At 47.3% G+C, this 70955-nt stretch overlaps 1 protein-coding gene across 1 annotated transcript; it reads left to right on the forward strand.

The window, feature by feature from the left end:
• The first annotated feature begins 29420 nt into the window (after positions 1-29420).
• LOC146764954 (TOG array regulator of axonemal microtubules protein 2-like) lies at positions 29421-42478 on the forward strand. The gene is made up of 10 exons (XM_085563371.1): positions 29421-29575; positions 31230-31335; positions 31896-32131; positions 33391-33543; positions 34701-34818; positions 35762-35865; positions 37269-37473; positions 38663-38879; positions 39934-40020; positions 42243-42478. Exons 1-10 carry the CDS (start codon positions 29421-29423, stop codon positions 42476-42478), a joined length of 1617 nt encoding a protein of 538 aa, XP_085419497.1.
• The last annotated feature ends 28477 nt before the right edge of the window (positions 42479-70955 follow it).

Genomic DNA, 70955 nt, shown 5'->3' on the forward strand with positions numbered 1-70955 from the left:
TTGGTCGTAAATAAGTGAGTGTTGCCGCAACACTGTGTTAGGTTCTTTTCAAGGAAATTGAAAGGAAGATATTGATGTCATCTTCCCCACGGATTCCATCATTTCCCACAAAGCACAAGGTGCTTAGGTGATGTCATTTGTTATTAATCTGTTCTCAATGCTGTTTCCCCAAGGAGCCTGGCTCCAGGCAGACTCGAGGTGCACATTCCCCTTACAGGCACTCAGTGGTGCTGCCTGCAGCAGTGAGCTGAGCCAGGTACAGCCAGCTGCCCTGAGAAAAGCAGGCTCTCACCTGGCTGTGGCTGCAGTCACCTGCCTGCAGGGACTTCCCTGCCACTGCAAGTGCAGCTCTTGCTCTGCCTTAGCCTACTGCAGAGCATTTTAAACTAGTGCCATGGTGGCCTATTGCAGAGACAAAACTAAACTAAACACATTTCTCACTGGGGACATTCTGTTTCATATGTAAATGATGATTTGTGTGTTTCTTGGTGGTGGTCTACACAGATCCTAAGGGAATATTTAGCATTCAGTAACTGGGGTGTGAGGACTGGCAGAAGTGAGACAATTGTGGAACTTGGCACCACTTTGGCTTGATGCTGGCACAGAGAAGCTCAGGTGAGACAGGTCTGGTTGCTGCTAGGGTACAGGGTGCCTTTGCAACATGCTCCATGCTGTACCAGTTAGGGACTGGGCTTTGTCACAGAATCAGAGAATCAGAATCAGACTTGGAAGGGATCTACAAGGATATGCAAGTGCAGCTCTGTCCCCAAGAATCCCGCCATGGGCCTGTGGAACTTGTCCAAATGTCTTCTGAGCTCTAGTGGACTTGGTACCATGAGCAGTCTTGTGGGGAGCCTGTCCCAATGCCTGATCACCCTCTGGGTGAAGAACTCTTACCTAATTTTCATCTTAATGCTTGCTTATGGCTTCAGGTAATTTTCTTTAGAAGTCATTCAGGGGTATGGTTTTAGGAGGTGTTTTGTTTGAATGAAATTTCTCTATCCACATTGGATTGAACTTTTCAAAATATTAGCAGTGTCTTCACTTGAGAACTGGCATGTTTATAGTGTTCTAAAAAATTGAAGTGTGTGATGTTTGTGCAATTAGGTTTGCAGACAAATATCACAGAGGCATGGTCCAAGGAATGGGAAGTGGAGAAAGGCATTAAAAACTTGACCTACATTGAAAGACTGAAGGAGCGCGTCAAGAAAGGTCAGTCTCCATGTGTGGGATGGAAGAGACAAAGCTCCCGGATTTCTCACCAATATGCATCAAGTCTCCATCAGCCACTAAGCACGAGTTCCTGGTTTCAAAACAGTGCTTGCTGTGTCATATCCCCTCCCTTGACCTGCTGGCCACGCTTCACCGGATGCAGCCCAGGACACGGTTGCCTTTCTGGGCTGCCAGCACACGTTGCCAGCTCATGCCCAGCCTCTCATCCTTCAGCACCCCCAAGTCCTCCCCACCTTCATCCCAGGCTCCTCATCCCACCCCAGCATCCATGCCCAGCTGGGATAGGGCATGTCCCAACCCCAAAGATGCAGCACTTTGCACTTGGCCTTGTTGAATCTGATGAGGTTCCCAGGGCCCTACTTGCCAAGGTTCTCCATGTCCCTCTGGATGGCATCCCAGGCCTCTGCTGTTGTCAAACTTGCCAAAGAAGCATTTAATACCCCTGTCCATATCATTCTTGACATAGCTTAGTGCTTGAGCTTACAAACTGGAGAAATCATATGAAAACCACCATGCATAGAAAGAGTTTTTCATAAATACCTCCCCTCCAGTATCACTCCTTCACACAGTATTTTTAATGACTGTTTCTTCCTAATGCTTTACTGTCTGGATTCGTACTGATCTATAAATTCTGAACAAATAGAGTTTCAACAGTCTCAGTACATCCTTTTGCATCAACTACCTTGCTTCCTCCCACTCCCCATTTGACAATTCGTTTTCTCTTTTTTCTTTACTGAAGTGAAAATACCGGAGCTCAGGAGAGCCCCACACAGCTCTCCAGATCTTGTGCTTGAGAGGAAGAGAACGATGCCCATGAACCCTGCAAAATACATCCGGAGACTTTTCAGTACTGTTTCTCAGCGACCCATCAGAGACAGGGTGATTCATTTACTGGCTCTGAAGAATTACAAGAAGTCAGAGCTACTAGCCTCCTTAGAGAGAGAGGGACTTGTGGAACAGGAGAAGCAGTCCCTTGGAAAGATCCTTCAGGAGGTGAGATCCTGCAGCTGCTGCCAGCAATGCTAACTTTTAGCAGTCTTACTTCAGGGTTTCAATTAGTAACTAATGCGAAGCTTAGAAAATGCTCTTTGTTTGCATTTTTCCATCAACTTTACCCAGTTTCCAACCAACTGCAAGTCCATGTGACAACAAGAAAGATATCTTCAAAACTTTGGAGGCCTTGTTGTGGTTTTTCTAGAATAGCTGGCAATGATAAATTCTTTGTAATGTTGTTGCCTCTCATGCCTTATTTTAATCCTCCCTCTTTTCCTTGCACTGGTAAATTGTTTCATGAAGTAACTTCACAGGGTGAAACTCTCAGCTGGGTGAAACACTTAGCTGAGGTCCTTAAAATGCCCTGGGACAAGTGTCAGAGGAGAGAATTTTGGTGGCTGCATGGGGCAGTATTTCATTGGAAGGGACTTGGTGGCCTCTCAATGGTATTTGCTTCTACTGGGCTCTGTGGGGATTGCCTTCCAGGGAAGGGTGTTCCAGGCAAATCCTACATGATAAAGATGGTGGCCCAACTTGGAACACAGAGTTTCTTTGCTGTTGTGTGGATTGAGCCTTTGACTTCCTTGGCACTTATTTCTCATAGTTTTCCAGTTGTCCTTTTAGTGCCACTGGTATTTCTTTATTACAGCCATTCATACAATTCACATGGACTGAAGGATGCAGTGGCTGTTTCCTTCCTTTTTCAATATTCCACTCAATGTAGGCTGTTGCTGAATTATGAAAGGATTAATATATCAAGTAGCAATATTTCCTATTTTGCTACGGAAAAAGGTAATGATAAGATTTCAAAGCTCAGCTCCTTAGGGGGTAAGAGATGAAAAAAAATTCTCCTTTCTGTTTGTTCTTGTTAATGTTTAAGGAGATTTTGAAGGAGTATTTTCTTGTTTGCAGTGTGAACTGCCTGGAGATAGTGGTTTGCATTCTGAAAGGGCTGTGTGAACAGCACTACATCCTGAAAACTGTTATTCACATTTCTCTTAACTTCATAGGGAGGTGGTGTTGATTTTTGCTATACATGAAAAACCAGTAGGGAGAACTTGCTGATCTCTTCTATTCACAACCTTCCTTCTCTTCCAACACAGCCTTAGTTCTGCTTTTAAAAAGTGAATTCCTGATTCTGGGTATCTTTGTTCCTTTTAAGCTGTTGAAGTGTAGCTCTACGTAGGTTATCTCCTGTAAGTGTTCCATAGGAAGCTGTAGTTTCCTCTGAGCAGACACTGGAGAGAGAAAAGCAGTTCTGTTTGCAGAGACAAATGCGAACATCCTGTGGTGCTTCATGGGTTGATGAAAATGTGCCCCGTTACAGGTCCAGGTTGTGTTTTGCCATGGCAATGTTGCTGGGTGAAAAAAAGAGGGCAGCAGGTGTCCTCCTGAGCGTGGAAAAATATGGACTTGCTCATGGAGATAATGTTCTTCATGTCCTCCTCAAAAGAAAAGGACAACAGAAAGGAAAAACCTGGTCTCTCCATATATTTCAAATGGTGAAGACTGAGAGTTCTGGCATAGTGTACCTTGATTCTCAAAGCTGCGTTAAAGACCAAAAAACCAGGATCCCTGGTGCAGGGAGAGCTTTTCATAGCGTCCATTTCCTCCATGCTTGCAGCAGTTTGGCTTTTACTTACATCCAAATTTCTACAGCCCAAACGGACCACACCTGTTTAATATTGTTGCCTCTTGCATGATACCTGCTTTGTTCTTCACATCAAACAAGAGTCCTGGAAAACTTGTGCATGACTTTCTTTTCTGCTTTCCTTTTGCTTGGTACTACCAGTTTTACATCTGTAGTCTGCCTTTAGGTGTAATGAATATTGATGTTTTAAATGTCTGCCCATAGGTAGCCAACCTGGATGCAAATGAGAATTCTTTCAGCCTGAAGGAACATTTCTTCAAAGACATTCAGGTTGATTGGCCTGGCTACAGTGTCCGAGATAGAAAGACATTGGAGGTGACCCTCCAGTAAGTTCAACCAGGACAACAACCATTGCAAAAAAACCCTCTGGGAAATGAAGGTCTGTTTTTGCTGTGAGTAAAGAACAAGGACTGTTGATATTTTTGCCTTGTAACCTGAAATGCTGGACCATCCTTACAGAAAAACAGCTCCATCTCCAAATGTCACCAGCACCAGCCAGTCACTGTTTCTGGGACCTTCTGATAGAAATACACCCACGGAGAACTGCTCAGGTATTTTGTGAATTTTTCAACATTCTCTACCACATATGATGTTTTATCCCACTTGCTCTTGGTGTCCAAGCTGTGATATGAAGCAGTAGTGTTGTCTGTACATCATATAAACCTGAAATGTGTACTTCTAATGGGATTCCTGTATACTTTTCAAGATGGTTACAATGTCAAAGCCTGCAACAAGCTTGCACCCATGATTTGTTTGTCATGGTGCATAGGAAACTCTGCTGAGGACAAGATGTGGACATGGTTTTGGTGCCTAGCTGTGTCTGTGCAGGGTTCTTGATGATATGGCATCTCTAGTACCTAAATCAAGCATGGTAATGCCAGTGCCACTGTTTGAAGAGAAATCTTAGGGAAGTCTAGCATAAGGATAAATTCCAGTACTGAGGCATTTGTAGGAAACTTGTTTTTCTGTCCTAAGCAGCATTTAGGCTCCCATTTGGATTCAGGCTATCCTATGTGTGAGGAGGGGACTCGGAATCATTAGGGAATACCTTGGACTTGTCAGGCTTAAAAGCAAGAGATGGCTGTTCTGGTTTGAAAGCAAAACCAGTGAGAGACTCTAAGTCAGAAATACAATTTATTGGGAAAAAGGGTAAAAGAGAAAAAATACATGCAATAATACAAAGGGAAAAACTACTGACAAAGTCAGAATACAACCTGGCCAGTGTGCTGGTAGCAGTCCAAATTGGATTAGCCGCAGTCCTCTTGGGATGGCAGATGTAGTTGCTGTGTCTTCTCGGAGAACCTGTGAAAAGGCTGCCCTTCTGTCTAGAAATCCCCAGTTTTACCCAGGTGGGAATGCCTATCTCCTCCTCCCTGGGCAGAGCATCTCACAATGGGTCATTATGAGTCACGAGGTGTGTCCTTTATCACCTGCTCCTGGACAGTGTTATCTCTGAGTCATGGGGCAAGGCATTGATGGGGCTATTAACAGCAGATAAGGAAAACTGCCCCAAGGCAACTCCTACTCAAATGGTAAATAGGAAAACGGTTTTTTTTTTTTTTAATCTTGGACAATGGCCAATACAAGAGGGCAAGGAAAAATTTTGAAAGAATCTTGGAAAACACTGCATGAAAGGTATATTTTCTATACCTTAAAGAATTCTCTTTAAACAGCCCTGGTTTTCCCTAGCTCTTTTCCCAGCCAGAGCAGGAAGTGCTGCAGGGCCCAGCATCCTCTTATGTCCTACCTCCATGCCTACAGCACTTCTGTCAGCAGGCTGGCACTGAGCTGTGTCTGGCAGTCCTGCTCTGAGCTGCTGATGGTGGGAGCAGTGTGTGCTTGGTAGGGAAGAGGCTGTGATCCAGGGTTTCCTCTGGAGAGCAGCAGGAATGAGACCTGCAGCCAGACTGGGGCTTCTCTCTGTTGTTACCATCTCTGCACTGGACACGCTGTGATCAGCACCGCACCGGCCGCTTCTTGGGGCCGCTTTAGTGAATCGTGTGGCTGTGTGACAGCAAGAGTTGAGTGTGTGCCCGGTGTGTCTAAGCAGAAATAGGGAGCAAGATAAAACCAACCTGAGCTCCTCATTTTGGGGAAGCCTTTAATAGAGGTGCTGAAGGGAATGTCTTTCTCCTGAAAAGCCAGGGAATCTCAGGAAAACAGGAAACTGGACAGGACAAATGCAGATCTGAACCAATGTGGTTAATCAAACATTCTCCCCTTATTCGAGATAAGATAGTATTTTATATAAGCTCCTACATAGTTTACAGTTACAAAGACACTCTGATTGGCACACTAACATTGTTTACCTTTTCCTTAAGGTGTCTAAACTTTTCACACTGCAGCTCTACTCTAATTCATGCTCCGATAGCTGATTACTTTGTAGGTACTTTAACATAATTTCTAACTCTGCCACTACTGAATTCTCACTGCATCAAAGGCTTCGAGGCCCCATCAAGGCCGCTTATCAGGCCTAGTCTGACTGGGTTGCTCAGACCTCATAATTCATGTCCTCTTTCTCTCAAAAATGCTGCAACACTCCCAAAGCCATTTAGCTACAGAATTGGAGAAGGACTTGCTGAATACTCAGGTGAGAAAATAGGAATGAAATCAAGAACATATTGAGCTGCAGCACCTCCTTGTATGACAGGCCGTTTTAGGTAAGAAAGGTGTATGTTCAACCATTGCCAGGTCAGAAACGCTGCTTTTTCAGAGCAAAACTAATTGGAATCAATTAGTCAGCTGTGTCAGTCTTTCCTTGCAGGAGAGGTGCTGCAGCCCTTGCACATCTCGCTGTCCCTCCTCAGCAGCGGCTGCAGCGTGTCCACGTCCGTGCTGTCCGTGCTGGGAAGAGCCGGACGCGGCCCTGCAGGTGCAGTGTCAGGGCGGGGAGGAGACACGGCCCTGCCTGTGGCTCCAGGAGCAGCACTTGGCGAGTGGCTGCCCGCCCTGCAGAGAGCTGGGCCCTTGTGCCTGCCCTTCTCCCCAGGGCGCCTTTCCCTGCTGCTCGCTTCTCCCATGGCTCGGGGAAATGCACCCTGTGCCCCCCTCGGTGCCGCCCCTCGCCGCTGCCCCCGGGGCTGCCCGGCGCCATCTTGAGGGCCCCAGGCCTCGGCCTCACCGTGCTCACCCAAAGGCCGTGAAAAGCAGACAAAGACACACACCCAGAAAGTGCCCTGTGCTACCCAGGTCAATCTTTTGTCTACAGCATGAGCTTGCTTTCAGAGTCTGCATAAGATTGTAAAATCACCAGGAGAAAAGAGCATGAACCAGTTCTGCTTTGGCAGTATCTCAAGGCTTTGAGGGAGAGGGTTGTGAGGGCCTATTAACTCACAGGGATGCACAGAAAGTGTTGAAATGGAAAAATCAGTCAGAACCCCTTAGAACTGGGAAGGAAAATCTGAGACACTGGCAGTTAGCACCTCAGAAACACGTGGCTTTTGCTCCTATCATCTGAGAGCTTCCTGAGCAGGAGCAATTCTTTGAATTGCATCAGCGTGGCCATGGCAGGAAAGGGAAGCGAGCAGATGGATTTAGTTTCTCCTGCCACCCCCTGAAATCCCAGTTCTCATTTGTGTGCGCTGCCGATTCTGCATCAGGGGCCTGTGGCCCTGAGTGGGTGGCCACCGCCTAAAATTTGGAACGGCGCAGGATGTCTCCCAGACCAAGCCTGCCACCAACTCAAATGTCTACTGCCCTGACAGTCCCAAGTGCTCCCTGCAAACTGAAATCAGCAACCTGGGGTGGCGATCTTTGTTTCACAGAGCAAATGGCCGCTGTTTGTGTTCAGGGGCCTGTGGCCCTAAGTGGGCAGCCACCTCCAAAAAATCCAAACAGCGCAGGATGTGTCCCAGGTCCCCCAACCTGCCACCACCTTGAACTTGCTCTGCCCTGACAGTCCCAAGCTCACCTGGCAACCTGACACCAGGAACCTGGGGTTGCGAGCTTTGTTTTCCAGGGAAAAGGGCCGGCGTTCTTGGTCAGGGGCCTGTACAGGGCCCTGAGTGGGCTGCCGCCTCCAAAAAATCCGACCGGCACAGGACATGTCCCAGAGCCAACGTTCCACCACGTCAAACTTGCTGCACCTTCCCCTGGCCTTGCTCACTCCTGTGCACCTGCTACTGGGAGAAAGTGACTGTGAAGCCTGGGTCACCTGTTTTCACCTGGGAGAACTACTCCAAATACACAGGAATCTCCAATATGCAGGAATCTCCCAGTATGCAGGAATCTGTGTCACCAGTGAGGAAGAAGACACTATCTAAACAGCACTGCAAGCCAGAGGAAACCTGATTCTAGGCAGCTTCCTTGCAACTGTCTCCCTTATAATTGATATTTTATTGTTTCCTTTGCAGGCTTGCACTTATCAATGACACTTTGCTGCACGAAACAGCTGGAAGACTTCTACCTCCTTTGCCAAATCCTGGGGGAAACTGCGGTGATAAATGAGCCCTGAAACAACATGATTGATAGTTCTGTAGCCTCAAGGTGCACTGCAGATCCTTTTGTACAAATTAAATCCTGCTTAAGTCTCCTTAAATTTCTCAGGGTGACCTCTCTTCTTCCCTCTCTCAATTCTTGTTATGAATCACTGAAAGTCTACCTTCCTTTTTAAAATGTTCTTTTAATTAAGGGTCATATATTTCCATTTATTTTCCCTTCAAGTAGCATTGGACCTCAACCACTGTCAGCTCAAAGGGGACAGTGAATGTCTGGTCAAAGAAAACACTGCTTGTAAAGACAAGAAGGCTGCTGGGCTCCTGGCAAGTGCATGCGCAGAGACACTGATCCATGTGCTGATGAGCTGCTCTCACTGCTCCTTCATTTGCAGAAGCTGCCAGTTAAAATCACAGCTGGAAACAAATTAAATCTGACTTTCTGACTTGCCAGAATGCACTATCTGTGGTACCTCTGATGCCTTTTTGGCATCTAAGACACCTTTTTGGGCTACCTGAAAACAGAAGCCAGACAAAATTAAGGCAATAAAAAAGCCTTTCTATTTATTGAACGGCCTTCAGGTACATTTAGGGCAGATGAAGCCCCCCCGGGGCTGCACCCAAAAATGAACCACAGCTCACAGGTTTTCACACCTTTATAAATTTGGGCCATTTGCATATTGAGGGTTCCTCTTCCAATTCCAGCTTCAGGTAATGAAGTCATTTACCCCAAGTTTGCTCCCCCCAGCTCACTTTTGTTTCCATCTCTGGGGGCCTGCGGCAGTGAGGTGTCCTTGACTGCCGGGTCTGGAGAGGAATTGCTGTGTCTGCCCAAAATGGGAAAGCAGCAGCTCACACTCTGTGTGGAGTTTGGAGTTCTACACTAAAGAACTGCAGGATTAGAAATAGATGGAAAATATAAAAGCTGAAATGCTAAGGCATCACCTGTGGTAAGGGAAGGTAACAATGGTACTGCAGAGAGCACCTGCCCAGCTGGGGCTTTACCTGCTGTTAGCAGGGACTTCACAGCTGGAGCCCTAAATCTGCTCTAAGGCTACTTTGATGCTGCCATTCATTTCCAGGCACTTTGGGAGGACAGCTGAGTGACAAAAGCTTCAGGTTTCCCATCTGAGTGGTGACTCTCTTGTCTGGGCTAAGCAGTACATTAAGTTGCCTTGGAATCTCCATGTGGGAAGTGCCATATAGTGCCAAGTATTTCTATTGGTGCACTAGAATAAAGATTTATTAGCAAAAGCCAAGAAATCTCTGCAGCAGGACAAAGCCTCCTAAGTCAGCCTTGTAGCACCACACCGGGGCTGAGAAGTCCTTCAGACTCTCACAAGTGGGAGTTATCCTGGTGATGGGAAGAGCAGTGTTCAGGGAGAGGAACCCAGTCGGTTCTGCTTTCAGGGACTCTTCACTGAGCCCAGCCACAGCATGGATGTCCATGAAGGCAATGGGTGCCCTGAGTTACATTAGTTTTTAGGAAGATTCATTGCATAAAAACATTGTGAAGCATTCCAATGATGCCTCGGGTTTTAACTTTTCTATTTTTCACATTCCGGGCTGCTTTAGTGTGTGGGTCTGGGCTTCGTATTAGGGGATGGTGAGCCCTCTGTACAGAGCAGAGAGACAAAACAATTCCTTCTCTAGCTGGGGACCAAGGACAAATCATCCAAATCTCAGGCCCAAGGGCACAAACAACGTGGGTTGAAGAGAGAAAAACAAGCAGGATGGGACTTCATGGGCTAAAGCTAGAATTGAACAATTGACTCCAATATGCAAATGGAGCAGAAGTGATCAAAGTGAGAGACCCTGTGAGCAGTTGTGCATTTTGTGACCATTTTGGGTTCACCTGGGCTGTAGACATGGCTGGAGTCTTGTACTGCTCAGGGTGTATCCATTGAGGCTTTTCATAAATCCCTACTTTATTCATTAACTCAGTCTAGCCTCTGTTCTAGGGCAGCCTTTACAAGGCATCAGTTTGGTCAGAATTACATACTCAAACCAGTAAACTTCGAGTTTTTCACCCTGTGTCAATTCACCTATTACACTACTCAAACCCTTTTGGCTTGTAATTCCTCATACAGTGTTGGCAGCCTCTCCCAGAAAGTAAAATCGAAGCCACAGGTGTTTTTGACTTCTTGCCAGGGTCTCCGAGCCCCCTGCCAGGGACTCGAGACATCCAGGGCAGCCAGAGGGATGTCCTGGACTCCGACAGTAAGATACTTTGGATCCTAAGTCATATTATTTCTTCCCTAGCTGTGAAATGAATGGTACCTTTAACTCAATGCTGTATATACCTACTAGTAGTCTCTTTTTGTCTTTTTTCCTGAGTAGTATTAGTTTGTTTTAAGCCTTATGTCTGTTAGTTTTGTGTCTATTAAAGAAAGAATTCATTCTCTAACTGACTGAGTCAGCTATTCTTAAAAAACTTGTGAACCAGAGTGGGTTTTGGGGTGCTGGCCACCTCAATAAACTTCCTGCCTGCTGCCAGAGACCTGGGCAAGGGGCAGGGGCTTATCTAAACCCCCACATCCATTTGTAAAAGTGAGTCCCAGCTGGCCCCAGCTCACCAGGCAGCTGGTACCGCTCTGCCCCACTGGCACCTGCAAGGGCAGCAAAACGCACAGCAGCACTGCCTCAGCCTGGCCAGAAGGCACTTCTCACACCAGTGGCTTTATTGGGGTGCAGGTATTTTGCAGCAGTTCCAGTGCCATTCCCTGCCAGAGAAAACCTTGGCTTCAGAAGAGGGATCCCTCTACAGTGGGCAATGGCTGCAGGCGTCACTGCTGGCTCTGGCTGTGCTGCCAGGGGCGTGGCAAGGACAGCAGGGCAGTGAGGAGAGAACCATGGGCCATTGCATCACAAGGAGCAGCCCCAGGAGAGAGCCATGGGCCATTGCATCACAAAGGGCAGCCCCAGGAGAGAGCCATGGGCCATTGCATCACAAAGGGCAGCCCCAGGCTGGGGGTGTGAGGGTTGTGGTTGACAGGGCCACAGCGGCAGGAGACGCGTCTGGCTCTGCCTCTCTGTGCCAAGCGCTGGCGATTGGAGTCACCCGACCTTGTTCCAAGGCTGGGTACCAAGCTCCCATCGCTGTCAACTCTGAGAGCATTCCCAAATTCAAGCCCAGATACTTCTGCGAGGCAGAAGCACGGGTTCGAAGATGGACTTTACCAGAAAAGGCAAGACCACTGAAGGAAAAGGTGAGGATAGAAAGGAGCTGAAAGGTTGACGCCAAATGGAAAAAAAAAATCCCCCCAGATTATTGGGAAAACTGGTCCATGGTGGTCAGTGCTGGCTCTGTGTCAGAGTAGGGGGCTGACAGCTACAGATGATCCTGCAAGGATGCCCATGGCATCACAACATTCTATCATTACTCTACTCTGCTTTCCCCTTTTTGATAGTAGCCAAAGCACTCGTATTGTCAGCCAGGACAGGGACTGAGGCCACAGCTGACCACAGATTGGACATGGTCATAGGTGCAAGTCCTGTTTCTTTCTTTGCCATCAATGTTGGGTCTCATGACAGATAAATTTCCCCTTCTTCCTCTCCTTGCTGATTGGGTCCAGCATTGAGGGTGGTATTGCAGTGCTATAGAAACAGCACCAAGGCCTGCTGCTTGCAGAGAGGTCTTTGTGGTTTGCAGAAATAGCAGACACAGCTGTGCTGGTTTTTCCTGGAGATTCACAGAAGTTCAGCCTGAAGAAGGAATCTTTTTTTCCTCTCTTACCATTGGAGCCTACCACATCTCACTTTAGACTTGCTAACTCAATGCTGCTTAGAGGAATTAAAGAGAGACTAGTTCCATGAAAAATAAAACTAAAACAATTTTCTCAGCAATTAAAAAAATCCTCAAGTACCAATAGCATTAGATGTGCTGATGATAAAGGTGGAGTTCACCCACCTCCCTTCTTCCCTTGAGAGCATGGCTCAGTCTCACACAGAGGTGAGGGAGAGCAGGGCTCTCTCTGGTGGGAGAAAGGCTCTTGTGGCAGCCCAGAGAGCCTGTGCACATTGCCAGGGAACAGCTGTGCCCTGCATGTGCCCCTGCAATCAGCTGTGCTCTGCCAGTGCTCAGCTGTGGGGCAGGGAGAGGAGCAGGAGGGTGCATGTGCAGCTGAGCCATTCCTGGAAAGCACAGGGCTCTGGGCTCCCTGCTGTCCCAGGACAGCCCAGAGGCCAGGCTGTTCCTGTGGCAGCCCTGTGGAAGCGGGTCAGGGTTTTCCCCGGGCCTGCTTCTAGGGGCTGCCAGCAGCAGCATGCTTCCCTGTGCAGCTCTTTAGAAGATTCCAAGGAGTCTGTCCCATGAAAACTGGAGCTCCAGAAATTTTATGTTTGCATTGTGGCCTCTATTATATTTTCTGTCTCCACTTTGCAGGCCTGACTGGCTACCCACTTGCCAAGAGGTTTTCCCTGGCAAGTCCCTTGATGCTCCTTCCCTCCAAGATTCCCATCCCAAAGAGCTCTCCTTCTACCAAGCCAAGCCAGGTTTGCAGCAGAGAACAGGAGAAGGGGAAAAACGTCAGCAGCTGTGATGAGGAGAGTAGAAAACAACAGGGACTGATTTCAGATGGAAAAGGACATAAGGTAAGGAGAGCAAGCTAAGTCCTGTGTGGTAAATGTTCAGTTTCTGTGCTGTTGGCAGGGCTCTGAGACCTTTTCCCTGACAGGAACTGACCCTTTTGCTGAGGTTTGGACAGCTCCTGATTTGGCTCTTTAGATGGGCCAGAAATGATGGGCTGCTAAGGATGAGTGTGAGTCTGTCCCCGCTGCCTCCACCTCCCTTCCTGGCCACGGCATGGGGGCCTGGAAGAACTTGGGCAGGCTGAGACCTTGCAGAGAGCTGCAGGACAGGGAGCTCTGCTGAACTTCCTAAATGCCAGTGAGCCTAAGATGATGGAAGTGTGGGAGCTGGAGAGCAGAAAGCATCCTGAGAGCTCAGCAGCATCTGGGCTCAAAGGCTGTGGAGGAACTGCAGGAGGGAAGGGCAGCAGCAGAAGCAAAGAGGGGCTTGAGAAAAGCAGGGTTTGACATCCTGCAGAATGGCTTTGTGGGGACTGGGCTGGAGATCAGCCCTGCCTGTTAGGTACCTTTAGGAACAGGGAGAGAACAGTGATCTAAACCCCTTCCTGTGCCATCCAAAAATGCCAGTGGAGCCAGTGGCACCCAGAACTTCTTGATGCCACACATGTGGATGCCACCTGGGAATGTAGCCACACTTGCAGACTCAGTGAGTGTGAGGAGAGAGGCGTCAAATGTGTGACATGGTCTCTCCCTCAGCAGTTCCCTTTGCATTCCCCATCCTGGGCCAAGTTGCCCCATCAGTCTGACTTGTCTTTTCCTGCAGGTGCCACCTAAGAGCGTGGCTAAATGTCTTGAGGCATGAATGGGGGCAGGGCTGGATGCTTGATCTGAGCACTGTGTTCTACTCTTTCCAGGCTTCCTTGCTGTATTCCCGTGGGGGAGAAATGAAGAAGGGGTCACTGGGACTACCTTTGATCCCCCCAATACGGAAGGCAGGAAGTCTCCCTGTTGGCAGTGCTGCAGGGTCTGTGCGGAACTCTGTCCAGCTGGATTTCCAGGAGTCCCAGGAGATGAGGTAAGCCAAGGTGTCTGCTGCTCCAGGGTGCTGTTCACATCTCTCTTCTCATTTTATGCAGTGACTTTCCAAAGTGTCCCATGTATTTAGGCAGATCTATGTGCATTCAGCATTTTGCCCATCTATGAAGGGCCAGCACGATGTCAAACCCAGCACCAATGGCCCAAGAGCAGAGGTGGTGGTGCTGAAGAGAAGGCAGGGCTTCAAAGCACCGCAGGACAGCCCCTCTGCTGGGCTTGGCTATTATTTCACCCAGAGCTTGGCCAGTTCTGTGTGATAACAGCAACTGAAAGATTAAGGACAATTAATCAACTTTGCATCTTGTTGTGCATCTTGATTTGTTGCCTTTCCTCCTTCATCAGTGACCATGCTAAGAAGGTTTGCCTCCTTTCATGGCACACTCATTCCTTCCCTTCTCTTTCTACCTCCTCATTTGTTCCTTTGTTCTCCATTTCCTCCAGGCCAAGACCCAGCAGCAGTAGCCAAGGGAAGAGCTCTGACCATGCAGGTAGGTACAGGGCATGTCTGTCCTAAAATGACCATTGGAACCTAGACTCAGAGGTGAACATTTGGAAAACTAGGTTCAAACCCATTCTTTTGAACATTCCTTAAAATTCATTTCAATTCCCTCACGGGTGTGCTCTCTGATGGTGCAGTGAAAATTCCTCCAGTGTGAAGTGTTGAATGGCAAGAGCTGGAATGGTACCTTGGGGCTCTGGAAATGCAGTGCAGGAAAAGGAAACATGAAAAGGAAACATTCCTCTCCGTGCTGTGCATGGATTTCATTTCCCTGCAGCCTTTTTAGGGTGAAAATTCATAGAGTAAAGGAAGACATTTAGCCTGAAATGGCAAATGTTCCCACTCCTTCCTCCTGCCCTTGAAGTAGAAAAAATTTCCCTGGGGCAGTTTCCGGGCTGAACCCTTTGAGGAGTGAAGGAGGTTCATGGGCATTGCCTGGTTTTGCACTGGCAGAAATAGGGAAACATCCCACGACAGAAAGTCCTTTGGAAATCTCTTCCCCAGCTCTCTCTGCCTGTGTCAGAGTGGCAGGGTAAGGCTGGGGGAAGAGATGCCTTCTGCCTTTTCCTCCCTCCCTGCCTTGCCTGATCCCTGTCAAGTGGAATTGTGCCAGACAAAATGCCATCTCTGGTGCATCTGGGTCAGCCAATGCTTTCAAGTTGAATACTTCCAGGGCACTCTTCTTGTTCCTTTGCCATCTCTGGGTGTTTAACAATACGAGAGGTGAGACTTGAAGAAATAATTCTGCTGGTGCAGAAAAAGGGATCAGATCCCCTGGTCTCAGGGTTCATTCTGCCAAATCCTGGTATGGCCCCTTTGTAATGACTCCTTTATTGCTGATATGCAGCTGGAATGCCTAATGCAGCTAGGGAGAAGTATTGCTCACTAAGTAAGGTACCTTTTTTTCAGGAATAATTCTGGACTGGAAATGACTTGTGTCATTAATCCTTACCTGTCTCACTTTTATTACTGACCCAAGCACTCTACTGGGTGAAGGAATCCAGGCTTAAGACAGGCATTCCTCTCGTGCTGCTTGGCTGCCATATGATTTTATCCTCTGTGTAGCCATGTAATTAATTAGTTCTTTTAGTTCTAAAAACTCTGTTGGAGAGTATTTAAGAATGACCTGCTCTCTGCAATTTCCTTTAAGGAAATTTGGAATTGTCAGTATTAGCCAAGATCAGAAATGTTTTGAGGCAGGTCATGTTTATGTTGGGTTTGGCTGTCTCTGTTGAAGAGAACACAGAGAATAAACCCCAGTAACTAGTTAGTAGTACAAAAGTGGAACTTTTGGATGACCACTTTGTTCCCTACAAATACAGGCTTACAGAATACTGGGCATATCTAATGGAGAAAGCAAAGCTTCTTTTGCATCTAACATATGGTGCCATTGTTTGTGTCCCAGCACTTCCTTTATTGTAAAGAGTAATATAAAAAATCCCAAAACTGCAAAACCCAACCTAGAATGGAGTGATATACAGATACAAAGGCCTTGAAAACTACTTTTGGAAACAATTACTTCCTTGCCAGTGTCAGATGCTAGAGATCACGGTGAAGTTCCAACTGTTTGGAAGGAAAGGGGGGGGCAAGGGGCAACACATGAAGTAGTAGAACCCTTCTCTCTTGGCTTGCGAGCTCCATATTGTTCAGAGAAATTTAGCTGCTGCTAGATTCATGACTAATAAAAAAACAACCAAGCTTTTCAGTTACTAAATTATACTTTGAATTCCTCACCCATTAGAAGGGCTGACTGTAAAGGTGTGAGTTCAATGAACTCAGTTCTTCTCTTGTACCTGGTCTACAAGTTCATCTGAGTCTATACCAAAAAGCCAGAGAATGAAGGAAAAGAGTTCTCAGTGTAAGACAGGCGCTGGGATGCCTCTGTTCCCAAGGAAGCTCTGTGGAAGCAGACAGGAGAGGAGCAGGAGGGTGCATGTGCAGCTGAGCCATTCCTGGAAAGCACAGGGCTCTGGGCTCCCTGCTGTCCCAGGGCAGCCCAGAGGCCAGGCTGTTCCTGTGGCAGCCCTGTGGAAGCGGGTCAGGGTTTTCCCCAGGCCTGCTTCAAGGGGCTGCCAGCAGCAGCATGCTTCCCTGTGCAGCTCTTTAGAAGATTCCAGGAAATCTGTCCCATGAAACTGGAGCTCCAGATACTTTAGGCTTGCATTGCGGCCTCTGTTATATTTTGTGTCTCCACTTTTCAGGCCTGACTGGACACCCTATTGGCAAGAGGTTTTCCCTGGCAAGTCCTGCTCCACTGCTTGCCTCCAAGCCTTTGCCACCCATCCCAGAGAGCTCTTCATCCATCAAGCCAAGCAAGATGTATAATGAAGAGAAAGAGAAAAGACTGACTAGCACTGGCTACACAGATATCAGAAAAAAGAGCCAGGAGCTGAGCTCAGATGGAGTAAGTTGTAAGGTAAGGATCCAAGCAAAGTCTTGTATGGTAGATTTTCTGTTAAAGTGCTGTAGGCAGAGCTTGGAGACGTTTTCCCGTGGTGTGAGCCCAGCGAAGCTGCTGAGTCAAGGAAGATCTCAGCTGGACACTGCACTTCAGGCTGCCTTTGCAGTGGGTGTGAAGTGCAGGCTTCGTGTCCTCAGCATGTGTCAGTAACAGGAGAGGTCTTGGAATGGCTTCTGGGCTGTGTCGTGGTTCCTCCTCTGTGTTATGGTGGAGAAAACACCAACTAGCAGTCAGAGCCGCTAAAATTGTCCACTCTGGAAGATAAATCCTTCTCCATTTAGTATCCTACATGTATCTGTGAACCATCTTTATGTCTCAGAACATCTTGATGTCACACATCTGCATGCCATGTTTAAATGTAGCCACACTTGCAGAGGAAGGAGTGTGAGGAGAGAGGTGTCAAATGTGTGACGTGGTCTCTCCCTCAGCAGTTCCCTTTGCATTTCCCATCCTGGGCCAAGCTGCTCCATGAGTTTGACTGTTGTTTCCTGCCATGTGCCAGTTGAAAACATATCTAAATATCTTGGGGCATGAATCAGGGCAAGGCTGGATGCTTGATCTGAGCACTGTGTTCTACTCTTTCCAGGCTTCCTTGGTGAATTCCACAGAAGTGGATTTGAAGAAGAGGTCACTGGGACCACCTTTGATCCCCCCAATACGCAAGGAAGGAAATCTCCCTGTTGGCAATGCTGCAGGGTCAGTGGGAAGCCCTCTCCAGCTGGTTTTCCAGGAGTCCCAGGAGATGAGGTAAGCCAAGGTGTCTGCTGCTCCAGGGTGCTGTTCCCCTTACTCATCTCATGCAGTGATTTTCCAAAATATCCCACGTATTTAGGCAAACCTATGTATATTCAGCATTTTGCCCATCTATGAAGGGCCAGCACAATGTCAAACACCACACCAAGGGCCCAAGAGCAGAGGTGGTGGTGAAGAAGAGGAGGCAGGGCTTCCAAGCACCACAGGACAGTCCCTCTGCTGGGCTTGCTTACACATTCCCTCTGTAATGTTTGTGCTGCCTTTTGGTAGTGTTTTGCACGGGTCTAGATCCTGCAGGCTTTTGAATGTTGTGATCTTTGGGTGTTAAATTGTCCTCCCCTGAGAATAGGCTTGTGCAAATATTGGCTACTGGAGAGGTGTCTGCAAATTCAGATGCTGCTTCTGTAAACTTCAGGTGTCATTTCTCTGTTTCTCAGCCCCCACTGTGAAATGAAATCCCAGACAAGTTTTAGTCTATAGATTTAAAATCCGTTTTATGTTTAATATTCTTTTCTGGGCTTAATGTCAAAGATGGAAAGGTGCTAAAGAAGTGTTATAGGACATCACCTAATGGAAAGATATTGGCTTGGATATGTTTGAGAATACGTAGCTGTCCAGCTTATCTGAGTAATAATAATAAAGAGGGAATCACAGAATTATCATTCCAATTGAAAATCTTTGGTAGGGCTTTTAAAGTGCAATCTGAGTGTCCTTGCCTAGCAGCTGAGTTGGAAGGAGCCTTTTTGTTCTGGAAAGAGCCAGGAGGTGTAATATCATTCTCAGGAGACAGCAGTGCTCTCACCACGTGTAGCACAAGGCTGTCCCTGGGGTAGCACGAGAAGGCAAAGTCAGGCTCTGGCAGCAGTACAGAAGTTGCTGCCCTGCATGCAGACTCCTGTGTCAGCTCAGCAGCTGTGGCTGCTTCAGAGAGGCTGTAGGAGCCACGTGGCTCCAAAAGGAGAGAAAGCAGAATTGGGCAGTTCTGATGCAAGCTGAAGAATGAGTGTTGTGTTTCAGCCAGAGCTTGACCAGCTCTGAGTGAAAAGAGCAACTGAAAGCTTAACGACAATTAATCAGCTTTCCATCTTGCTGTGCATCTTTATATGTTTTCCTCCTTCATCAGTGACCATGCTAAGAAGGTTTGCCTCCTTTCATGGCACACTCATTCCCTCCCTTCTCTTTCTACTTCCTCATTTGTTCCTTTGTCCTCATTTTCTTCCAGGCCAAGACCCAGCAGCAGTAGCCAAGGGAAGACCTCTGACCATGCAGGTAGGGACAGGGCATGTCTGTCCTAAAATGAGCATTGGAACCTAGACTCAGAGGTGACATTTGGAAAACTAGGTTCAAACCCATTCTTTTGAACATTCCTCAAAATTCATTTCAAGTCCTTGATGGGTTCAGTGGACTCTCCCAAAGCCCAGTCACTGGAAGTGCTCTCTGGAGGTGCAGTGAAAACTCTGCCAGTGTGAAGTGTTGAGTGGCAGGAGCTGGAATGGTAACTTGGGGCCCAGGAAATGCAGTGCAGGAAAAAGGAAACGTTCCTCTCCATGCTGTTTAGAAGATTCCAGGAAAAGTGTGCCATGAAATATGAAGTGTCAAATGGTTTAGGTTTGCATTGTGGCCTCTATTATATTTTCTGTCTCCACTTTGCAGGCCTGACTGGCTACCCTCTTGCCAAGAGGTTTTCTGCGGCAAGTCCCTTGATGCTCCTTCCCTCCAAGATTCCCATCCCAAAGAGCTCTCCATCTACTAAGCCAAGCCAGGTTTACAGCAGTGAGCAGGAGAAGGGGAAAAACGTCAGCAGCTGTGATGAGGAGAGTAGAAAACAACAGGGACTGATTTCAGATGGAAAAGGACATAAGGTAAGGAGAGCAAGCTAAGTCCTGTGTGGTAAATGTTCAGTTTCTGTGCTGTTGGCAGGGCTCTGAGACCTTTTCCCTGACAGGAACTGACCCTTTTGCTGAGGTTTGGACAGCTCCTGATTTGGCTCTTTAGCTGGGCCAGAAATGATGGGCTGCTAAGGATGGGTGTGAGTCTGTCCCCGCTGCCTCCACCTCCCTTCCTGGCCACGGCATGGGGGCCTGGAAGAACTTGGGCAGGCTGAGACCTTGCAGAGAGCTGCAGGACAGGGAGCTCTGCTGAACTTCCTAAATGCCAGTGAGCCTAAGATGATGGAAGTGTGGGAGCTGGAGAGCAGAAAGCATCCTGGGAGCTCAGCAGCATCTGGGCTCAAAGGCTGTGGAGGAACTGCAGGAGGGAAGGGCAGCAGCAGAAGCAAAGAGGGGCTTGAGAAAAGCAGGGTTTGACATCCTGCAGAATGGCTTTGTGGGGACTGGGCTGGAGATCAGCCCTGCCTGTTAGGTACCTTTAGGAACAGGGAGAGAACAGTGATCTAAACCCCTTCCTGTGCCATTCAAAAATGCCAGTGGAGCCAGTGGCACCCAGAACTTCTTGATGCCACACATGTGGATGCCACCTGGGAATGTAGCCACACTTGCAGACTCAGTGAGTGTGAGGAGAGAGGCATCAAATGTGTGACATGGTCTCTCCCTCAGCAGCTCCCTTTGCATTCCCCATCCTGGGCCAAGTTGCCCCATCAGTCTGACTTGTCTTTTCCTGCAGGTGCCACCTAAGAGCGTGGCTAAATGTCTTGAGGCATGAATGGGGGCAGGGCTGGATGCTTGATCTGAGCACTGTGTTCTACTCTTTCCAGGCTTCCTTGCTGTATTCCCGTGGGGGAGAAATGAAGAAGGGGTCACTGGGACTACCTTTGATCCCCCCAATACGGAAGGCAGGAAGTCTCCCTGTTGGCAGTGCTGCAGGGTCTGTGCGGAACTCTGTCCAGCTGGATTTCCAGGAGTCCCAGGAGATGAGGTAAGCCAAGGTGTCTGCTGCTCCAGGGTGCTGTTCACATCTCTCTTCTCATTTTATGCAGTGACTTTCCAAAGTGTCCCATGTATTTAGGCAGATCTATGTGCATTCAGTATTTTGCCCATCTATGAAGGGCCAGCACGATGTCAAACCCAGCACCAATGGCCCAAGAGCAGAGGTGGTGGTGGTGAAGAGGAGGCAGGGCTTCAAAGCCCTGCAGGACAGCCCCTCTGCTGGGCTTGGCTATTATTTCACCCAGAGCTTGGCCAGTTCTGTGTGACAACAGCAATTGAAAGCTTAAGGACAATTAATCAGCTTTGCATCTTGTTGTGCATCTTTATTTGTTGCCTTTCCTCTTTCATCAGTGACCATGCTAAGAAGGTTTGCCTCCTTTCATGACACACTCATTCCTTCCCTTCTCTTTCTACCTCCTCATTTGTTCCTTTGTTCTTCATTTCCTCCAGGCCAAGACCCAGCAGCAGTAGCCAAGGGAAGAGCTCTGACCATGCAGGTAGGTACAGGGCATGTCTGTCCTAAAATGACCATTGGAACCTAGACTCAGAGGTGAACATTTGGAAAACTAGGTTCAAACCCATTCTTTTGAACATTCCTTAAAATTCATTTCAATCCCTTGATGTTCTCAGTGGACTCTCCCAAAGCCCAGTCACTGGGAGTGTTCTCTGGTGGTGCAGTGAAAATTCCTCCAGTATGAAGTGTTGAATGGCAGGAGATGGAATGGTACCTTGGGGCACTGGAAATGCAGTGCAGGAAAAGGAAACATTCCTCTCATTGCTTCACATAACTTTCATCTCCCTGCAAGCTTTTGAGAGTCAAAATTAGTAGAGCAAAGGAAGGCATTTAGCATGAAATGACAAATGTTCCCACTCCTTCCTCCTGCCCTTGAAGTAGAAAAAATTTCCCTGGGGCAGTTTCTGAGCTGCACCCTTTGAGGAGTGAAGGAGGTTCATGGGCATTGCCTGGTTTTGCACTGGCAAAAATAGGGAAACATCCCAGGACAGAAAGTCCTTTGGAAATCTCTTCCCCAGCTCTCTCTGCCCGTGCCAGTGTTGCAGGCTGAGGCTGGAGGAGGAGAGGCCTTCTGCCTTGTCCTCCCTCCCTGCCTTGCCTGATCTCTGACAAGTGGAATTGTGCCAGACAAAATGCCATCTCTGGTGCATCTGGGTCAGCCAATGCTTTCAAGTTGAAAGTTTCCATGGCCCTATTGTTGGTCCTTTGCCATCTCTGGGTGTGCAATGATAGGGAAGGTGAGATTTGAAGAAATTATTCTGCTGGTGCAGAAATGGGATCCGATACCCTGGTTCCTTTGCTCAGGGTTAGTTGTGCCAAATCCTGGGTTCTGTCAGATTTTCCTTTGGAATGACTCCTTTATTGCTGCTCTGAAGCTGGAATGTCTTGGAGCACCAGCTATTGAGAAGTATTACCGACTAAATAAGGTGATTTTTTTTGTGGATTTATTCTGGCCTTGGAATTAGCTATCTCCTTATTCCTTACCTGCCCATGTTTTATTAAAGTCCTTACCATTTGAGAGAGGGAAGGAAATCCTATTTTATGGCAGGTATTCCTCTCTTCCTGCTAGGATGCCACATGATTTTATCCTCTGTGAAACCATGTAAAGAATTAGTTCTTTTAGTTCTAAACACTCTGTTGGAGAGTATTTCAGAATGACCTGCCCTCTGCTATTTCCAGTAAGGAAATTTGGAATTGTCAGTATTAGCCAGGATCATAAATGTTTTGAGTCAGTTAATGTTTTATGTTGCTTTTGGTTATCTCTGCAGGAAAGAAAGCATGGGAAAATCCCATGGAGCAATGAAGCAGGGCAAAATTGGCAATTTACAATTTCATGGCCAGTGTTTCTCCTGCAGATACAGACTCCTTGAATGCTGGGGACATGTAATGTGGATTGCAAAGCTTCTTCTAACAAATTAAGTGCCATGGTTCATGAGCTGGCACTTCATTTGTTGTGAGGAGAAGTAAAAGAAACCAACCAAACCCAACCCAGAACTGAGCGGGAGTTAGAGAAACAAAGGCCATGACAAGCAGCTTTGGAAAACAATTACTTCCTAGGTGTAATTGCCAAATTCTGGCGACCATGTGGATTGCCAACAGTTTAGAAGGAAAGGGATGTGAATGTAGTAGATTTGGCAAGGAGCAGCACATAAGCAAAGTTGTAGAAGCTTTCTTTGCTGGCTCACCAGCTCCATGCAGTCCAGAGGAATTGTAGTGATCCTAGTTTCATGAAAAATAAAAAGAGAGTTATCGCCTGATTAATTAAAAATCCCCTTGGGTACCCCATCAAGCCTTGGATGGATTGATTGTAAAGGTGGGAGTTCACCCAACACCCTTCTTCACCTGAGAGCATGGCTCAGCCTCACACAGAGGTGAGGGAGAGTAGGGCTCTCTCTGGTGGGAGGAAGGCTCTTGTGGCAGCCCAGAGAGCCTGTGCACATTGCCAGGGAACAGCTGTGCCCTGCATGTGCCCCTGCAATCAGCTGTGCTCTGCCAGTGCCCCTGGAGCTGTGGGCTGCTCAGCTGTGGGGCAGGGAGAGGAGCAGGAGGCTGCATGTGCAGCTGAGCCATTCCTGGAAAGCACAGGGCTCTGGGCTCCCTGCTGTCCCAGGACAGCCCAGAGGCCAGGCTGTTCCTGTGGCAGCCCTGTGGAAGCGGGTCAGGGTTTTCCCCGGGCCTGCTTCAAAGGGCTGCCAGCAGCAGCATGCTTCCCTGTGCAGCTCTTTAGAAGATTCCAGGAAATGTGTGCCATGGAGCTTCAGATGCTTTCGATTTACATTGTGGCCTCTGTTATATTTTGTGTCTTCACATTGCAGCCCCAACTGGCTACACTATTGCCAAGAACCTTCCCCAGACACATCTGATGTCACTCCTTCCCTCCAAGCCCTTGCCACCCATCCCCGAGAGCTCTTCTTCCATCAAACCAAGCAAGATATATAATGAAGAAAAAGACAAAAGCCAAATTTGCACTGCCTACAATGATATCAGAAGAAAGAGCCTGGAGCTGAGCTCAGATGGAATAAGGTGTAAGGTAAGAATGCCAAGATAAGTCTTGTATGGTAGAATTTCTGTTAAAGTGCTGTAGGCAGAACTTGGAGACCTCTTCCTGTGGTGTGAGCCCAGGGAAGCTGCTGAGTCAAGGAAGATCTCAGCTGGACACTGCACTTCAGGCTGCCTTTGCAGTGGGTGTGAAGTGCAGGCTTCGTGTCCTCAGCATGTGTCAGTAACAGGAGAGGTCTTGGAATGGCTTCTGGGCTGTGTCGTGGTTCCTCCTCTGTGTTATGGTGGAGAAAACACCAACTAGCAGTCAGAGCCGCTAAAATTGTCCACTCTGGAAGATAAATCCTTCTCCATTTAGTATCCTACATGTATCTGTGAACCATCTTTATGTCTCAGAACATCTTGATGTCACACATCTGCATGCCACCTTTAAATGTAGCCACACTTGCAGAGGAAGGAGTGTGAGGAGAGAGGTGTCAAATGTGTGACGTGGTCTCTCCCTCAGCAGTTCCCTTTGCATTTCCCATCCTGGGCCAAGCTGCTCCATGAGTTTGACTGTTGTTTCCTGCCGTGTGCCAGTTGAAAACATACCTAAATGTCTTGGGCCATGAATCAGGCCAAGGCTGGATGCTTGATCTGAGCACTGTGTTCTATTCTTTCCAGGCTTCCATGGTGAATTCCACTGAAGGGGATTTGAAGAAGAGGTCACTGGGACCACCTTTGATCCCCCCAATACGCAAGGCAGAAAATCTCCCTGTTGGCAGTGCTGCAGGGTCAGTGCGAAGCCCTCTCCAGCTGGTTTTCCAGGAGTCCCAGGAGATGAGGTAAGCCAAGGTGTCTGCTGCTCCAGGGTGCTGTTCACATCTCTCTTCTCATTTTATGCAGTGACTTTCCAAAGTGTCCCATGTATTTAGGCAGATCTATGTGCATTCACTATTTTGCCCATCTATGAAGGGCCAGCACAATGTCAAACCCAACACTGACGGCCCCAGAGGAGAGGTGGAGGTGGGGAAGAGGAGTCAGGGCTTGGCTATTATTTCACCCAGAGCTTAGCCAGCTCTGAGTGACAACAGCAACTGAAAGCTTAAGGACAATTAATCAGCTTTCCATCTTGCTGTGCATCTTTATGTGTTGCATTTCCTCCTTCATCAGTGACCATGCTAAGAAGGTTTGCCTCCTTTCATGATACACTCGTTCCTTCCCTTCTCTTTCTATCTCCTCATTTGTTCCTTTGTCCTCCATTTCCTCCAGGCCAAGACCCAGCAGCAGTAGCCAAGGGAAGAGCTCTGACCATGCAGGTAGGTACAGGGCATGTCTGTCCTAAAATGACTATTGGAACCTAGACTCAGAGGTGAACATTTGGAAAACTAGATTCAAACCAATTCTTTTGAACATTCCTTAAAAGTCATTTCAATTCCTTGATTGGCTCAGTGGACTCTCCCAAAGCCCAGTCACTGGGAGTGTTCTCTGGTGGTACAGTGAAAATTCCTCCAGTATGAAGTGTTGAATGGCAGGAGATGGAATGGTACTTTGGGGCCCAGGAAATGCAGTGCAGGAAAAGGAAACATTCCTCTCCATGCTTCACATGGCTTTCATCTCCCTGCAAGCTTTTGAGAGTCAAAATTAGTAGAGCAAAGGAAGGCATTTAGCATGAAATGACAAATGTTCCCACTCCTTCCTCCTGCCTTTGAAGCAGAATACCATTCCCTGGGGCAGTTTCTGAGCTGAACTCTTTGAGGAGTGAAGGAGGTTCATGGGCATTGCCTGGTTTTGCACTGGCAGAAATAGGGAAACCTCCTAGAACAGAAAGTCCTTTGGAAATCTCTTCCCCAGCTCTCTCTGCCTGTGTCAGAGTGGCAGGCTGAGGCTGGGGGAGGAGATGCCTTCTGCCTTGTCCTCCCTCCCTGCCTTGCCTGATCCCTGACAAGTGGAATTGTGCCAGACAAAATGCCATCTCTGGTGCATCTGGGTCAGCCAATGCTTTCAAGTTGGAAGCTTCCATCACACTCTAGGCATATGTACCTTGCTGCTCTCCATCCCAATCTCTGTGTTTTATGGAAGCTCTGCAGTCTGCAACCTGACTTGCCTGTTGCCCACAATTATGTTTTTGGGGGCTTGAAGTCTGCCAGAGATTTACATGAACCTTTGCTTCCATTACCAGGCCTTCCACTGAGCCAGGCCAAGGAGATGGATCATCCCACCAGTCCTGTTTTAATGAGTGACAGTGACCTGAGGGACAGCTCTGGAAAGGTAAGGGGTAAGCACAGGGATGAGCAGACTTCATTTCCAGTGGCTGTTTAGTGCTTGGCCAAAAATGTCACTGGAAATTATCATCTTCCACCCCTTGGGAGATGGGGATGGAGATTATCTTGGGAATCTATTGGACAGCTACAGAGCAATTGCTTGGCTATTTCCAGTGGTGCCAGAAAGGGTCACTGGTTTGGAGATGGTGCTAAGGTCATGCCAGAAGCATTCTTTATGTGCAAAAGCTCTTTTAGAGAAGTTCTGAATGGCAGAGAACCATCAGTGAACGTGGGCAAAGTGCATCCTCAGAAGCAGAGAAGCAAAGGTTCTAATGTTGAGTGTAAGCAAGGCTGCAAAATTAAATGGGAGAGTTTGACTTTTCCAGGATACCTTTGGCTGCATCTCACAGCCTTCTCCTTCTCAAGTTTTCTGCTCATTAACATCAGTGTTTCTGCAACTTGTTTTCATATGACTCCTCCTTTTGGTCTCGTGGTCTCAGAGCCCAAATCCTTCAGATCCCTTCAGAGCTGAATCCTTGCGAAGGCAGGAAGTGAGAAACAGCTGCAATTCCTGGCCATGAGTGTTAAGCAGCAGCTCATTACCCCTCCTTGCTGGGTATTGCACACAGTGTTTATTCTCCTGCCATGGCCTGTGGGAACTGAACTGCCTGCTCACTGGCCATGTGAGCTCTTCATCTGTCTTGGGGCACTCCTATGACTTTCATGCCTCAAGCAGGCCTTCCTGACAGAGGTTGCAGTGGCAGCAGTAGAAGGTTATGGCACTGAAGTGTTTCACCTCACTGTGTGTAATAGCCAGGGTGAGGATGGGAGACCTTCCTCTGAAACTATTGGAATATCTGTGGAGCTGCACTGAAGCCTGTAGCACTCTGTGGACTCTGTGCTCCTGATGAGATGTTGTGTTTAGTTTGTGTGTCTGTGCTTACAGTCTGTGCTGTATTTCCATTGCACCTAGATCCGTCCTGCATTGTGCAAGTTGGCTCAAAAGAACTTGGAGCGGAAGAAAATGGAGCTTCTGGAGAAAGAGTTGGAGAGAAGGAGACAAAATCAAGCATCCTTGCAGCTTCCTCTTAAGCCAGTTGAGCCTGGGGATGCAGCTGGAGCAAGTAAGTGTTGGCTACACTTGTGGTCCTTTCTGACCACTTGCTTGCCCTTTGCACAGTGTTGCAATCAGGCTGGGATGCTGTTTGGCTTGCATTGGGGCGGAAGCTTGCATAGGATTTATTTCTGTTTGCCAAAGAAAAATACAGATGCATGAAGTGTCTTGCCCATAGCCTCACTGAGTCAGTACCAGAATATCAGCTTCCCACCTTCACCTCTGCAGTCTTTCAGAGTAGAAAATTCTGTCTTGCAAAGTACACTGGGGCTTCAGACTCTCCTGGAGAGCAGCCTCCAGGGAAGGCAAGTCCAAAAGAATGCTTTTCAACCAGGCTGCAGCCTGGAAGAAACAAAGTCCAGCTCCTTCTGATTAAAACACCAGAGCTCCTCCTCCTGCCGCTCCCTGCTGAGGAGCTGGCACTGCTGAGCTGTGCTGAAGCCCCATCCATTGCTTCTGTTGTAGCCCCAGGAGCAAGCAGCGTTCCCGACTGAATCCCGGCCCAGGGGCTCTGACTGCAGGGCTGGGAGCGCTGCCCCGAGGGCGGCAGCAGGGCCCTAAGGAGGCAACACTCAGCCCGAGAGCATCATGCAAGGTTATCTGCACTTTCTTTTGGGAACTTCCCCTGACAGCCTCTGCAACAGGACAACAAAAGCAAAGCAATACTGGCTCTTCCTTGTTTCTTAGGGCAAGCATCACTGCAATTTGCTATTAAGCTAGAAGAGGGTAGATTTAGATTATATATGAGGGAGAATTTGTTTTTAAATTAAAGGGGATGAAAAGCTGGAAGGGTTTGCCCAGAGAAGCTGTTGTTGGTTCATCCTTGAAGGTGTTCAAGGCCACTTTACATGGGGCTCTGATCTAGATGAAGATGTCCCTGTACATAGGAGTTGGTCTAGATGGTGCTTAAAGGTGCCTTCCAACCCAAACTCTTCTAATATTCTGTGATTCTGTGATCACTGTCCCATGTTAGTGTGCCATTGTTATACTTGAAGTTCTTTGGGATAACAGAGATGTTACCCACCTCCAGCGAGTTTCCTTGGACTTTCGACTGTCACCCTGCCCAGCACCCTCCACTTACAAGCTCCTCTTTGGTCCCTGCAGGCTTTAGGCTACCACCTGTCGATGGCACAGCTGCTAGTGGGCAGAGAAAACAGCCTGGTAGCGACTTGAAGAAGCAGGTTGTGAAGGACAACGTGCCCTTACTGCCCAGTACGTCCACCATCCATGGGGATGGCAGCTTCCCACGCAACTCCACAGGTAAGCCTGCTCCCTGGCAGCTTTTTCCCTGCACGGGTTTTTCCTTGCACAAGGAGCACAAACTGCCTCCTGCCTCAGGCAGAACAGCTGGCACCTCGGGTCCATAGCCTGTCCTGAGATTGAACATCAAATCTACTTTGGAGTTACTCCAGCTTGGTAGTACTGTAGCAGTTGGTTCTAGAAATCCATTGGAAAGTTGAGCTGAATGAAATCGGGGTAAAGGCCTAAGCTCTGCCTTTTGCCCATCTGGATAACTGGTGCCAGGAGGCTGCTGTGACTGCAGGGATGAGCTGCAGGGCAGCCTGCCAGGGTGTGTTCACCGTGCACCTACGAGAACCACCAGGATCAGTTGTGCACTCACCATCTGGGCCCTCTGCCTGTGCTGCTGTCCGGCTCTGCATGCAGCTTTTTATCAAGAGAGTGCGTCTGCCAACAATTTGCATCGGTGTTCGCATTCTTTTTTCCCCAGTTTGCATTTGGAAGGCTTTTTTATCAACCATCTAGACTGGAAATTGCAAGAGAAAGCTTAGGCAGTGCACAGTATGCAAACACATCCATTTGGTGACAAATAAATTTCACCTCAGCATCTTTGAAATACAGCAAGTGTGTACCTCTGAAAGAGTAAAGGTTCATGATGCTTGGAAAGAAGCAAATCCATAAATTACTCCCTTCCCAATAGCAGGCTAAATGTATGTACACTCAGCTGGCTGCTGTCTAGGATATTTGAGGTCAGTGGAGGCAGAGGCACTGTCAGGTGGGAAGGGTCAGGTGTGGCTGTTCCCTGGCAGCTGCTCCGTGGGGATTGAGCCGGGCCCAGCAGGGCTGGGCTGTTCAGCCTTGGCTCGGTGCTGTGGCCAGGCAGCTGCAGGTTTCTCCTCAGGGAGTTGCAGAGTGCCCCATCCCCAGGGCTGGGGGAAATCAGGGCGCTGAGGCAAGAGAGGCACCTGAGGGGCTCCCTCCTGGCTGGCCAGCCCTGCTGCCGGCCCTGTCTGGCAGGGAGCGGGAGCTCTGCGGCCGCAGGAACCTGCCGCTGGCTGTGGCCCCTGTGGCACTGGGGAGCTGGCGCTGCGGGGCCATGGTCAGGTTCAGCCTGGAGCTGTGCCCAGCCGGGGAGGCTGGGGGAAAGCAAGGAGCCCAAGGCGCCAGGCAGCAGGGAAGCCTCTGCCCCAGTGCCCGTGTGTGCCCAGGGAGCCCTGGCTGGGAGATGGGCTGCAGGCCGCTCCATGGCGGGGTGCCCTGCCCGGGGCTGCAGCGCCCATGGCCGACCCTGTCCTTACAGTGACCTCGCAGACGGCCGCTGGTGCCCAGCGCCGAGAGCAGCCGCGCCGTGGGACTGGGCAGAAGGACACGGCCTCTGCAGACCCACAGCAGTCCTTGCAGGAGGCACTGTCCTCGCTCGGCAGCGACGACTGGTAAGAAAGGCCCCGTTCACGCTGCGTCCCTCTCAGCATTAAGGTTGGTTAGAAGTGAGTCTTGCTGCTGCCTCTGAGCCCCGAGAGTCCAGAGGGCCGAAGGGCACTGCTGAAACCACTGCAGAGCACTGAGAGGATCAAGATTTGAGAGCAGCCTTTTCTCAGCCTTGCTCTGCAGCAGTGCTCCAGCTGCAGCAGGTCCGTGCTGCTTCCTCGCTTTGCCTGCTGCTCCACGGGGCTGCAAAGGAAATCTTGAGGGGAGAGAGAAGGCCCTGGAACGACATGATTTGCTGGCTGAAGGGAGAAGCAGGATGGCAGCAGTTTGGAGTGCAGGTTTGGGTGCCTTGGGCCACTAGGCCAGTGGGACTGAGTAAGATTCCTCTCTGCTCCCACTGCTGCCAGCAATGGCAGGTGACAGGGTCTCCCTGTGACCTCCTGCATGGCAGTCCCAGAAGCAGCTTCAGGGAGTTCCTCTTTCTGAGAAACCGACTGAGTTGTGCTTTCAAGTCCCTCAGTCTGTCATTACTTCTGAAGAGCTCATGGCAGAAGAGAAGGAAAAAGAAAGAAAATCCTCTAGGAGCCTTGCATTTTTGGAATTCAACTTTTCCTTCTCACTGCTTTATATGGGCCTGAGATGTTTTGTCAATACTCACAATGTGTCCCAACATTTTACACAGACAGAAGGAGGCCCAGAGGTGATAACTCTACAAATGCCAGGTGATACTGGTTCTCTTTGTGATGTCTGGGTTAGCATCCACTCTCTGCTGGATGCTTCATTCACACAGGGGGATAAGGCCTCCATTCCCACTGGGATAAGCATGAAAAATCTGCCTCCTTGTGCAGTCGCCTTTGCTTTGCCTTTTCTCTTCTGCTTTCTCTTCCCCTTTCTCTTTGGTGCCCTGTGAGGTGCAGAGAGCTCCTGCAGGTGTGGGGGTCTGGAGGACACCCAGGGGTGCCCGTGGGATCGGTCACCAGCCCTGTGCTGCAGCCCTCAGACCTTCCTGTAGCTGAGAGCCTGCGCAAAGCAAGTGCTGAGAGATAGAGTTGTTTGCACCTCTTAAATAACATGTTGCTGTTGTGGGGGTTGTTTTAGGTAGGAGTGTTTTGGGAAAAGCCAGGGTTTCAACAGTTCTTGCCCAGGGGTGGAACCGTTCTGGGACACTCTGATGCTTTTTGGGGGAAAGTGTGCAGTGCAGTGGAGTAGGTGACACACAGGCCGAGACTATAGAGTGGAAACTTGGCTCCAGAGTGGCAGCGCAGACTCTCCCTGCTGAACTGCCTGCTGGGGCTGACAAAGAAGGAAAATGTCCCAGGAACAGCCCCATGGGACTGTGTCTCAGGGACAGGTACAGGGACGTGACAAGAAACAGCAGCATGGCCTGGCCTCACAACTTCTACGAAGTAGTGACAGAGAGACTTGGTGTGCCAGAGGTTTTCAGAAAGGCCACAAATGAAGACTCTGACACCCCCCTGTTTGCCTCTTGGAGTTTTGTATGCTTTTGACAGCCACAGCATCCTGAGTCTATGATTTCATTAACTACGCTATGAAAAGCACCTCCCATGGTTTGACTGAGCTGCCAGCCTGGTCATTTCAGAGGGTGCTGCCTAGCTCTTGGCTAGAGAAAAATCCATCTTTTTGGTACTTGCCTTTCAGGGAGATGAAGGAGAAGGGACTCTGCATCATCAAACAGCTGGCTGAGTCCCATTCAGAAGTCCTGCTTTGTCGACTTCGTGAGATTTGCTTGGCAGTTACCAGCGAGGTGAGAACATTGTTCTGAATTGTCCCCCACACTTCATACACAGTGTGTAGAGTAGCTGTGTGCTCGCTCATCTCCATGTGTGCTCAGGGTGTGCCTTCTCTGCCCAAGCTGTAATTCAACACTGCAAATTAGTCTGTAGACCTGAGCCTGTGTTTTGTGTTTCCTGTCTGAGTGCTTCAACTACAGCTGTTGCTTTTTTGAACAGGAGCACCTGAGTCTTTTATCTTTATGACTTGTGCCTTTATGGTTTGAAAGCAGCCCTTGCGTTAATTGCTTCTTTTTCAAACAAAAGGCCCTAAAATCAAAGCAGTTGCTATTACAGAAGGGTCAAGTAGCACACTTTAGTGAAATATATTTTTTAGGCCTGTAGTAAGCAGGTCTGAGGGCAGAAATTGGTGCCAGAGGAGGTACCTTTCTGTGCTTGGGCTCTTCTGCTCTTACTGTGCTTTTTTGCTCCTCTGGACACAGTGGGAGGTGTTGTGATTTCCCGGGAGTTTTGTCTAAGGCAACTGGTTTTCTTTTCAAGGTGATTCTTATGTTTCCCCTCATGACTTCCCCAGGTGACCAGCCTGCGGTCAAAGCTGTCTTGCTCTGCAATCGTCACTCTGGGAGAGCTGTTTGCACTCTTGAGGAAGGACATGGATTCCGAGGTGGATGAGGTTGCTCCGGTCCTTCTCCACATGGTGTGGAACTCCCCAGAGTTTGTTCAGAAGGCAGCCTGTCAGGCCCTGGCCATCATGGTAGAGAAGGTGACTCCTGCACGAGCAATGACTGTTCTCATGGACAAGGGAGCCAAGTAGGTTCTTCTTCTTTGAGTGATATTCTTCACCTTCTCCTGTGTGGGTGGGGGAAGGGGTGAGAGAGAGAGAATGGGAATGGTCGCAGGGAAGGGTCCTGTATCCTGGGTCTCCTGTGAACTCAGGGACTTGATTCTCTTTCAACCTCATTTCTTTCCTCTTGTCACCTATTTCTGCCCTGCTGCAGCCTCTTAGTTCTCAGAATCACAGATCTGTAGAATAGGGGCAGTTGGAAGGGGCCCATCAGGACCATTGAGTCCAGCTCCTGGCCTTGCACAGAAGGGCCCAAGGCTCACACCAAGTGCCTGAGATTGTTGTCCAAATGCTTCTTGGACTCTGTCAGGCTTGATGCTGTGACCACTGCCCTGGGGAGCCTGTTCCAGTGCCCAACCACCCTCTGGGTGAAAAACCTTTTCCTAATATCCAGTCTAAAGTTCCTCTGACTCAGCTTCCTGCTGCTTCCTGGAGTTCTCCCAGTCTGTCAGCTTTTCCTAGACCTGGTGACCACTGGGGAAATGAAAGTGCCTGCAAAGGCCAAGGAGAAAGCCTTGTGCTTTTTTGGGAAGAGGGAAAACATTTGCAATTACCGCTGTGAGCGCTGTTGGGTATTTTGCAGTGCTGGGAAAAACCACGTATCCTCATGATTCAATTAACGTGAGAAATACGGAGGGTACTTGCTGGGGCGTGCAGCACATGGGGCAGAATGTGCTGGGTGTGGCACTGCCTGCACAGCAGGTGCAGCTCCTGCCGAAAGGAGGCTTGTATGACTGTCCTGGCCTGAGAGCTCTACTTTCCATTCAAACTGATATTTCAGCTTAGCCTTGAGATGATGAATCACTTGACAGGCACCTTCACAGGCTGAGTGCAACGGGACAGCTGAAGAAAATGCTGCCTTAAGTGTTGGTGCTGGGCCTGACAGTTCCCAAGAGACAGTCTCTAGATCAGGACAACCTGGCCAAAATGCCTGCCACCCTTTCCTCAGCTTTGGAATAGGGTCAAAACACTCAGATGTATCCCTTGCCAATCTTTATAAAAGACAGAGGCTGCATTGCTGGATATCGGCAACTTCCCGCCCCACAGCGTGTTTTCCCTGCTAACGTTGTGTTTATCTGAGGACAGAACCTTCTACAGGTGTCTGAAGTTGCAGGGAGAGCCCAGGCCTCCTTCCCCCAGCAAGGACAGGGAGCAGGCTCTGGCCAAGGCCTGTGCTGCTCTTGCTCCTTCTCCCTGTGCCCAGGGTTTGCTCTCTTCTTCCCAGGAGCCGCTACGTCCAGGTGCGGAAGTGCGCGGCCGAGCTCCTCCTGTCCTTGGTGCAGAGAATTGGAGTCACGAAGCTGGCAGGCACACCCAGGGCTGAGACACTGGCACACGTGGCAGGGACACTTGCTCAGGACTGTCACCAGGACACAAGGTAATGATCTTCATTTCACCTCCCAAAACGGGAACATGGTTTTGTGTCTGGCTATAAAGGGTAAAACTACAAAGGAGTGGAAACTAAAGGTTACATTAAGTTACCTCACAGTGTGGATAAGGGTCACAGAATCATGGAATATGCTGAGTTTGAAAGGACCCATCGGGGTCATCAAGTCCAGCTCCTGGTTGTGTGCAGGACACCCCAAGAGTTACTCCATGTGCCTGAGAGTATTGTCCAAACACTTCTTGATCTCTGTCAGCCTTGGTGCTGTGACCACTGCTCTGGATGGCCTGGGGAAATGACTGTAGTGGGTAACCTGAGCTTGGCCACCAAGAAAGAGCATTGCCAACTTCCTGTGACTTGAAGGATTCTTTACTGAGATCAAAAGAGCTCTGATTAGCCAGTCAAAAAGTTTTGACTGGCCTTAGGTGCACACGATAAAGGCAAAGTGTTGGCTTCATCACTGAAGGATCCCAAACATCTATTTCACATTAACCTAAGACTTCCCTAGAAATATTTCAGAGGTCTTTAGCCTATGTATTCAGTCTTTCTAAACTACTTCTGCAGGTTTGTAGAATGCTGTTATCTGTGGCTCAGTCACCTCCAAATTTCTTCTTGAAGAAATCTGTCATTTCCTAGTGGCAAAACCAACCCAAACCACCAAAATCCCCTTACTTTGATGATGAAATTCCCATTAATAGCTGCCAGGGACACCAGAGCAACTATCTGCCCATGCCCCTGATTATTCTATATAGTATAGAATAATCCAAAGCAAGCATGAGGTGTTTTGTTCCGGCTTCCCTGCCAGTGAAAGAAAGGCAAATTATTGTGCAATGGCAGCAGGACATTGCTAATAGGCTCTGACAACAAAGCAGATGTGTTTTGCCTGTTCCCTGGGATCCTTTGATCCCACAGAAGCACACCCACAGTTTCAGAGTGAAATGGTATTTTTTTGTGGCCCCACATTCTCCTCTTGTCCCTTGTGTTCAGCTGACAACACTGTGCAGTGTCCAGTGAAGCAAATCTCCCTCTTTGCTGAGTAGGTAATGCCTTCTCTTGCAAGGATTGCACCTGATCAGTTTAAGGTATCAGCTGCTTCTGTTAACACTCTTCCTTTGTTCACTTTTCATTTCCTGCCTTCCTTCCTTCCTTAGGCATTATGGACAGGAGATGGTGAAGATGCTGCTGAATAATCCAAAATTTAAGAAGTTTTTGGAACAATCTCTTTCCACCCATGACCTGGAAGATATCCTGGCAAGAATTAAGAAGAAAGTAAGTGCTTGGCAGAAGCAGTGTCTCCTTTGTGCAAGTATTGCCACTGCTAATATGAGATCAAACATACTCGATGTGTCTTTACCTCATTCCTCTTCTGCTGCATCATTTTGCTCCTGGAATGAGCTGTTAATCCCCAGCCTGTTCATCTGCAGACCACAGAGGAACTGATATTATTTGGGAAAAAGTGGGGCTTTGAATTCTTTGAATATCACAAAGTGGAAAGGGAAAGAGGAGAAAATGGGTTTACATCCAAGGGCAAGGCCCCACGGGCTCTCCCTACTCTGCCCCCAGTCAAGCAGTTAAGTGAGAATAGTGCTTCTGAGGATAACAGTGTCTTTGCAAAAGACACCAGAAGTAGTGGTGCCAAGGACATTTCCAAATATACAAAAGATGTCCAAGTCAAACCTAATTGCTATAATTACTGTTGGTCTTTTGGGAATATCTTCCCTGCTGTCAAGCCTTGTGGAGCTGGAAGAGGCTTGGTGAATCCATCAGCATCCAGTGGAAAATAGTTTGTTTGTTTGGGGGGGATTTTCTTCTTTTTATCTACATTATAGAAGGGAGTGTGACTTTGTGCAGGAGCAGGGAGAGTAAGTGTTGAACCAAATAGTGGGCCAACCCCCAAGGAGTCCAAATCTGCTGCTTCCATTGAGAACACTCATTGCCTACCAGTTTGCATTATTCCCATTTATGCTCAAGAATAATGAATTTAGGATTTTAGACTGCTGCTCACTGCCGTATGACAGCACCCATAACCTGCCTTGGGCTATTGTAAACAAAGAGTTGGCATCACTGAATCTCTGCTCCATTTATTTCTGTAAGTTAGGAAATGTTTCCTTAAGCCTTGGTAGCAGTGGTCCTGGTTCTAACTTGTGTTTTAATCCAGGAATTCCCTATTTTGAATTCTAAAGATTCATGGAGTTTCTTGATGTCTTTGTAGGGGATGGAAAACCAGAAGGCTGAACGCCCATCTGTGAAGAACCTGGTGAAGAAGAGGAGCGACGGCTCAAAGAAGCCCCAGGCCACATCGCCTTCTAGCAATCGGTACTTTTGTCAGATGGGAGCACTTTTGTTAGATGTGACAAAGCACATGACATGTGCTTTACATGCCTCTTCCTCAGGAAAATCTTTCTGCTGGAGATGACCAGTGCCAGAGATTCTTTCCTTTCCCTACAAATGCTCTAGGATAAAAATTGTCCACTTCTGCATTATGCTGAACACAACTTCTCTGGAAGGCTTCCACAAAAACTGGGCAACAAAAGACACCCATTGGTAACAGCTCAGACCATCCAGTGCAGTGGCAAGGGCAGTGTTGTGGAGGCTCGAAGAGGGCCAGGTTTCTGCTGCCTGACTTGGGACAAGGAAATGCAACCAGGGTGTTCTTTTTAAATCCCAGTGTAGTCTTTTGTCTTTTTGTAGATGGGTGTTTTAATGAGAAGTCCCAGTCTTGAAACAAGATGCCATTCCCCAAAGATACAGTTCTCATCCATGTGGTTTGGCCTGGCTGATTCATGGCTTTTTTACCCTCAAACAGTATGACGTTTGAGTAGTAGTAGCAGTAGTAGTAGTAAGGGAATTCCTGAGCAACTTTGGCCAACAGGTGCCTCAATGTGGACTTTTTGTCTTGATATTCCTGTCCTTCATATAGTTTACTTGATGGACAGCATGTTTGGTTTATTTCCCCCTGTGCTGCAATCAGCGTTTAAGACAGGAATTTGGTTCTTGCTGTCTCTTCATGCTAGTGGCAGAGCTGCTTGTGCCTGTTCTCCTCTGATAACAGAGGGGATTTATTTAGAGCTGTCCCGCTCAGCGGTGGCAGGAAAGTGACCACATGTCTCAGTAGCATGGCTTGCATCTGCCCATGCTCATGGAAGAGACAGGTTGATCCAGGAGAATTGTTCCCAGTGGGTTTGTTAAGCTGTGGATCTGGTCTCTAGGGAAGCAAACAAAATGTGAGCATAGTTCTGGCATGTCTGGCTTCTGTTTTTGTCTCTGTTACTGCTTTTCTGGACCCTTCAGATACGCCCCTGTTCATCTGTTCAAATGCATCTGAGCTACTTTTCCAGATTGTCATGCCTGGTGTAGAGACACTTCTCCAGAATGATGTGTTTCCTTATTATAAGACACACACCTCCCATATGAGGAGGCATTTAAACTTGGAAGTAGCGTCTATCTTTCCCCACAAAGCAATGTGAGCAGTTCGCCTTGGAAGTCATCTGAAGATAGATCAGATGCAGCTCATCCTTGGTGTTTCTGAGTGAGCAGTGTGAGAATGTTACTTGCAGATTGTCTCCTGTAATGACTGGCGTGAGGCTCACGTTGTTCTTCAGAGCCTCATGATATTCTAGCTTGAAATGACATCACTAGGAAAGCTCCTCAAGATGTTTTGGTCACAATTAACTGAAGCTATTATTACCAACAGGTCCTAATTTGGTTTTATTTTCCAGGGTGGAGTCTACCTCTGATGGACGCCTCCTACACCGTGCAAAAGCCCAGGTCACGTTACCTCCAGCTGTGGAAGAGATGAAGCCGCTCCAGAAGCTTTACCTTCTCCTGGAAGCCAAGGAGTTTCAGACACGGATGGAAGGAGTGGCACTCCTCCTAGACCTGTCCAAAACCAAACCCCAGCTCATCTCCACTAACATTGTCCAAGTATGTAGGGTATCTTCATTGTTCCATTCCATCAGCTCCTTTCCCAGGCCTGGGGAAGTAAAGTTAATTCAGTGTGTCTTGGCAGGACATCCTGGCTCTTCGGGACAGGCTGGTCCCTCTTACCCAGAGAAATTGAATTCAGGTCCAGGCTTCAGGACAAGTTTTTTCAGTCCAGCTGTATTTGTCTGGCAGCTTTCTATATTGATGCTGTTGATCAGATGATGACAGAATTTCCTGCTGGTTTAACTGCTGCTGTCTCCTACTGCCAGTTGGGTTATGTGAAGGGAATCCAGCCATTGAAAGCAATAACGGCACTTATTCTCTGGACAAAAAATGGGTTTGAGTGGGGAAGAGATGTTTCAGGCTGGGTTGGTTTCAACTAAATGTTTTTAAAGGATACTTCTGGAAACTCCATCTTGTCTGGCACAGGCACAGCTCTGGCTACTCATTTCCATCCTTGTCCCTATTCCTCTAGGTAAAGATGGTGCTCACCCTTCTTGGGGGGCTTTTTTTTTTCTCTTTGGAAAAGGAGGAAAACAGTTAAGGACAGAGCTATCCTTTCTCCTCCCAGTAGATGCTTTTTCCCCTTCTTCCAGAAACTGGTGCCTGATAATGGGCTTTCAAGGGACTGAGCCTGCTCTAATGAGAGCTGTACAGCACATTGCATTTTAGAAGTCTACCTGTTAGTTAGAGAAATGGTCTGAGTCCTGGAAGAGTTGATCAGAGCCCTGCCCATCTCCAGACACAGGTTCTGAGACAAACAAAATAAAACCTAGATCTCCTCCAGCCATAGTTTTGGCAGAATCATAATTGCCCTCAGTACTTGAGGCAACTGTATAGAAACCCGGGCATTGTAAATATCAGCTTCCACTCTTGTAAAGCAAAGGTAGTCTTATCAGTTAATAAAGGGAATTGATTGAATGATTTATAGCTGGGGAGAAACATCATAGGAACTCTCCTGTCCCCAACTAAACCTCTTTAAAACAGATGAAAATCTTTCAACCAGCATGAGGTTGCAGAACCATTCCAGCGAGAGGCCCACAGGAAAACATTGCAATTGTGCATGCAAGGGCTGACCTGACAGAAAGGATCACTTTCACCTTTGACATTGCTGAGTGCTCATTTCCACACCCCCTCTTCAAACAAGGTCATTTTAATCAAGTTCTCATGTTATTTGTTCTCTTCACAGATTTTTGATTATTTTGACCTGAGACTATGTGACACGCATAAGAGAGTGAGGCAGAAGGCGCTGGACGTGCTGGCAGAAATCATAGGCCTCCTGGAAGATGCCCTGAGCCCCGTGATCATCCGTTTGGTGGAAGGAATAACAAAGAATCTAAACTCAAAGGATCCCGGGATTCATGCCGCAGCTGTGAGAGCGCTGGAAGGATCCATTGCTCATTTAGGTGAGGCTGAGCCCCAGCATGGACTCTCCTCAACTGCGTCTCTGTCTCTGCGACACAAGAGAACGCTGAGTGCCTTGACAGCTGCTGTTGTCTGTGGAAGGCTCTCGCAGACACCCACAGAAGCTTTGGAGGTGCAGTCCTTAGGAACCAGTCCTCCAACAGGCTTGAATGTGATCAGCAATTCCCAAAAGTCCCAGGAGCCCTTGGCTCTGTGCTGCTGATCTGAAGACAAAGTCCTGGACTACAGCTTTGCTACAATTCAGAGGCAAAGTTTGCTTGGGCCCCATCTGACTTCCCAAATGAACAGCTTTGCTGTTGGCATGAAGGGACACCAGCCCATCAGAGCTTCTGCAGAGCAGCCACCTGGAAGGCTCTACATGATAGGCATTAGCTGCCTATTTTCCACCTTTCTTCTTTGTCTTCTTTTTTCAAAGGGGAACTTAGGATTCACCAAGTTCATTTCCTTCGAACAAACTGGTCTAAATCCAGCTGTCAATCATGCCTTGTTCCACATGTTGTTTTGCATGGGGCAAGGTGGCTCTAGCAAACACCTACATAGACAAGGGCTGCTCTAAATTCCTTTGCCACACAGATTGTTGTCAGCTCTGAAAATGCCTGAAAAATTGAGTGGTGAGGAGGCAGGTCTTCAAGGGGTGTTTCCACCTTCTCCACCTCAGCTGCTCTGTGAATTCATGAACTGCCTGACTCAGTGCCTTTCTGTGTCCCAAGGATGGAGTTCTTCCTTTTTACTGTGGGATGCAAAACCTTTTCAGTGCTTACATGAAACTGAACTCTTGAGGTGCCTGATGTGAAATGTGTTAACTTAGCTCCTGGTACAGAAGACAACTTTGGATTTTCAAATGTGAAAGGAGAGCTTTTCTTTTGGAACTTTTAACCCTGCCAAGTAGGCTGGCAGGAAAGAAGAAAAGGATTCAAAAATCAGCAGAATATGACTTTCTTTTATAAAATGGGATTGCCCCTGCCCTTTCCCTCCCCACTGTCCTTTCTGCTATGACCTCAGAAGAGTAAGCAGAAACGTGTGTTTCACTTGTAGATAAAGTATCACTGATGAAAGAGCTCAGCAACCAATGGAGCCAACTGAATGGCGAAGCTCTGCTGGCTGTCACGGAGTGTATCACAGGTATGGCCTCCCCTTCTAAGCCAAGAGGTCCTCTAGGGGATTATTTACAGGGAATGCCTGGGAATGGACAGTAGAGTAGCTCCGCCACAGCAGGAGGTGCTGAGCTTGTCCCTCCTGCCCAATACCCAGGGCAGGTGTCTCTGGCAGGTTTCCCTGGCTGCTGCAGAGCTGTGCAGCATCTGAGATGGGGGCGGCGCTGGGCCTGGGGGCTGAGCTCTCACGGGGACATCTCAGAACCCACCTCCAGGATAGGAAGGGGCTAAAAATAGCCCAGCTGGCTCCTCTCTTGGAGCCTCAGGGACATCTGTGAGCCTTTAGGAAAAATGGTGGCAAATGCTGTTTCAGGGGATCAGTTTGTTTTGTTCTCACAGAATTCTTGTTTTGCTCTTGGAAAGTTTTGAGGCTGAAGCATGCGGAGCCTTGGGGTCACAGCTTAGGTCAAAACTCACCACACAGAGTGTATCTCACTCTATCAGATACTCTGTTAGAGTCTATCACACTTATCCTTGCATGGATTTAGTGCAAGGCAGCCTTTGGGGGCAGAGGGGCAGAAGCAGAGTGCTGAGGCTGCCTGCCTGTGCTGTGAAAATGGCACTGCACTGAACATTTCAGGCTGTGCAAACAGCCTCTTCCTGTGTCAGCACTGTCCACAATGCTACAAATGCAGCTGAGAATTGATTCCTCAGAGGAGCTTGCTGTGTCAGCAGTAGCCAAGGATTGGAAAAATGACAATCTCAACATACAGTAGAGAAGACGACTGATAGCCTTGCTTTAACTGGGGCTAATGGCACTGCTAATTATGCCAGCATCTTTAAATAGAAGGTTTCATAGTCTTTGTGTCTTCCTTATGAATCTGAACAGGGCATGTTCAGCGATTGGGAATGTCAAAGGCTCTTTCAAACCACCATCAAAGAGCATTTGAATCAAGTAGATCCCCAGGAACAGGGAATATAGTTTTGCAGTTATTTTGATCTCTTTTTCAAATAAAGGAATGAACAAAAATGAGGACTACTTTAGAAAGTGCAAATGTCCTCACTCAGGTTTAGTGGGAACAGATAGCTCTTTCTGAAGTTCTGTCATGACCAATGACTTTATTTGCATTTCAACTCAAATGAAGTCTCATTTTGAAATGTGGACCATTACCCGTTTCCTGCTTAGCAGGATTGGTTTTGGGTACTTTCAGGAGCTGTTTCAGTGTTGATGACTGCTGGTGGATTAACAGCATAGAGAAAATGAAGTCTCTTCCACCACAGAATAATAAGTAGCTACTAGATAACTTTTTGTCTGATCAGAAAATAAGACTGGTCTCCCTAGCATTTCAGGTTTTAACCCCTCAGTCAAATCTGCCATGCAAGGAGCCTGTTGTTAGCAAATTTTTGTCTGTTTTTGATATAGTTCAGTCCAGAAAATGAGCAGAGAGCAGATTTCAGAGACAATGTGAGAAAACACTTGCCTTCTGATTACATTTCAGTCCCCTGTGTAGCATTTTTCTTTCTCTATGCCCCTATTTCAGTGCACATTGTAAGAAAAAATGCCACTAACATTTGGAGGGGAACTGCCATTAAAACATGAAGATGCTCAAATTCCATGGCAGTGGGGTCTGGGTAATTCCCTAAGACATGCTAAGGTTTGAAACAGCTCCGTGTTGAAAGGCACAAAAGCATTCTGCCAAAGACACTGGCTAGTCACCGATGTTTCTAAGGCAGCTGTCAAGCAGCTGCCATCTCTGGTGGGCTGGGGCTTTGAAGTGTGTTCTAATACTGCCCTTTGCTGTGTGCCACTGAGCAAAGGGGAGTCAGATAAGACTTCTGGCACTTTACATGGAAGTTACAAAATGGAATCACCCCCTTTATTAGAAATCACTCAACTGCCTCCTTACAGTGCATTTCCAAATCTTCACTGTGGGTTTAGACAACTTCTAAATGGAAATAAAAGGCAATTTGATATTTCATTCATTGTTCATGCAGAAACAAATTGTGAAATAATTTAGTAAAAGTACAAAGTCTGCCACAGGGACAAGGCTCTGTTTGGAGAAATTAGTCCTGAGGTATTGGTGGTTCAGTTTCAAGGATGATCAGCGGCTTTGCCCGTTTCTGGATCATGGGGCTCTGTGTGCTATTTTGCTGATGTTAGCCAGAAAGGCTTCCAAGAAGCAAAGGCAGAGGTAGACCCTTGTTTGCATGGAGGCTGGTGGGTAAGAAGCTGTGCCTCTCTCCCGGCAGTGCTTGTGGAGTGGGTTTATGCCAGGAGCCCTGAAGTCGTCGAGCGCTACGCCCTGCCCGTGCTCTGGTCCTTCCTGGAGAACAAGGCGCTGCCTGTCCGAAGCGCCAGCATCCGCACGGTGGCCACCAGGCTTGCCTTGGCCCTCTACGAGGTGATGGGCACCAAGCTGAAGAAGTGTGCAGCCAGCAAGCCTCCACGCGTGCAGGAAAACCTCTCTGACATTTTGGGCTGGTGAAGGTCTCATGTTCTCCGGAAAGATGACAAAGTTCTGACTTGGACACCTCCGGATGTGACTTTATTTACGTCTGCCAAAAATGACAAAACACTAAGGAAGGGTGTGCATCTACCCCCGCTCTCTCCATCGCCCTTCATCGTCATGAAATGGGAGCCCTGAAGCAACTCCAAACAATGAGGACAATGTGAAGACTGAGCATGGCTCAGCCTCACAAAAAGGTGAGGGGGGAGCTGGGCCGCTCTCTGGTGGGAGGAAGGCTCTTGTGGCAGCCCAGAGAGCCTGTGCACATTGCCAGGGAACAGCTGTGCCCTGCATGTGCCCCTGCAATCAGCTGTGCTCTGCAAGTGCTCAGCTGTGGGGCAGGGAGAGGAGCAGGAGGCTGCATGTGCAGCTGAGCCATTCCTGGAAAGCACAGGGCTCTGGGCTCCCTGCTGTCCCAGGGCAGCCCAGAGGCCAGGCTGTTCCTCTGGCAGCCCTGTGGAAGCGGGTCAGGGTTTTCCCCGGGCCTGCTTCAAGGGGCTGCCAGCAGCAGCATGCTTCCCTGCAGCTCCTTAGAAGATTCCAAGGAGTCTGTCCCATGAAATCTGGAGCTTTATATGCTTTAGGTTTGCACTGTGGCCTCTGTTACCCTTGGTCTCTCCACTTTGCAGATCTGACTGGTCGTAGGGATACCAAGAAGTTTTCTCTGGACACCTTCTATGTCCCCTTTACCACCAAGTCCTTGCCTGCAGTCCAGAAGAGCTCTCTTTCCTCCAAGCTCAGGAAGAAGCTACCCACCATCCAACAAATGTCTCAAGACTAGGCTTTATAGCATTTTTAGAACTATATAGAATTTTATAGAATTCTTCTGGTATAGTTAGAGATGTACTTATGTTCTTCCATAAAGTCCTTGCCTGCAGTCCGGAAGAGATTTGTTTCCTCCAGGCTCAGGAAGAAGCTTCCCAACGTCCGCAGAATGTTTCAAGAATAGGATTCATAGCATTTTTAGAACTATATAGAATTTTATTGAAATTTATAGAATTTTATAGATTTTTATAGACTTTTATAGATTTCTTTTAGTATAGTTAGAGATGTACATATGTTCTCATAGTTTTGAATAATGTGTTTTGACTTTATCTTTGAATTTTGATGACATCTTTTTAACTGGATGTGGAAAACCACAGACTGAGGTATTGTTTATTAAGATATATATATAAAGGTTAGGAAACGGACTCGTGAGAAACCACAGACGGAGGATAGGAAACGGAGTGTGAGAAAATACAGACTGCTTACAGACTAAGGTATTGGTTATGAAACGAGGATACACAAATAGCCTGCGGACACAACATTTGCAAGATAAAGAAAAATCACAAACACTTAACACCTGGGGACTGACGATACAAGATAAAGATAACCACAATTACGGCTTACGTAAACAGAAGGAAACTGCAAACAAAGGAGCCTGTCAGGACTTCATGGAAAGAACGGAATAAAAAGAAGACTGTTTAGACGAATCGGGACAGCAGAGAGGGAGCAGAGCCTCTCCGGCCGTCCAGCGCTGTTTTTGCTCATATCCTACTTGCAGTAATTAATAAAATTCTAATTGGATTATGATCCGTTGTGGCGTAAATTTATAACAATTTTTGGTGCCATGACTCGGATAAGGAACGGTGGGCTTTCGTCCTCCGGGGAGGCGCCCCGCGACATTTCGCGGCCCCGCGACCAACAGCTTACCCCACCTTACCGATGAACCTAAAGTCTAGGATAATGAGCAAAGGAGAGACCGGTAAAATCCCATAAAAATTCTGTGCATAGGAGTCCGGACTAAGACGCAGGACGCGTAAGTAGTGAAATTATTCACAGAGCGAAATTGTTCGCGGCGAAATTGTTCATGGGTTTTCCGTTCGGGCGGGATTGGGTTTCCTGGAATATAATGAATGAGAGGTTCGATATACTGAGCCAAGCAAGTGTGGACTCTTAAGTACTGCATTTTCCATCTCCCGCGAGGGACTGGGCCAGGAACAAGAGGAGCGAGTGTGTGTGTGTGTGGAGATATTCCAGAAGATGGGGGCGAAGGGCAGCAAGCCTTCAACTCCCATGGGAAGGGTACCCACTGTACCTAAGAATACCCCTCTGGCATATATCTTAGATAATTGGAGATATTTCCCTGGAACCCTAGGGAAAGATAAGCAAAAAATGATAGAATATTGTACTAAGATATGGGGAGGGAAGAAGATTTCAAAAAAATGTATTTTGGCCAGTCTATGGGTCAGAAAAAGATTGGGTGAGACAGCAGTTAAACCTCTGGGTAAATAATAAAAAACTCCTTAACCCGAAGGAGAGAACAAAGGTGTTGTTTTTACTGTGAAAAGAAGGGACATATAAAGAGGAATTGCAGAGGAAGAATCAGGGATGAGGGAACATTGAAAATAGAATAGGGGAGTCAGGGGCTCTATATCTTAGGGGACTGGAGTCATTATAAGCCCTTGATAAAATTAAAAATAGGTCCCCATAAACAAGAGTTCACCTTTTAGTAGACACTGGGGCTGAGAAATCAACTATTAAACAGATACCTGAGGGATGTAAGGTTTCCCCTGAAAAAGTACAAGTAATTGGGGCAAAAGGGGAACCCTTTAAAGTAAGTAAAATCAAAAATGTGGTATTCGAAACTGAAAATAAATTTGGAATGGGTGAACTCTTGCTCGTCCCTGAAGCAGAGTTTAACCTGTTAGGACGAGATTTAATTATTGAATTACAATTAGAAATTAAAGTGAAAAATCAAGAGTTGGCAGTGTCTGCTTATCCTTTGACCGTGGATGATCAAAAACAAATTAACCCAAATGTCTGGTACTCTCCGGACACAATTAGTAGACTGGAAATGCCACTGATTAAAATCCAAATTTCCGAACCCCACATACCTGTGAAGGTAAGGCAATATCCCATATCCTTAGAAGGACGAAGAGGATTGAAGCCAGAAATTGATCGATTATTGGCACAAGGAATCTTAGAGCCCTGTATGTCACCCTTGAACACCCCCATTTTGCCTGTAAAGAAACCTAATGGGAAATATCGGCTCGTACATGATCTAAGGGAAATAAACAAAAGAACTATTACTCGGTTCCCTGTGGTAGCAAACCCATACACATTGCTAAGCAAACTAGGACCCCATAACTCCTGGTATAGTGTGATTGATTTAAAGGATGCTTTTTGGGTCTGTCCATTGGCAGAAGAAGGCCGTAATTATTTTGCCTTTGAATGGGAAGACATAGAGACCGGCCGGAGACAGCAATTAAGATGGACCGTGCTCCCCCAAGGGTTCACTGAGTCCCCTAATCTGTTTGGACAGGCCCTAGAAGAGCTCTTAACAGAATATCAAGTACAAACGGGGAATGTGCTGTTACAATATGTAGATGATCTGCTCATAGCGGGGAATAATAGGGAGAATGTAAGAAAAGAAACCATTCGACTCCTAAACTTTCTTGCACAAAAGGGACTACGGGTATCACAGGAAAAGTTACAATTTGCAGAGGAAAAAGTAAAATATCTGGGACATTATCTGTTTAACGGCCAGAAGATACTAGATCCAGAGCGTATTAAAGGAATTCTGGAATTACCTATGCCTGTCACTAAGAGGCAAATTCGGCAGGCATTAGGGCTATTTGGGTATTGTAGGCAATGGATAGAGAACTACAGCTTTAAAGTTAAATTCCTATATGAACAACTGCTTAAAGACAAAATACCCTAGTGGACTCTTCAGGATCAAGAGCAGTTTGCTAATCTCAAAAGGGAGCTAAGTCAAGCACCGGTTTTAAGTCTCCCGGATTTAAAACGGCCATTCCATTTATTTGTTAACATACATGAAGGAACGGCATTCGGAGTATTAACTCAGGAATGGGCCGGACAAAAGAAACCGGTGGCATACTTATCAAAGCTGTTAGATCCTGTGAGCAGGGGTTGGCCGAGTTGTTTACAGATCATTGTTGCTGCTGCCCTATTGCTTGAGGAAACAAATCGCATTACTTTTAATAGAGAAGTTGTCTTATATGCGCCTCATAACATCAGGGGAGTGTTACAACAAAAAGCAGAAAAATGGCTTACAGATAGCCGATTATTAAAGTATGAGGGAATACTTATAGAATCCCCTAAATTATCTTTAAAAACTACTGGAGCAGTTAACCCCGCTGAATTTTTGTACTCAGGAAAAAGTAATGAACCATTACACAATTGTTTTCAAACAATCGAACAACAAACACGCATTAGGTCAGACTTAGAAGAACTACAATGTAGAGAAGTATTATTCATAGATGGGTCATCACAAATAGTAGAAAGTAAACAATTGTCCAGATATGCCATCGTTAAGTAGGAAAAAAGAAAAATTTAAGACAAAAAAATTGACAGAAAGCTTAAGTATAAAGTGGGAATACCATACACCATGGCATCCACAAAGTTCAGGAAAAGTTGAAAAGATGAATGGAGAAATTAAAACTATTTTGACTAAATTAATTATAGAAACCAAATTATCATGGATTAAATGCCTACCCATGGCACTATTAATTCTCAGAACCAGACCCCAAGCAGATGTAGGAATATCAGCATTTGAAATGGTGTACGGAATGTCCTACAGAATTGAAAGCCCACAAACAAATGTTTTAATTAGAGACCGTGTGATTAATGATAGAGACCGTGTGATTAATGAATATGTTTCACAATTAGCAAAACATCATAACCAGCTTTGGGAACATGGACTGATGGTGCAACGTCCCCCATTGGACCTAAAAATACACAACGTTAAACCTGGGAATTGGATATTGATTAAAGTGTGGAAGGAAGAAACCCTAAAGCCCAATTGGGAGGGACCTTATCTTGTTTTGTTGACAACAGAAACAGCCATCCGGACTGCTGAGCGTGGATGGACTCATGCCAGCCGCCTTAAAGGCCCAGTAACGAGACCTCACTGGAAAGTAATCAATACCCCAGGTGACACCGAGATAACCCTGAAAAGATAACATAATGATAAAGACGTTATTTGATTTTTTTGCTGCATTACCTTTTGGTATAAAGTGTGTATTGCTGTTTATATATGCTATAATTACTTCTTTTTTTTATCTATTATATATAGAAGCGTACAAAGTGTGTTGAAGGAAATTGCTAAACATATGTAGCCACACCATAGTGAATATAGAAGGTATGCTGATGTAAATAATATATATGTACTCTAAATATATGAATTTGTAGTAATGATATAAACTATAATTGTTATCCATTTGCTTGTTTTAGGTACAAGGTATGCCAGGATAAATGGTGGACACACTGTGAAGGTGGATACCTTCAATATAATTATTACCATTCCAACAAACCAGTCCCCCTTTGTGGTTGAAATCTTGGCTATAAAGTGTAGAGGGGAAGTACTAACTGTGTCTTGCTTTGCCCCATTAGTTCAAGATGCAAAGTGGGAAGCCTATATAAAGAGGCAGAAATCCCGAAACAGCTGTTCTCCTGAAGAATTCCCTTGCTGCCGAGAAGATGATACCCCCCGTGACTCGACACAACCGAGTCGACGGGCGAGGCAGAAGAGGAACAAACCGTGGAGAAAAGAACCAGAACAATGGGACGCAGAGGCAGCAACGGCCGAACTTCCCCAGGATTGGTAAAAATATACTTAAATTGGCAAAATGGACAGACACCCTTTTTCCTGGTATACCGTTAGTCTTGATATTGACAATAACCCAAGCAGAAAGGGGAAATTCTCATGAACCATTTAAATGGGAATTAATATCTTGGGAAGGAACGAGAACAATAGCCACTTTTAGCAACCCAGGTCCACCTGAATTCATAGTAAAACTTTGTAATTTAGTACCAATACATTGTGAAAAAGGACCTCCATTTTATATATGCCCGGCCTCTGGACCGTCTTACTGTAATTATCCCAGACATTATTATTGTAGTTATTAGGGATGTGAAACAATAGCCTCGGGCTAGTCAGTAAAGGCTCCTGATAAATATATAAAAGCAAGCTAGACTCCTAATGAATGTATACAGGAGTAGTCCAGGATACTATGTCTGAACTCCGGAAAAGGTTAAATCAACGCAAAAAAGATCATGAGGCGGGCAGGTCATGGTATGAAAATTGGTTTAATGTTTCACCTTGGCTAACCACTTTGTTGTCTGCCTTAGCAAGACCACTGATTATATTGATGCTGGGACTTATATTTATGCCTTGTATATTACGCTGTATTTTACACGATGTTAAACAACTATTTAACATAGCTAAACTACTTATTTTAACTACAAAGTCGGGGGCAAAATATAAAAGTGCATCTATTGATGAGGATGAAGATTGTTGTGAATGTGTTGTGCGACGTAGGGGCTACGCCTATTGTAATTGTGAAGTATTACCTTGTGAGTGCTATGATAAATGTTGGGATTGTAGAAAAAGGTTTATTTGCAATGCCGAAAGTGAAAGCAGTGTCTAATAAACAATAATGGGATAAAACAAGAAAATGGGGAAATTTGTGGAAAACTACAGACTGAGGTATTGTTTATTAAGATATATATATAAAGGTTAGGAAACGGACTCGTGAGAAACCACAGACGGAGGATAGGAAACGGAGTGTGAGAAAATACATACTGCTTACAGACTAAGGTATTGGTTAGGAAATGAGGATACGCAAATAGCCTGCGGACACAACATTTGCAAGATAAAGAAAAATCACAAACAACACCTGGGGACTGAAGATACAAGATAAAGATAACCACACTTACGGCTTACTTAAACAGAAAGAAACTGCAAACAAAGGAGCCTGTCAGGACTTCATGGAAAGAACGGAATAAAAAGAAAACTGTTTAGACGAATCGGGATGGCAGAGAGGGAGCAGAGACTCCCCGGCCGTCCAGCGCTGTTTTTGCTCATATCCTACTTGCTGTAATTAATAAAATTCTAATTGGATTATGATCCATTGTGGCGTAAATTTATAACATGGATATATTTTATTTTGATGATTTAAAAAACCAAAATAAATTAAACATAAATAAACAAATGGAGAATGTGAGACCAGGACCTGCTAGCCAAGAGGTTATGGGAGTGCAGCTCATTTGATGTGCCAGTGGGTCACCACATCCTTTCCTCGCTGGGCATCTCCTCTTATTCTTTTGCCATAGTTTCTTTGTGTCATTTGTGCTGCTCTCTGCTACTTGGTATTACAATGGGACCACCATTGACAGGTTTGGGGGACAATGGACCCGAAAGATGCTGTACAGCCAAAAGTGCCGGCTCCAGGGGCACAAGGGCGCCGTTGTGCTGCGGGGGACCGCGATGCCCTGAGCAGGGCCGATCCTGCACCGCGCCTTGGGCACCCCTGCTTTCAGAGTCTGCATAAGATTATAAAATCACCAGGAGAAAAGAGCATGAACCAGTTCTGCTATGGCAGTATCTCAAGGCTTTGAGGGAGAGGGTTGTGAGGGCCTATTAACTCACAGGGATGCACAGAAAGTGTTGAAATGGAAAAAATAGTCAAAACCATTTAGAACTGGGAAGGAAAATCTGAGACACTGGCAGCTAGCACCTCAGAAACACGTGGCTTTTGCTCCTATCATCTGAGAGCTTCCTGAGCAGGAGCAATTCTTTGAATTGCATCAGCGTGGACATGGCAGGAAAGGGAAGCGAGCAGATGGATTTAGTTTATCCTGCCACCCCCTGAAATCCCAGTTCTCATTTGTGTGCGCTGCGGATTCTGCATCAGGGGCCTGTGGCCCTGAGTGGGTGGCCGCCGCCTAAAATTTGGAACGGCTCAGGATGTCTCCCAGACCAAGCCTGCCACCAACTCAAATGTCTACTGCCCTGACAGTCCCAAGTGCTCCCTGCAAACTGAAATCAGCAACCTGGGGTGGCGATCTTTGTTTCACAGAGCAAATGGCCGCTGTTTGTGTTCAGGGGCCTGTGGCCCTAAGTGGGCAGCCAACTCCAAAAAATCCAAACAGCGCAGGATGTGTCCCAGGCCCCCCAACCTGCCACCACCTCGAACTTGCTCTGCCCTGACAGTCCCAAGCTCACCTGGCAACCTGACACCAGGAACCTGGGGTTGCGAGCTTTGTTTTCCAGGGAAAAGGGCCAGCGTTCTTGGTCAGGGGCCTGTACAGGGCCCTGAGTGGGCTGCCGCCTCCAAAAAATCCGACCGGCACAGGACGTGTCCCAGATCCAATGTTCCACCATGTCAAAATTGCTGCACCTTCCCCTGGCCTTGCTCACTCCTGCGCACCTGCTACTGAGAGTAAGTTACTGTGAAGCCTGGGTCACCTATTTTCACCCGGGAGAACTGCTCCAAATACACAGGAATCTCCAATATGCAGGAATCTCCCAGTATGCAGGAATCTGTGTCACCAGTGAGCAAGAAGACACTATCTAGACAGCACTGCAAGCCAGAGGAAACCTGATTCTAGGCAGCTTCCTTGCAACTGTCTCACTTATAATTGATATTTTATTGTTTACTTTGCAGACTTGCACTTATCAATGACACTTTGCTGCACGAAACAGCTGGAAGACTTCTACCTCCTTTGCCAAATCCTGGGGGAAACTGCGGTGATAAATGAGCCCTGAAACAACATGATTGATAGTTCTGTAGCCTCAAGGTGCACTGCAGATCCTTTTGTACAAATCAAATCCTGCTTAAGTCTCCTTAAATTTCTCAGGGTGACCTCTCTTCTTCCCTCTCTCAATTCTTGCTATGAATCACTGAAAGTCTACTTTCCTTTTTAAAATGTTATTTTAATTAAGGGTCATATATTTCCATTTATTTTCCCTTCAAGTAGCATTGGGCCTCAACCACTGTCAGCTCAAAGGGGACAGTGAATGTCTGGTCAAAGAAAACACTGCTTGTAAAGACAAGAAGGCTGCTGGGCTCCTGGCAAGTGCATGCACAGAGACACTGATCCATGTGCTGATGAGCTGCTCTCACTGCTCCTTCATTTGCAGAAGCTGCCAGTTAAAATCACAGCTGGAAACAAATTAAATCTGACTTTCTGACTTGCCAGAATGCAGTATCTTTGGTACCTCTGATGCCTTTTTGGCATCTAAGACACCTTTTTGGGCTACCTGAAAACAGAAGCCAGACAAAATTAAGGCAATAAAAAAGCATTTCTATTTATTGAACGGCCTTCAGGTACATTTAGGGCAGATGAAGCCCCTGCGGGGCTGCACCCAAAAATGGACCACGGCTCACAGGTTTTCACACTTTTAGAAGTTTGGGCCATTTGCATATTGAGGGTTCAGCTTCCAATTCCAGCTTCAGGTAATGAAGTCATTTACCCCAAGTTTGCTCCCCCCAGCTCACTTTTGTTTCCATCTCTGGGGGCCTGCGGCAGTGAGGTGTCCTTGACTGCCAGGCCTGGAGAGGAATTGCTGTGTCTGCCCAAAATGGGAAAGCAGCAGCTCACACTGTGTGTGGAGTTTAGAGTTCTACACTAAAGAACTGCAGGGTTAGAAATAGATGGAAAATATAAAAGCAGAAATGCTAAGGCATCACTTGTGGTAATGGAAGGTAACAATGGTACTGCAGAGAGCACCTGCCCAGCTGGGGCTTTACCTGCTGTTAGCAGGGACTTCACAGCTGGAGCCCTAAATCTGCTCTAAGGCTACTTTGATGCTGCCATTCATTTCCAGGCACTTTGGGAGGACAGCTGAGTGACAAAAGCTTCAGGTTTCCCATCTGAGTGGTGACTCTCTTGTCTGGGCTAAGCAGTACATTAAGTTGCCTTGGAATCTCCATGTGGGAAGTGCCATATAGTGCCAAGTATTTCTATTGGTGCACTAGAATAAAGATTTATTAGCAAAAGCCAAGAAATCTCTGCAGCAGGACAAAGCCTCCTAAGTCAGCCTTGCAGCACCACACTGGGGCTGAGAAGTCCTTCAGACTCTCACAAGTGGGAGTTATCCTGGTGATGGGAAGAGCAGTGTTCAGTGAGAGGAACCCAGTTGGTTCTGCTTTCAGGGACTCTTCACTGAGCCCAGCCACAGCATGGATGTCCATGAAGGCAATGGGTGCCCTGAGTTACGTTAGTTTTTAGGAAGATTCACTGCATAAAAACATTGTGAAGCATCCCAATGATGCCTCAGGTTTTAACTTTTCTATTTTTCACATTCCGGGCTGCTTTAGTGTGTGGGTCTGGGCTTCGTATTAGGGGATGGTGAGCCCTCTGTACAGAGCAGAGAGACAAAACAATTCCTTCTCTAGCTGGGGACCAAGGACAAATCATCCAAATCTCAGGCCCAAGGGCACAAACAACGTGGGTTGAAGAGAGAAAAACAAGCAGGATGGGACTTCATGGGCTAAAGCTAGAATTGAACAATTGACTCCAATATGCAAATGGAGCAGAAGTGATCAAAGTGAGAGACCCTGTGAGCAGTTGTGCATTTTGTGACCATTTTGGGTTCACCTCGGCTGTAGACATGGCTGGAGTCTTGTACTGCTCAGGGTGTATCCATTGAGGCCTTTTCATAAATCCCTACTGTTATAAGTTGAGGCGAATAATTTGATTCAGCCTGTTAAGATCAATTAATAATTTTATTAATTACAGCAAGCGATAGCAAGCAAAACAGCGCTGGGTTCAGCTGGGAGCCTGGCTCCGCCAAAAGCTGACAACCTTTCCTTCTCTTCAGTCCCTTTTTATCTTGCATGTGTGGGGGTGATGAGTCTCGTTCCACCGTGGTTATCAGTCCCAAAAACAATGGATTTCACAAGTGGGGTGGTGTGTCTCCTTCCACTGCGGTTTATCAGTTTTCAGCAACAATGGGTTTCCACTGCGGTTATCAGTTCCAGCCAGTCCTGCAAAATCTTTCACAATCTTTGTTTGTGGTTACCAGTCAAGCCTGTAAATTCCATGTCCCGACTTCCCCCCCTTTTATCGTAATTTCATACTTTTGATGAACAAACAAGTCAATGCAGTTTCTCACACCTACTTTATTCATTAACTCAGTCTAGCCTCTGTTCTAGGGCAGCCTTTACAAGGCATCAGTTTGGTCAGAATTACATACTAAAAACTCTAAAATTCTACTTTTGCACCCTGTGTCAATTCACCTATTACACTACTCAAACCCTTTTGGCTTGTAATTCCTCATACAGTGTTGGCAGCCTCTCCCAGAAAGTAAAACCAAAGCCATAGGTGCTTTTGACTTCTTGCCAGGGTCTCCGAGCCCCCTGCCAGGGTCTCGAGACATCCAGGGCAGCCAGAGGGATGTCCTGGACTCCAACAGTAAGATCCTTTGGATCCTAAGTCATATTATTTCTTCCCTAGCTGTGAAATGAATGGTACCTTTAACTCAATGCTGTATATACCTACTAGTAGTCTCTTTTTGTCTTTTTTCCTGAGTAGTATTAGTTTGTTTTAAGCCTTATGTCTGTTTTGTGTCTATTAAAGAAAGAATTCATTCTCTAACAGACTGTGTCAGCTATTCTTAAAAAACTTGTGAACCAGAGTGGGTTTTGGGGTGCTGGCCACCTCAATAAACTTCCTGCCTGCTGCCAGAGACCTGGGCAAGGAACAGGGGCTTATCTAAACCCCCACATGCATTTGTAAAAGTGAGTCCCAGCTGGCCCCAGCTCACCAGGCAGCTGGTACCGCTCTGCCCCGCTGACACCTGCAAGGGCAGCAAAACCCACAGCAGCAGTGCCTCAGCCTGGCCAGAAGGCACTTCTCACACCAGTGGCTTTATTGGGGTGCAGGTATTTTGCAGCAGTTCCAATGCCTAGCTCCTCCTCCCTGGGCAGAGCATCTCACAATGGGTCATTATGAGTCACGAGGTGTGTCCTTAATCACCTGCTCCTGGACAGTGTTATCTCTGAGTCATGGGGCAAGGCATTGATGGGGCTATTAAGAGCAGATAAGGAAAACTGCCCCAAGGCAACTCCTACTCAGATGGTAAATAGGAAAACGTTTTTTTTTTTTAATCTTGGACAATGGCCAATACAAGAGGGCAAGGAAAAACTTTTGAAAGAATCTTGGAAAACACTGCATGAAAGGTATATTTTCTATACCTTAAAGAATTCTCTTTAAACAGCCCTGGTTTTCCCTAGCTCTTTTCCCAGCCAGAGCAGGAAGTGCTGCAGGGCCCAGCATCCTCTTATGTCCTACCTCCATGCCTACAGCACTTCTGTCAGCAGGCTGGCACTGAGCTGTGTCTGGCAGTCCTGCTCTGAGCTGCTGATGGTGGGAGCAGCGTGTGCTTGGTAGGGAAGAGGCTGTGATCCAGGGTTTCCTCTGGAGAGCAGCAGGAATGAGACCTGCAGCCAGACTGGGGCTTCTCTCTGTTGTTATCATCTCTGCACTGGACACGCTGTGATCAGCACCGCACCGACCGCTTCTTGGGGCCACTTCAGTGAATCGTGTGGCTGTGTGACAGCAAGAGTTGAGTGTGTGCCTGGTGTGTCTAAGCAGAAATAGGGAGCAAGATAAAACCAACCTGAGCTCCTCATTTTGGGGAAGCCTTTAATAGAGGTGCTGAAGGGAATGTCTTTCTCCCAAAAAGCCAGGGAATCTCAGGAAGTAGGAAACTGGACAGGACAAATGTAGATCTGAACCAATGTGGTTAATCAAACATTCTCCCCTTATTCGAGATAATATAGTATTTTATATAAGCTTCTACATAGTTTACAGTTACAAAGACACTCTGATTGGCACACTAACATTGTTTACCTTTTCCTTAAGGTACTTTTCACACTGCAGCTCTACTCTAATTCATGCTCCGATAGCTGATTACTTTGTAGGTACTTTAACATAATTTCTAACTGTGCCACTACTGAATTCTCACTGCATCAAAGGCTTCGAGGCCCCATCAAGGCTGCTTATCAGGCCTAGTCTGACTGGGTTGCTCAAACCTCATAATTCATGTCCTCTTTCTCTCAAAAATGCTGCAACACTCCCAAAGCCATTTAGCTACAGAATTGGAGGGGGACTTGCTGAATACTCAGGTGAGAAAGTAGGAATGAAATAGAGAACATATTGAGCTGCAGCACCTCCTTGTATGACAGGCCGTTTTAGGTAAGAAAGGTGTGTGTTCAACCATTGCCAGGTCAGAAACACTGCTTTTTCAGAGCAAAACTAATTGGAATCATCTTTGCAGAAACGGCCTCTGGCTTCTGCATTTATCCATCCTGTGATGACCAAGAAGCAGAGGATTGAACAAGAGCCCAGCAGTATCCAGCCAGCAGCTGCTGGCCGCTCTCCTTCTTCCTTGGACCTGCCTTCCACATCCTGCTCAACTTTGAACCTGGCTCCAAGTGTCAGCTCCATTTCCACCTCCACCCATCAGTTACAAGAGATAGATAAAATTCGGACTCTGTCTGGAATCCCAGCGCCTGTCAGGGTGCAGGGGAAGACTCCCAGCTCCAAAGGTGAGAAAACAGACTTAGACAGGGGGAAAGAATCCCATCCTTTGGATTTCGATAAAATGCCTGCCATGAGCAAAGCCAATGAGATGAAAAGAGAGTGCAGGACCCAAGCAGAAAAGGAGTCACACAGTCCAAGTGCAAAGGGTATGAAACTGATGGACCACTTTTAGATATGCTTCCATTTCATTTTTTACTGGAAATTGGTATGTTTTTTTAGTCATATCTAGCCTCCCATCCACCGGCACCTCCAAGTCGTCCTCATCTTCATCCCCAAGACTGTCTTGGTGTCAGGGAATGTCCCAAACCCAAAGATGCAGCCCTTTGCACTTGGCCTTGCTGAATCTGATGAGGTTCCAAAGGCCCCACTTCTTGGTCCTTCCAGATGGCATCCCATGCCTCTGGTTTTGGCAAACTTGCTGAGGATGCACCTCATCCATTCTAGAGGATGCATTTGCTGAGGGTGCACTTAGTGTCATTCTAGAACATAGCTGAATGCTTGAGCTTACAAACTGGGGAAATCATATAAAAGCAAAATGCATAAAAATATTTTTTCATAAAAACTTCCCATCCAGCATCACTCCTTTACCAGCTTTTAATGACTGTTTCTTTTTAATGCTTTACATTTGGATTCTTGGAGATCTGTAAATGACGGACAAATAGAGGCTCAGAAGTCTTGGTACATCCTTTTGTATCAGCTTCCTTGCCTTCTCCAAACCTCCAGTTTGAACTATTTGTTTCTGGTTTTCCCTCTCTTTAGGAGAAAAAGCAGAGGTCAGAGGAGCCCAGCAAAGCAATTCAGGTCCTGTGCCTGAGAAGAAGAGGATGATGTCTGTGAGACTTGCAGACATTGACTGGAGCGGTTGCGCTGCTGTTTACGGCCAACCCTACAGGGACAGGGTGATTCATTTACTTGCTCTGAGGGATTACAAGGAGCCAGAGTTACTTGCTTGGCTGCAGAGAGATGGAGTCAGGCAAAAGGACAAGGATTCCCTTGGAAAAATCCTTCAGGAGGTGAGATCGTGGAGCTTGTGCCACAACTTATTCCATCATGCTATTCTGCCATTCATAATTTTACTACTTCCTCACCTGTTTAAATTAGAGACTTTTCCAATACTCCTTTGAGTTAAGTTCCACTGGGATGTCTTTCTCATAGGCTTTCATAAAATGCACACCCATTGAAAGATGCAGTAAATCCTTCCTTCCTTCTTAAATATTCCCCATCCACATAGGCTTTTGCTGAATAATGCAAGCATTAATATACCGAATAGGACTATTTCCTCTTTAGCTAGGAAAAAGCATCTTGGAACCTAGTCAAAGGACTCCAATTCAACATGGATACACTTTCAGTTGATCCTACAGTGACTTTAAGGAACTGATTCCCTGAACCTGTGAGGTTTGTTGCAGTGTTTGTCCTGGGCAGTGGCAGGGATTTTTCACCCTGAAGACATTCACAATATAATGGGAGCCACGTTTTGCCATCCCAACTCAAGTAGCCCATGTAGGTTTCTGTAGTTTGCATATATAGGTGTAATGAACATTTGTTTTCCAAAATGTCTTCCTGTAGGTTGCTGACCTGAATGCAAAGGATAATTCCTTCAGGCTGAAGGAACATCTGTTTCAAACCCTTTAGACTGATTGGCCTGGCTACAGCAAAACTGAGAGAGCGAATTTGAAGTTAATACTTTCTAGGTAAGTTCAGTCCTTTGGGGAAGGAAAAGAGCCTTTTCAAAAGAAAGCCCTGGGAAATGAAGCCTAGGTTCTTAGAATATGCTGAGGCAGCAGGGACCTGCCAGAATCCTGGCCCAGCACAGGACACCACAAGAATCACACCAGGTGCCCAAGAGTGCTGTCCAAACACTTCCTGAAGCCTTGCTGCAGGGACCACTGGGCTGGGGAGCCTGTTGCAGTGCTCAAGCACCCTCTGGGGCATGAATGTTTTCCTGATATCCTGCCTAAAGCTCCCTCAACTCAGCTTCATGCTGATTCCTGGAGTCCTGGCACTGAAGATCTGCAAGGAAAGGATTATGACAGTTGATATTTTGGCCTTGTAACTTGAAATATTGGACCATCCTTACAGAAAAGCAGCTCCATCTCAGAACCCCACTAGCAGCAGCCAAGCAACATCTCCAGGGCCTTCTGAGAGAGATGCTCCAGCAAGACCTGCTCAGGTATTTTGTGCATTTTTAACATTCTGTACTCTGTATTAGGTTTCAGCAGACTTGCTGGTGGTATAAAAGCTGTGATGTGAATGTGCCGGACCAGTCCTAAGCATGTTTTGCCTCAGACATTCCAAGTGCTGTGACAGGAAGATGTGATGAGAAGAGAGGATCCAGCAGAGGTGGAGCAGCACTGTCCTGAGCCACATTTCTGCTCTGCCTGAAGACTTGAGCTCAGTCCCCACCCTCAACTCATTCCCTGGAGGAGGCCTCAAAGGGCTGGCTCTGCAGGGAAAATCTCCTGTACATAAGAGGCTGCAGCAGGTTGGGGCAGATGGGGCCCTCTCGCTCTCTTGTCCCTCTGTCTCTCTGTCACTCTCATTGCTGACTCCAGCTCTGCACTATCCATGTGGCTGCACCAACACAGGAGCTACAGAATGGTGATATTTCCTCAGTCCCTCCTCTGCCTCTGTTTCTCTCCTCCCTCACTCTGCCTGGGCACACATGGCTGTCCTGTTCTACTCCATCCTCAGGTTGGAAGTTTGCTGGGGGTTTGGGGAGCTTGTGGCTCTGTGTTGTGGCTTGTGAGTCAGCAGCTGTGAGAAGGTCCTTGGGAGGAGCTGAGAGATGATTGAAGGGCACTGAGCAACAGCGAGGGCTTGCTGGTAACCACTTGTGACACTCTCTTGTACAAATTCAATGGCTTGTTAGCCAGCAGCTTTTGAGTCTGCGCAGCAGGTAGCCTGCTGGATTTAAGACAGCTGCTCCTAAAAGCACAAGAATTCCTTGACATGTGGCTGCTGTCTTTGTTCATCCTGATGAGAATTCACAACCAACCGTCACACCCTGTACTCCTGAATTCTAAGAGTGAAGCACTAATCTCGTTTTTAACACATAAAACTCTAAAACAGCCAGGTGCCTCTTCAGTAAATCATGTGGATGTTTGACAGCAAAAGCTGAGTCTTTTCCTGGTGTGTGCAAGCAGAAATTGGGACCCAGATAAAACTTACTGGCTCTCCCCTTTGGGGAGGTTTTGCTGGAACTGCTGAAGGGAGTGGCTGCTTCCCAAAGCCTTTTATCAGTAGACTTGGAGAAGGACTGGCTAAGTCCTAAGATGAGAAACTAGGAATGTGAAAGAACAGATATTTACCTGGAGGTCCTCCATGTTTGACAGCTGTTTTAATTTAAAGAACATGTGTTTTCAGCCTTTGCCAGTTCACAAATCCTGCTTTTTTAGAATGGGGGCAAAACCTGACTTTAGTCAGAGATTAATGAACTGTTTTGTTATTGTTGTAGAAACAGCTTTGGGCTTCTGGCTTGACCAGTCCTGCGATGAGCAAGAAGCGGAGGATTGAGCAGTAGCTCAGTTACCTCCAGCCAGCACCTGGTGGCCACTCTTCTTCCTGGGTGCTTGCTGTGACATCCCATTCTACTTTCTACCTGTCTGCAAATGTCGGCTCCATTTCCCCTGCACCCTTCAGGTTCAAGAAAGACACAAATTTTTGAGTTCTACCATGACAGCACTTGTGTGTTGAAGACTACCGTGTCGAGAAAGATGTGTAGAGAATTTGGGAGGCTGAAGCAGTACTGTCCCTTGGATCTCCATGAAAGTATCAATGTGCATCTTTTCCTAACTCCAGTGTGGATAATGATGGAGTAAAGATTTGATGATTAAGCCTCTGCATGAATTAAGGTGCAAGAAAGACCATATTCCAGAGTCAATAATACAGACATTCTTTAATAGTAAATGTCAGCTAAGGAGGTAGAAAGCTAAAGGAGGATATGGGCCAGGTGGGGAGAAGTGCTGAGATGAACACCGAGGTGGGTCAGGCCCGGATGGGCCCTCCCTTCCTGCAGTGCAGCTGCACAGGCTCAGCTGCAGCAGTGCTGCTGCATCCCCTCATCGTATTTGCAGTGCAGGAGGGGAGGGAGAAATGGGTGTGGGTGTGTGTGGTATAAAACACTGGGAATTGCTCCCAGCTTGTCTCAGAGCAGTGATGTTGGCAAGGGCAGGCAGGCTCCTGCAGCTCTGGGGCTCTGGGGCAGCTGTGGCCTTTGGAGCAGGCAGGGCCCTGGGCCCCACTGGGTACAGCCAGGGATGCTCTGGGGAAGGCTGAGGGCAAGCCTGGCCCTGCAGGGCAGCAGTGCAGTGAGGCCTGTGCTCGGGCTCTTGCTAGCAAATGTCACTGGGCAGAGGCCAGTAGTCGAAGCTGCTGCTTCTCGGGAACCTCTCAAAATGTAGAAAGGCATCTAGAGTTTTATTTTCAAACTTATCCTGCACACCAGTCAGGCGCATCTGGCCTGGGATGCATAACTGGCATATGTTGTTGTCTGTCCTTGCATTGAATTTTAACTTGTTAAAGATTAATTCCTTGTAAATATTTATCTCAGGATGGTTTGAAGTGTTTATTCCCATGTGGAATGAATTTTTGTCATTGCAAAGAGAACCAGATCTCCAGGCCCAGAGGAGCAGAAGCTTTGGTGTGACAGTGTTGGGATGTGGCATTGATTATTCTCATTGCCACTTCATCTTGGGTTTGTATCATGAGCTTGATAAACCTCACACCTGTTGATTTGAGGGAGAAGGGATTGAAGAAGGTTTGACTCCCTTCAGTGGCTTTAAGCGTTAATGAGTTTTGCCCTCTTTAGGAGCTGCTGTGCTTTGGGTTGTTGTTGTTGTTGTTGTGGTTTCAGACTTGTCTAGAGTTTGTTCTTAGGTGTGTAATACAACAGCCTCAGTTTGCAAATTTCCCAGAAGGATGGTGGCTCACAGAGAAAAATACCTCCAAAGTCAAACTGAGAGTAATTTTATTTTTTTACATGAATAAAACCAGACTGGCCTGGCTTGGTAGCCTCTGAGTCTGCCTCAAGGCTATTTGAAAGAAAAGGTCATGAAATTCTAAACTGTGCAGAAATGTTGACATGCCCTAATTTTCTTTTGATTTCTCCATCCTAGGGTAGCTCCAGCTACTCTGAGATGAAGAGCAGATGCCAGCACCTCCACAAAAAGCTGTCCCACATTCAGCAATGAGTATCTGAATTTGGCAAGCAGCAAGTGGAGTCCTGGCACCAGTCGTCTGCTTCAGCAAGGAAACATCTGTGAACTCAGGCTGTTTTATTTTAAAAGAAGATTAAGTTCTTAGGATTCTTCAAGTTAGGATTGAGTAGATGATTATTTGTTAAAAACATAGGATTAGTTAGTCTAAGATGACAGAATTTAGTATTGAATTCATCAATAAAGAAGTTGCATTCTTGTTAACACCTTCTCTTATTGTCACTTCTCTCCAAAGAAGTATTTTTTCCCATACCGGTTGCGGGATGGGCCAGTTGAATCTGCTTTCTAAAAAAACCACTGCAAAAGTTCTCTCTCAAGTTTACCCTAAACCAGCCATTTTTGGCACCCAATGTGAGGCCCAAGAAAGAAGAAAAACCTGTAATGATTGCATTTTGGTTGTGCTTACTCTGTAGTGGTGCAAAGCCGTCAGTAACCATGTAACTTGAAGTGGTAATGTCTCTCGGGGTGGGGGCCTTCACGCGCTTCTAGTCCCAAGGCTTTTTTGAAGTTGTAAGAGCTTTCTAGTCACTAGGATTATTTTCTTATCTAAAAACAGCTCCACTATTGTTCTAATACATAGCTTTTACAGTAGAGGGGCATGAGTTTGAGTAGCTATTGTGCTAGGCTCAGTAATAATAATTTATAGGGAGTTTATAGGGAGTTTACAAAAGTACTGAAGTTCAAGATATATTTGGTTTATAGTTTCTCCATCCTACCCTATGTCCCAGTTCCAGTAGTATGTTTTTGGGGCTTATTAGAAATTACACCCAGTTCATTAGAGGAAAAACAAGGGATGAAGCTTTCCAGCCTTTCCTTTCCTTCTTATCCTTTGGATCTGTTTCATCCCTTTTTGAAAATGTTCATTTTCTCCTGAATGTTAAAGAGACCACTTTCCTCATACCTAATCTGGTAAACTTCCTCTATATAATCTACAGCTTCTCTAGACTGAGGGCTAAGATGTCCAGAGGGGCTGATGAGTCCCCCAACCCAGAAGTAGACCCAAGCGGGGAGAATTCTGAGTCGTGTAGAAAATAAGAGAGAATGAGTCAAACCCTGAAAGAATTTTCTGATCCCCCAGCCTAGAAATTTTCATATGAACAAATTCAGAAGGCAGATGAGGTATAGAAATATCTAGAGAGAGCTACCATGATGACTTTAATGAGAAAAAGATCATTGCAATAAGCTAGGCCCTAGCCTTTGCTTATCGCAGACTGCTAAATACTGTAGAAGAGTGGACAGAAGCAGGGGGCAGGGAGATAAATCAGCAGCTACCCCAGTAACTCAAGCTGCAGTCAACAGCCCAGCTACTCAGGTTATAGCTAAACCAAACAGTGAACCGAAGTCAGCAGCTAAACAGACAATAACCCTGAACCCAGTCAATACAAGACCAAATGTGAAAAACTTACTCTACTATACAGCTGGGAGACAAAATCTGGCCTAAAACTTTTAAACAAAAACTACCACTAAATAAATCTGCTTTCTAAAAAAAGCTCTTCAAAAATTCTCTTCCAAATTTACCTTAATCAAGACAACTTGTTTTGATCTAGTATTTTCTGCCTTTTTCCTCCTGACATTTCTTCACCCATTGGTTCCTCTCTGTGGCTGTTTCTCTTCAGTCGTTGATGAGCTTCTCTTCTTTTTTCCTGCAATCCCCTACTTAAAAATATAGGTGCCAAAGCAGTGGCCCAAGAAGCCCCTGCCTGTGCATCTGCTGAACAGAAAGTCTGTGCTCAACTTGAATAATCTCATTAGAACCCCAATGGAAGAAGCAGTTGTATATCTCCATAAATCGTTGCATGTCATGTAAGGTTTTTAACTCCAGCTGCAAATCAACTTTCTGTGGCCAAATATGCATGTCAGAAATCACCCAGCCTAAATATTTCCAGGGAGCAGAGTGCTGTACTCTCTCCGGAGAAACACACAAGTTGTTACTCAGCAACTGCGCAAGAATGAAAGACTCCTGCTGAGCAGTGAACGAGCTTTCTTGTGCCAACAGAATATCATCCATGTAGTGATATATCACCGTGTCAGGAAAAGCAGCTCCAACAGGTAACAGAGCAGCATCCACAAAAGGTTGACACAGCACAGGACTGTTGCGCATTCCCTGAGGAAGGGTCGTCCACTCATATCTGCTTGCTGGTGCTTCATGATTTAAAGAAGGTAAGGTAAATGAAAATCTTTTTGTATCCTTTAGATGAAGGCCAATTGTAAAGAAACAGACTTTTCAATCAATTATAAGGAGATTCCAACCCTCAGGCAGCATAGCTGGATTTGGGAGACCTGGCTGTAAGGTCCCCATTGCTTCCATCTGGGCATTGACTGCACGTAAATCATGCAGCTGACAAAATTTTCCTGATTTTTTCTCAATAACAAATATTGGAGTATCCCAGGGGCTAGTAGAAGGTTTAATGTGACCTTGCTCTAACTGTTCAGTAACAAGGGAATGAGCTTGTTCTAGGATTTCTCTCTTTAGCGGCCACTGCTGGATCCACACTGGATCATCAGATTTCCAGGTCAGGCAGATCAGGAAAGCCCAAGTAGTGACTGCTACTAAAAACGACCTTTTGTCACAAGGCGAGCCCCTGATTGCATGAGAATGTCATGGCCAACTAATGCTTGAACATTGTGTGGTAATGACATAACAGTAACAAATTGTACACAAGTGGGACCATCCAGTGATAAAGGAATTTTGTCCTTGCTCTTACAAACTGAAGCTGAACCTCCTACTCCCTCTACACCAGAGAGCATTGGGAGCAGAGGCCAGCTGGCAGGCCAACAGTCCTTGCTGGCAATGGTGGTGTCAGCTCCAGTATCCAGCAGTGCAGATAGCTGTAGCCTCTGTTGGCCATTTTCCAAAAGAACAGGAGCTTGTGGCCATTCCTCCATCAGCAAACATAATAAAGCAATACCTCCTGTAAATCCACAACCCTCTGGTCCCCTCTGCCATTGCATAATGGAAGAGGCAGCTTCTGTCAGCTGCAGCGTAGGTACAAGCTGAGCAATTTTGCCGCCATCAGGAATAATCAGAGGTAGATAAAATATCACAGCAACAATAAGGATTTCACCTGTAAAATCAGGATCGATTACTCCAGGTAGTACAAAAAGTACTTTCAAACCTGCTGAAGAACGACCCAAAACAAGTGCACCACAAGGTTTTTCTTTATGCATTACTGGTCCTTGGATCCCGGTAGGGATCTTTACAGGCTTTCTATCAATTAACATAATGTGTATTGTGGTTGCCAGGTCCAGGCCGAGGCTTCCACTTGCTGCTGGCCGGAGGCAGCTGGCTGGCTGTAGCTGTTTGGGACCTGCCACACAGGAGCCACTGTTGGGGTTTTCGTGCCACGGCTCTTCACGCTCCTCATCGTGTTTCCCGATCGTCTGCAGGCTTCAGTGGAGTGGGAGTTCATGGAACATTTGTTACACCACACTGTCCCTTCTCTGCAGTTACAAAGAAAATGTCCTATTTTCCTACACCTGGAGCACTTTGGACAAGGTTGTTGTTGCTTAGAATTATTTATAGGTTGCAATGGAATTCAAGAAGAAAAGGCTTGCATTTGGGCTTGCACCAAATCTTTCCCTACATCCCTAAGTGCCTCAACTAACATTGCCTGTGGACCTGCAAGAACTCTCGACATTCTCTCTAGCATTTCCTCTACTGATGCTTCAATGCTCATTGTATTAAGAACACTTCTGGTAGAAGCATTACAATTTTCTAAAATACACTGTCGTAATAGATTTCCTTTCATAAAGTCTTGTACACAGCCTTGGTTAATAGCTTCAGTTACCCTATCAACAAAGGAGGCAAAAGATTCCTCTCTGCCTTGCTTTATGGACATATAGGATGGAGACACTGGTGTTGTTCTAACCTTGAGGAATGCTTCTTTAGCTAACTGCACAGCAGCTTTTAATTTCTCAGCCCCTACTTGTGCCTGCATCTCAGTTGTGGCAAACTGTCCTGTACCCATCAACTGTTCAACTGCCACCCCTTCTAAAGGAACATTTTGCTGTTGTAGAATTCCAGCAAAACGATCAGTCAATTGAAGTCAGTGAGCTTGCCACATCATCAGCTGAGACTGCATCATAATCATTCTCATGATACCCTTAATGTCTTCTGGAAGAAGCAAAACTGAGCCCCTATGTAACCAAGCATTTGCTTTGCAGGCTCCCCGTGTAACCCACAGTCATTAACTGTTGCTCTTAATTGTGAAAGCAATTTCCAATCTACAGGATGATAATTAGCTGTCATCCCTCCTGCTGGATTTGGTGTACACACAACAGAGAAAGCCTGAAAATCTGTGTCAGTAATAGCAGAACACATGGCATAATCCTTATTACTTATTGCTTTCTTTTGGATACTTAACCAATCCATTCTGTGTATTATTGGTAATTCTTTAAAAGTTTGTTGTTTAGAAAGAGCACCAGTAGGTATCATTAGAGCTCCTTTATGGTGGTTCTGAGCAATTTCATTCTGCAGCTGATCTGCCTCGCTGTCTGGGAGTCTCTCATTCCTTGTTGCTAATTGTTCACTCCCGGGGAGGGGATCTGTGGGCAACTGAGTAGAACTAGAGGCAGGATTAATAGCAGGAAGAGCAGTAGGTTGTTTCTCATTTGGTTTGCTCCTTATCTCAATAATATTCCCTACTGGAGGAGTGGGATTGTAGTCTACCCCTAAGGAATGCATTCCTGCTTTATTAACTCTTTCCAAGGTTGCAGTAGTGAGAGCAGCAACTTTCTTTTCTGCCTGATACCTCTGCAAACAATTTATGACTGAACACCAAGCCTTCATTAACTTTCGGGCAGCCTAATCATCATCAATCACCTTAAACCAAAGAATGTTCCCTAATTCAAGCCTCTCTTTCTCATCAAAGAGATCCCCTGAGGCTTTAAACAAGCCTTGATCTTGGCCATAGGTGTATAATGCCAGTGGATCTTTATCAAGATCTATATGAGCTCATTCACGTTTCTTTAAGAAACTAGTTAACAATTGAAGAGCTACTTTGCTTTCCATTATAATCTATCCTTTTTTAGTGCAGCCTTTTGTACCTTCTAAGCACTGTAGCTCCTCCTGGATGGAGAGTTTTGCAGACTCAGGCATGAGAGCAACTCCTTATGCCAGCATTGGTCTTCTTTTAGCCTGCCAAATGCTGCTTTTCGGTGCTGTACTGGTCTCACCATCCTCGTGACAGAGCCACCAGGCAGAGACCAGGTCCCTGGGGCAGAGACCAAGTCCCTGAGTTCAGGTGCCAGTATGATGTGGGCAGTGGGGAAACAAGCACACAATAAATATGATTGATAGCAAGCTAGCCTTTAATCAAAAAGTCACTTATCTTATATAGGTATTTTACAAGCAAAATCATCAGTAAGCCCTCATTGGTTAATTTACACAGGTCTTTGTTTTCTTTATCCTACTTGATGTTACAGCTGTAGCTAAGATTTTCAAGCCAAGTTCTCATCTCTAAGTCATGTCTTCCAAGGACAGTTCATCTTTGTTGAGCATATCTTCAAGGCTATGCCTGTCCTTATTGTCTCATTCCCAGACCTTGTACAACAATGCAGCTCCCCAGGCCTAGACACAGAGCTGGGTTTCCAAGCTCTGTTCCCAGGCCAGATATAGCCTGATTCTGGGGTCTCAAACAGAGGTTTTTAGGAACAGATATTCTATAGAATCATGGCCTTGTTCCAACAATTGTTCTCCAACAACCCAGCTGCAACCACACTTGATTTCCAGGTCAAAACACTTGGCGTTGCTGGCCTGGGCTTCCCCATAAGGCACATGGGGGCTTTGGAGACCCCATAAGGTGCACGAGAAGCTCGGGTCCCTTGTGAGACACACAGGGATATTTTAGGATCCCTCTGAGGCATGGAGGGCACTGGGGTCCACTTGAAGGCATGCATGAGATTTGGAATCCTATGTGAGGCATGCAGGGGGGTTGGGATCTCTGCCAAGGTGTGCAGGGTGCTGGGGGTCTCTGCTGAGCACAGGACGGGGTTTTGGGGCCTCGTTTCAGGTGTGGAGAGGGCTGTGGACTCTCCTAATCGTGCCGGTGCTTTGCGTCCCTCCTGCTGCAGGCAGTGGGGCTGGAGTCTCTTGTGAGGCTCGCAGGGGACGGAGCCCTCCCGGGTTCCTGCCGGGCCCGTCCGGCTCGGGGCTGCCGCGGCCCAGGGGCAGCCGCCGTGCTGGGACGGCTGTGGCGAGGGGCCGAGGCGGAGCTGCCCCGCCGGGTCGCGCTGCACGGGCACGGCACGGGCGGTGCTGAGCGCCGGGCAGGCGGCACCCCGAGCCCAGGGGCCACAGCCGCGGCCCTGCCTCCATCGGGGCCGGGCACAGACAGCCCCGCAGGCAGAGCGGCGGCACCGGCACCGCTCAGCGCCCGAGGGGACGGAACCGATGCCAGAGGAGCCCGGGGGGCCCTGAGCGGGGCCCTGGCGCTGCCCGCCCGGCTCTCCCGGGCCTGTGGCCATCCCGGGCGCCAAGGGCTCGCTCTGTGCCGCGCTCTCCCTGCCCAACGGGGCTCCGGGTCAGCACCCGGCTCTTGCCACTGCCTTGAGAACGCCGAGGGCCATTCGGGGACAGAACTGAACTTGCCAGGGAGACAATTCATAAGGGACTTGCTTAGGCCTTTTACAGACTTGTTTAGGGTCTCTTCAAGTTGAGAAACAACTCAAAATCCCATACTAAATCATGTGGTTCAACGTGTGGGGATTCCTTGAAGATGCTTTGTAACTCCCTGTGGTGCCGGGCCACGTCCCAGCGAGCACCAAGGCCCAGGAGCTCTGATGCATGCAGCAGGGCTGGCACCAGGGAAGAGAGTCAACATCCCTGCACCTGCCTGCTCTGCCTGCAGAAGTGTCACACAACAGCAACGTTCCAGCAAGGACAGGCATTTTTACATCCTCAGGACAATGTGCTCTTGTGATCCTGGTGGTGTGTTGTATTGTGTTATTGAGTTTGTTCCATTTGTTCAGTGGTTTATTCCTGTACCCCCTTGTAAGTGGTCCTGCCCTCCCTTGCCTCCTCCCATCCCTAGGTCAATCCTCCTTTCCCTCCTCCCCTGAAATTTAGCCCTTCTGAGGACCGGCCATGGACCCATCCATCACTCGGCAGCCCTTCCTTTCTTTCTAGAAGGTTCTACCCAGAACGTCGACTGATGGACGGGTAGAAGCTCTTCTGAGCTGCCAAATAAAGTTGGAATACAAACCCCTGCAAGAGACAACTCCTTGCCTTTGTCATTGTAGCCAAGGTCTCCTTGGGGATCAGGAATTCCAAACCCAAAGCCGCTGTCCTTACCTCCCGAGGATTGGGAAGGTGGCCAGTGCTGACCTCGGTGTCCAGCTGAGCTGGGCAAGCATTTTCCAGGACAGACACCGTGGCAGTGGTGGATCAGAAAGAAAAGCCAAATGTGACAGACTAAACCTGACTGTAGGAGAGGGATGGCTCAGCAGAGGACCTGGGGACCTGTGGTGCCAGCCCGTGACCGGCCACTCGGACACAGCAGGAAGGCCCCAGACTATCACACTTCAGCTGGGAGGGTATAAAAGCCCAGAGGTTCTTTGTTCAGGATCCCCCAGAGGCACCAGCTCTAACTGCCACTCTTCCAGCACAATAAAATTGTATTAAGGATCCAGAGGTCCAACACTCTGCTATGGAGGACATTCACATTGCCAATTTTTCGGGCACTTAGGACCTTCTGATTTTGCTTTGCACTCAAAACAAATAAATCCCCAAATGTGCACAAATCACTCCTTTAGCATTTCCTCCTTTTATTTTCAGCCAATTTTTACTTTGTTCTCTGCTATTGTGTCCTCATCTTTCCAAAATTGCTGTGCCTATTTAAATCCAGCCTGGGATGATGCACACATTTTGTTTAGCTTTGCAGAGATTTATCCCCAGCAATCCTGCTGTTCACACGCATTTCAATGTTGCAAAAACCTAACTCTGGGCTGCAGAATGTGAATCCCACTCTGGTGTGTGAGATGGCAGAGCACCAGCGCAGGCACTGTAGAAGGGGCATTCTGTAGATTAGTGAAGTCACTACCAGAACTCAGTCTAGCTCTTAGAACTCCAGCACCACACCAGGAGTGGGGAACTGCCTCGCTATGGGCATTTACCAGAGGTAGAAACTTTAGAGCCACTTGCTCTAAGATGCCAGACACAAGCCACCACAGGGACCGGGCAGAGGAGAGAGGAGGCAGCTCTCTGTCTGGAGGTTCCACAAAAAAGAGTTTACTTCAGGTGAAGAGAGCAGAAACAAAGAGCCCCCGGCACTCCTGTGCAAGATACAAGTCAGGGGGTGCATACAAACAGCTCACCAAGAGGGAATCCTCAGGGGAGGAGTGAGGGGATCACATCCAGTGTCTGGAGCCCATTGGGGTAGGAGGGTGGAGAGGATGGGTCACAGGGGCCAGTGGGGCCTTGAGGAATTGGGGCATTCCAAAGGGGTTTTGCAATCAGGGATTGGCCCGATGTGACAGTGACAGGGAAGGTTTGGGGATGAAGGGGCTGGGTTGCTAGGATAGGCAGGGAAAGAGCTGGAACAAGGGGCAGGGAAGGGCATGAGGGTCAGCTTTGAGGGAGAGTAAAACCCAGCGGTGAACAAACTCAGGGAGAACATGGGGGTACTACAGAACGAACCACCTAACAAGGAAACAATAAAATAAATTCATACTGCAAGCATCAGGAGCATCTCCAGGGACACAGTCTGACCAGCAATGCCAGCAGGCAAAATAAAGGTTTTACTGAGCAATGGCCCTTGGATGAAACAAAACATTTACAGTCAGGGCAGGCCATTTGTACAGAAGGGGGTACACTCTGGGGGTACAGCTAAGTCTCTGAGGTCACAGCAGGCTCTGGGGTCACAGCAGGCTGAGGTCACAGCAGGCTCTGAGGTCACAGAGGTCCCAGAGCCCCGTGGTTGCAGAGCACCACAACGCCCGAGCAGGCAGTCCTGGAGCAGAACTGCTTCGGCAGCAGCGGCGGTGGCAGCAGCGGTGCTGACATTGGGACAGCGGTGTCAGGACAGTGGTGGCAGCAAGAGCAGCAGGACTGGCACAGGGCAAGGCACCATGGCCCTTGCCCTGCGCCTCCTCCTCCTGCTCCTCCTGGCCGTGGCCCTGCCTGCCAGGATTGCCCAGGCTGCTCCGCTACAGGCATGGGGAGCAGGTGAGCCGGCAGCCTGGCTGCCCTTTCCCAGGACAGCGCTCCCTGCACCCCGGGAAGTGCTGGGGATGGTTTTCCCCTGGGCTTTAGGGAGGGATTCCTCTGTGGGAGGGAGGGAGTGCCAATGCACATGGAGCAGCTCCACCCTATCATCCAGAGGGGTTTCCAGGGCCTGCAAAGAGTCTGGAGAGTGACCAGGAGCCAGCTCAGAGCTCCCCAGGCCCCTTTGGCCTTACCTGAGCCCCTTACAAGTGCTCAGTTCCTAAAGGCAGAAGGAGACCACAGCACAGCATGGAAAGGATTCTGATCTGTGCTCCCTTCTAGACTGGGATGGTGACATGGATTCTTTGGAAGTCCTACTGGAAAATGGCTTGACGTTCTTGGAGGATGTTGGAGGCAAGTCTCCCTGTACATCTGGACAGGCCGCGCATGGCACAGAAGGAAGGGATCCACGGCAGCCTCGCTGCCCCGCTGCTGTTCTCAAGGCATGCAAGGCTGTTTTCCAGCCTGGCCTGGCTGCAGCTTCTCCCCAGCCTCTGCAGGAAGGCATTTGGCACCAGCTGACAGGGAGCTCCAACTGCACCCTGGCCCATGCACACCCTGAGATCCCCTGCAATTTCCCAGTCTCTGTGTCTATCAAAAAGGGCACCGCTTTGGAGAATGAAGAGCCCTGGTTTAGCCAAATAGTTTATAGAGACTTCCTAATTTGTAACCATGAACTTGACAAGCACTGCCTCCTGAAGATGTC

This window comes from Lonchura striata, chromosome 30 (assembly GCF_050655825.1).
Source record: "Lonchura striata isolate lonStrDom1 chromosome 30, ASM5065582v1, whole genome shotgun sequence".
Classification (NCBI taxonomy): domain Eukaryota; kingdom Metazoa; phylum Chordata; class Aves; order Passeriformes; family Estrildidae; genus Lonchura; species Lonchura striata.

Excerpts from the sequence above, each read along its gene's own strand:
- LOC146764954 (XM_085563371.1), top strand. The coding sequence starts at position 29,421 with ATGGCCGACCCTGTCCTTACAGTGACCTCGCAGACGGCCGCTGGTGCC. Across the intron at positions 29,576-31,229 it reads TCGCTCGGCAGCGACGACTG|GGAGATGAAGGAGAAGGGAC; the intron begins GTAAGAAAGGCC and ends CTTGCCTTTCAG. Across the intron at positions 33,544-34,700 it reads GACTGTCACCAGGACACAAG|GCATTATGGACAGGAGATGG; the intron begins GTAATGATCTTC and ends TTCCTTCCTTAG.